This window comes from Bufo bufo, chromosome 1 (assembly GCF_905171765.1).
Source record: "Bufo bufo chromosome 1, aBufBuf1.1, whole genome shotgun sequence".
Lineage (NCBI taxonomy): Eukaryota > Metazoa > Chordata > Amphibia > Anura > Bufonidae > Bufo > Bufo bufo.
This window is the reverse complement of record NC_053389.1, coordinates 240,302,445-240,374,533: the sequence shown is the minus strand read 5'-3', so window position 1 is coordinate 240,374,533 and position 72,089 is coordinate 240,302,445. Positions and strand designations below refer to the sequence as shown.

General features: G+C 44.6%; 1 long non-coding RNA gene across 1 annotated transcript; it reads left to right on the top strand.

Moving 5' to 3' along the window:
* Positions 1 to 39,470: 39,470 nt before the first annotated feature.
* Positions 39,471 to 47,466, top strand: LOC120986940. The gene is made up of 3 exons (XR_005775850.1): positions 39,471 to 39,581; positions 41,235 to 41,239; positions 47,455 to 47,466. It is a non-coding gene; the product is annotated as an uncharacterized LOC120986940 (long non-coding RNA).
* The last annotated feature ends 24,623 nt before the right edge of the window (positions 47,467 to 72,089 follow it).

The following is a 72,089-nucleotide window of genomic DNA, read 5'->3' as shown; positions in this document are numbered from 1 at the left end:
CAAAATATGTCCCTCTTATAGAGCAACTAAACGTGATGTCAGTTGCAGTTAAGCAACGAGGACATGGAGTCCCCTTTGTAGATGGTAATGTTGGTACCCAGGGTAGGATTGCCAGAGTGGTGTAGATTGGCCTACAATCTCTGTAGATGTTGTATACACGTGTGACTGTGTTCCTACCTGGATATCCTTGAATCCCAGACGTGATGTGGTCCGAAGCAGTGCAAAGGGGGTAGTTAACTTGGATGGGGTAGAACAAAGTTGAGTCCAGACTTGGTAAACGGTTGAACAGTTGCTTTACTTGTAATAAACGGTATTCCATACAGTTTCCGGACTTTATCTTGGTCTCCAATAGGTTTCAGCAGGCAAATGGCAGGCAAATACTCTCTCTGTACAGACAAACTTCTCAAGCTCTAGCTTGGAATTAGGCAATGCAAACCCAGGTGAAGACATGCAACCTCAATGCACAACCTCAAGTGATAAGGTTGGCTTAGACCGGCAGAACGTGTCCAGACAGGACAAGGCCTGTTCCTTGCCTAGCAGGGAGAATTTCTCCACACAACCTTTCCCCAGGAGGGATAGACTGGTACTCCCTCACTTCTAACTAAACCCTCCTCTCCTTCTCCCTCTAGAGGGAGAGAGAAAATGGACAATCCAGTCCGTTCTCTGCAACTGCACTGCCAAGTGTTGCTGCCACCTTGTGATAGACCAGGCAATTACATGAACATAACAGTTACAATGGAATGAATATGCACATTATTAGGAGACGACATAAATTACATCAGAAGACATGTATTAGCACATAGGAGACAGTAGTGTAACATCCTGGAGTATGTCACTAAACTCTTTCTCCCCGCTACATACAACATGTCAGGTGCATATGTATTGCCATCTTTGGCAATTTCCATTATGTGTATTTTCCAAGCCTGTTATATACATATTTGCTGTAATTCCAAATGTACACCAGCAGGTGGCAGCAATGTGTTTAGTTCAGTTTAGCATAGCTAGACTGGAATAGTTCATTCCAGTGTTTAGCTCCCCCTCTTCTAGGAGCAGAAGTGGGCTGGTCCCATGCCCTGCAGCAAGGGAGGGAAGAAACCAGTTAGATCCAGTGTGTACCAGCCCCCCTCTTGGGGAAGGCTGTGTTGGTAGGAGCTCCCAGTTACAGGGATCCCAACCAAGGATCCAGCCTCGGTTGAGGCCCAAAGATCCTCTTCCCAGCCTGAGTCATCTACCTCAGTGCTGGTTGACAAGCAAGCAGCCACCTCCAGATCTACAGATCTCCAGGAAGCCATTCCCTGCGAGCAGAACTGTGAGTGTTTAATCCAAAGTCCAGGAGAAGCCAAATTCCTCCTCAGCTAGTCAGGCCCATATCAAGCAGATGACAGACAGAGCAGAAGATAAATACCTGCCAGATTCTCCAGGCATATAGTATAGGAGCAGAAGAGGCATTAACCCCTGCCATACATTGCCAATACCTGCTGGGACCCCAGACTATTGCTGTATCTTGTTTGGATTAAAAGCTGCATTAAGTAAAGACGAGTTGGATTATATTTCCTGTCTGGATTGCATTCATTCCTCAATTACTCCTACTGACCACACTCATTTTATTGCAAGTGAGCCAGGATCCAGGAGCCCAGCCGTACCAAGGTATGAGACACCGTTGACACAATACCTACTATACAGAGACATTATTCCCCTCTGGCATTCCTCACTTGGTACGTGAGCTATTACATCTTAAAGGGCCCTGTTACAGTACCTGCGCAAGCTGCAATTGGCGTCACGAACTAAAAACTATTAATATTGCGCCAGTGTGCATCTGTCCCAAAACCCGGCTTACTGCAGTAGCAAGGTGCCAAAAGCAGTGGTAATGGCACTCTGGGTCATTATATTCCCCCTTACTTAAAGGCAAGTCGTACTCAGGGTAGATGTAGACGTATATATATACATACATATGCTCTAAGGGTACCAAAAATAGATAAAGTGCTGCATAAACAAAGCAATGGCTAGCACAGGGTCTCTGCCCATATGAGTAGGGTGTCCGAGAACAGTTTCCCTCTCAGGTATAACCAGAGAGCCAAAATAGTGTGCACAAAGCGCCCATTACTGACTAACTTTGGATATGTTAGCCGTGAATACCAAAGAAAGCACGGGGATGTCTTTACTCGTTTATCCCACCACTATGCAATGAAACGCCCGCAGATGGAATGGTGGCATTATCCGGTGTCCCTTCCGGCAACAAGTTCTAATTATGCTTTACGCTTCGTCACCTTGATGATTAGAACAGGTAGCTAAATATTGTTCCATAAGACGAGGCCTAAAGCCTTAGGACTAGGTGGATTAGTCATACTTAAAACACTTCCATGATTCAGAAGGAGAAACATTTTCTCCTACAACTCCAGACAAACATAATAGCAGCTGGTCACCCTTAACGGTGTTAGATTTGATTGGAACATAACCACTTGGTCTAGAACCATTAGTTTTACATGTACTCAGCTTAAGCACATAACCACTTGGTTTAGAACCATTAGTTCACATTGTACTCAGAGGCAATCGATATTGAGCAATAGAACTTAGGATGTGCTTGGAACGTACCCGCCGCACTCAGAGGCAGTCCATTGTGAGCAATAAAGTAAGGTGCTAACCATATGGCTAATATGGTAAGATGCATAAGTTGTACAATAAGTGCATAATAAAACATATTGCAGCACCTGTTAACCCCTTCCCGACTGCAATCCGTCTATATACGTGATATTTGCACATGCCCCGTGCAGCTACCATGTGTATAGACGTCATGGCAGTTCTTTAATCCAAGCGCTGCAAACTGCTTGGATTAAAGCTTCTTCCCCTGCCCTGCTGCTGTCACGGACAGCACACAGTTCAGTAATGCCGGCAAGGGACCAATCAGAGTGGTCCCTTGCCGGCAATCGATCCGACTGATGGTTGCCATGGCACCCGGGCGCTTTGCTAAAAAGCCCGGTGTTGCCATCTACAGGACATTTGATAGTATTGTACTTTGCAATGCAAAAGCATAGCAAAGTATAGTACAGCTATCAGCCCCACTGGATCTTCAAGATCCAAGTGGGACTTGATAAAAAAAAAAATTGAAAATAATAAAAGTAAAAATAAATAAATAAATGAAAATGTAATTTAAAAAAATAAATTGCCTTTTCCTATAAAAAATGAAAAAGAAAAAAGAAACTACACATATTAGGTATCACCGCGTCCGTAACGACAGTCTTTATAAATATATCACATGATCGACCCCGTCCGATAAACACCATAAAAAATAAAAAATAAAAACTCTGTCAAAAAAAGCCATTTTTGTCACCTTACACCACAAAAAGTGCAACACCGAGCGATCAAAAAGGCGTATGTCCCACAAAATGGTACCAATAAAATGTCACCTCATCCCGCAAAAAATTAGACCCTACATAAGAAAATCGCTAAAAAAATAAAAAAAACTATAGCTCTCAGAACATGGAGACACTAAAACATAATTTTTTTATTTCAAATATGCCATTATTGTGTTAAAGTGAAAAAAAAAATAAAAAGTGTACATATTAGGTATAAGCGTCTCCGTAACAACATGCTCAATAAAAATATCACATGACCTAACCCCTCAAATGAACACCGTAAAAAATAAAAAATAAAAACAGTGCCAAAAAGCAATTCTTTTCACCCTACATCATAAAAAGTGCAGCACCAAGCGATCAAAAAGGCATATGCCCCCAAAAATAGTACCAATCAAACCATCACCTCATCCCGCTAAAAATGATACCCTATTTAAGACAATCGCCCAAAAAATAAAAAAGCTTTGGCTCTCAGACTATGGAGACACTAAAACATCATTTTTTTTGTTTCAAAAATGCTATTATTGTGTAAAACTTAAATAAATAAGAAAAAGTAGACATATTAGGTATCGCCTCGTCCGTAACGATCTGCTCTATAAAACTGTCACATGACCTAACCCTTTAGATGAACGCTGTAAAAATAAATAAATAAAAACTGTTCCAAAACAAACCATTTTTTGGTCATAAAGTGTAATAATGAATGATCAAAAAATCCTATGTACCCAAAAATGGTACCAATAAAAACCTCAATTCTTTCTGCAAAAAACGAGCCTCTGCACAAGACAATCGGCAAAAATATAAAAAAAATATGGCGTTCAGAAAATGGACACACAAAAACATAATTTATTTTTCAAAAATGCTTTATTATTTAAAACTGAAACAAACAAACAAAGAAAGTAAACATATTTGATATCACTGCGTCCGTAACAACCTGCTCTATAAAAATTGCACATGATCTACCCTAACAGATGAATCTTGTAAAATGTTAAAAATAACAAAACGGTGCTAAAACAGCCATTTTTTGGTTACCTTGCCTCACAAAAAACTTAATATATAGCAATTAACCCCTTAGGGACACATGACGTACCGGTACGGCATGTTTCCCGAGTCCTTAAGGACACATGACGTACCGGTACGTCATGGGTTTAAAACGCGATTGTGGCGCGGCGAGGGTTAATCGGAACAGGATGCCCGCTAAAATCATTCAGCGGGCATCCTGTCACAACGCCGAGGCGATCACAACAAACCGCAGGTCAATTCAGATCTGCGGTTTGCAGCGCTTTCTGCCCTTTCTGATCCCTGCGGTCCCTGACCGCGGGGATCAGAAACTTTAAAATGCCCAAAATTAAGATTTTTCTCCCCCCTGCACCCCTGAATGATTTTATGCCAGCGGGTGGTGCAGGGGGAGGGGGTTGGGGGGGGTTTGCAGGCGGTGCGGGCGGTGAGGGAGGCGGGCTGTGCGGCAGGCGGGATCCTGAATATTCATTGGTATTCAGTGGGTATACCAGAGTGTCAGCACATTGTTGACACTCTGGTATAAACGGCTGACATCTGTGCTGTGATGTCAGCCGTTTAACCCTTTCCATACCGTGGTCTGTACGAACCGCTGTATGGAAAAGGTTAACAGTCAGGGAGCTCCCATCGGGGGGCTGCTGTGCCTTTGCAGCCCCAGACAGGATGGGGTCACAGAGGGAGGGAGCCCCCCTCTTTCCCCTTCCCCGTCTGCTCAGTTGTGGCACACGGGGAAGGTTCCCATGGCAACAGGATGCCTTCTCAGGCATCCTGCTGTCCATGGTGCTGAACAGATCTGTGCTAAAGGCATAGATCTGTTCAGACAAAGTGTAAGTAAAATACAGTACAATACACTATATAGTGTACTGTACTGTATTATACAGACATCAGACCCACTGGATCTTCAAGAACCAAGTGGGTCTGGGTCAAAAAAAAGTAAAAAAAAGTGAAAAAAGTAAAGATAAAAAAACCCACATTTATCACTGAATAAAAATAAATAATAAAAAATACACTACACATATTAGGTATAGCCGCGTCCGTCATGTTACTTTCCCCGCACGGAGAACGCCATAAAAAAATGGCCCAAAAAATAAAAAAACTATGGGTCTCAGACTATGGAGACACTATAACATGATTTTTTTTTTGTTTCAAAAAGGATATTATTGTGTAAAACTTACATAAATAAAAAAAAGTATACATATTAGGTATCGCCGCGTCCGTATCGACCAGCTCTATAATAATATCACATGACCTAACCCCTCAGATAAACACCGTAAAAAAATAAAAAATAAAAACTGTGCTAAATAAACAATTTTTCGTCACCTTACATCACAAAAAGTGTAATAGCAAGCGATCAAAAAGTCATATGCACCCTAAAATAGTGCCAATCAAATCTCATCCCACAAAAAATGAGACCCTACCTAAGATAATCCCCCAAAAACAGAAAAAAACTATGGCTCTCAGACTATAGAGACACTAAAACAAGTTTTTTTTTGTTTCAAAAATGAAATCATTGTGTAAAACTTACATAAATAAAAACATTGTATACATATTAGGTATCGCTGCGTCCGTGACAACCTGCTCTATAAAAATACCACCTGATCTAACCTGTCAGATGAATGTTGTAAATAACAAAAAAAAAAACGGTGCCAAGAAAAGCTATTTCTTGTTACCTTGCCTCACAAAAAGTGTAATATAGAGCAACCAAAAATCATATGTACCCTAAACTAGTACCAACAAAACTTCCACCCTATCCCGTAGTTTCTAAAATGGGGTCACTTTTTTGGAGTTTCTACTCTAGTGGTGCATCAGGGGGGCTTCAAATGGGACATGGTGTAAGAAAAAACAGTCTAGCAAAATCTGCCTTCCAAAAACCGTATGGCATTCCTTTCCTTCAGCGCCCTGCCGTGTGCCCGTACAGCAGTTTACAACCACATATGGGATGTTTCTGCAAACTACATGGCTGTTAACCCTTGCTTTGTAACTGGAAAAAAATATTAAAATGGAAAATCTGCCAAAAAAGTGAGATTTTTAAATTGTATCTCTATTTTCCATTAATTCTTGTGGAACACCTAAAGGGTTAACAACATTTGTAAAATCAGTTTTAAATACCTTGAGGGGTGTCGTTTCTAGAATGGGGTCATTTTTGGGTGGTTTCTATCATATAAGCTTCACAAAGTGACTTCAGACCTGAACTGGTCCTTAAAAAGTTGGTTTTTGAATATTTCTGAGAAATTTCAAGATTTACTCCTAAACTTCTAAGCCTTGTAACGTCCCCCAAAAATAAAATGTCATTCCCAAAATAATCCTAACATGAAGAAGACATATGGGAAATGTAAAGTAATAGCTATTTTTGTAGGTATTAATATGTATTATAGAAGTAGAGAAATTGAAACTTGGAAATTTGCTAATTTTTCCAAATATTTGGCAAATTTGGTATTTTTTTATAAATAAAAATGAATTTTTTTAACTCCATTTTACCAGTGTCATGAAGTACAATATGTGACGAAAAAACAATGTCAGAATGGCCTAGATAAGTCAAAGCGTTTTAAAGTTATCACCACATAAAGTGACACTGGTCAGATTTGCAAAAAATGGCCTGGTCCTGAAGGTGAAAATGAGCCCGGTCCTTAAGGGGTTAAAAATCATATGTACCTTAAAATAGTACCAATAAATCTGGCACCTTATCCCCCAGTTTCCAAAATAGGGTCACTTTTTGGGAGTTTCTACTGTAGGGGTGCATCAGGGGGGCTTTAACTGGGACATGGCATCTAAAAACCAGTCCAGCAAAATCTGCCTTCCAAAAACCATGCGGCACTCCTTTTCTTCTGCGCCCTGCCGTGCGCCCTTACATTAGTTTACGACCACATGTGGGGTGTTTCTGTAAACCGCAGAATCAGGGTAATAAATATTGAGTTTTGTTCAAAAATTTATAAAATGGAAAATCTGCCAAAAAAGTGAAATTTAGAAATGTAATCTCCATTTTCCTTTAATTCTTGTGGAACACCTAAAGGGTTAACAAAGTTTGTAAAATTAGTTTTGAGTAACTTGAGGGGTGTAGTTTCTACAATGGGGTCATTTATGGGGGTATCCACTATGTAAGCCCCACAAAGTGACTTCAGATCTGAACTGGTCCTTAAAAAGTGGGTTTTAGAAATATTCTTTAAAATTTTAGGAATTGCTTCTAAACTTCTAAGCCTTCTAATGTCCTAAAAAAATAAAATGACATTTCCAAAATGATGCCAACATAAAGTAGACATATGGGGAATGTTAAGTAATAAATGTTTTATGAGGAATCACTTTCTGTTTTAAAAGCAGAGAAATTGAAATTTTGAAAATTGTGAATTTTTCTAACTTTTTGGTCAATTTGGGATTTTTCCATAAATAAAGGTGAAATATATTGACTCAAATTTATGACTGTCATGAAGTAGAATGTGTCACGAGAAAACAATCTCAGAATGGCTTGGATAAATAAAAGTGTTCCAAAGCTATTACCACATAAAGTGACGCATGTCAGATTTGTAAAATTTGACCTGGACACTGGGGCATCTATGACCCTTGGTCATAAAAGGGTTAAAGAATGCATACAATAGGAAAATTTCTTGAACGTTGCTGAAAATGTAAACGTTAGTGAAAATATATGAATCTCATTTTAAATAATGCAAATAGATGAATGGGTAGTGCAAACAATCATATTAGAGTATCTTTCTTCTGCTCTTCAGTGCTTTGAGTACGAAGTGCACCACACTAGAACTTTAAGTGCAATGGTGTCCTTTTGTAATCCAAGGGAAGTAGTAATTGTGATCCAAATGAGGTAATAAAGTTATTTGTAATCCACAAGGCACATAGTCATTTGTAATCCACATGGGTAGTAGAGTCATTTGCAATCCACATGGGTAAAACAGTAGCAGCACAGGTCATGAGAACCATTTAGCCTTGAGGCTCCCAAATAACCTGAAAAGGGGGAAAAAGGAAAATGGGTGTCATTGGGCACAACTTGGAATATATTTGAAGTTGGGGGGAGTCCTTACTAGGTGCGACTATCCAGGTGAGAACAAAAACGGCAACCTGAAATATAAAACACATAAAACATACCAACAGGCCCTCACCCTTCAAGCGCAATCCACATCAGGGCTTCTAGGATTAGTCTTTTCCTTGGTAGAGGTTGAGATATATAAGCTCCCACGGACAGTTAGGGGCTTCATTGGGACCATGACCGGGTTCCTGCAGATGTGGGTCCTGGTCCATTGGGAGGTCTTCAAATATTCCCGCTGGGTTAGGCACCACTTTTTCTTCAGTGATGCGGTTCCGTTCGGCAAGAATCTCCTCCGGGATCGAGGTTGAAGTCTGGGACCAATAAGAATAATGGCGCAAAACTTTGTCCCAGTTAGTTACGCCTATGGCCCCTCTTAGTTGGCTAAATTTTGCTTTTTTGAAGTTTGGTATTTTTGTTCCTCCCTGTAGAAACGCTTGTTTGAAGGAAAATTGGAAGGTTATTACTTTATGGTCACTATTTCCCAGGTGTCCTCCAACCTGCATATCTGTTATTCTGTCAGGTCTATTGGTTAATACTAAGTCCAGTATGGCCGTCCCTCTAGTCGGGTCCTGAACCAGTTGGGAAAGGTAGTTGTCTTTGGTTATTGCCAAGAACCTGTTTCCTTTATGAGATGTACAGCTTTCAGTTTCCCAGTCTATATCTGGGTAGTTGAAGTCCCCCATAATAACCACCTCATTATGATTTGCCGCCTCGTCAATCTCGTTTAGTAGTAGATTTTCTGTGGACTCTGGTATATTAGGTGGTTTATAATAAACTCCTATTAGTAATTTATTATTATTTTTGCCTCCATGTATTTCTACCCACAGTGACTCCACGTGTTCATGTCCCTCACTTATATCTTCTCGGACTGTGGGCTTTGGACAGGACTTTACATAAAGTAAGACCCCTCCCCCTCTCCGGTTTTGACGATCCTTTCTAAACAGACTGTTACCTTGTACATTAACTGTCCAGTCATAGCTATCATCCAGCCATGTCTCAGTTATTCCCACTATGTCATAGTCCTCCAGTTTTATTAGTCAGGCTTCTGGCATTAGTATACATACAATTAAGAGGTTTATGTATATTATTTACACTACACCTTTCCTTCTGAACTGTTCTAGTCCCTCCTTCCATTCCTCCCCCAGTCCCACTACCTTGCCCCCGGTCTCTATCTTCCCATCCTATAACGTAATTACCCTCCCCCCCAGTCCCTAGTTTAAACACTCCTCCAACCTTCTTTCCATCTTTTCCCCCAACACAGCTGCCTTTCCCCATTTGGGCACCGATGCGCAGCATTTTCCGTCGGTCACACCGCAATAAAGTAATTAAAGTCATTCAAGCCAATCTCAAGCAGCTGTGGGTAAATCCTGAGTGATATAGCACACAGTTGAATACAGTTCTGTAGTATAATGGTTTGCGGCACACAGTATGGTTTTGTCAGAATCCTGTTCTTAATTTCACACAGTTTTAACGTTGTACGGATCCTGTTCGTGACGCCACTTGATGCAACATCCACCACCGATTCGAAATGTAAGACAGCTCCCTAGCTGTCTTACATTGATGAAGGGAATTTTGCTTATCAGAAATTAGAGATTTATATCTATCTCCGTATTCCGTCCCTTCTATTCTATTCCTAGACTGTTGCCCTTGTTTCCTATATAACCAGCTTACTTTGTGTATTATTACACCTCTTCCAGTCCTTCATACACCCCAAGAGTAACATGCAACCCACGCAGATACTTATATATAAAAATAGTTTACTGATAACATAGAGATGACAAAGCAATGGACAATATACATAAAGATACAGACACTACAAATAACATAATACATAGAGGACACCACCACATACAGCTGCCTCCGTTTCTGCCCTCCCTGGATGTTCAGCAATGTGGCTAATAATGTGTATGTATATACAGTATATCCAGAGTCCTCCAATATACAGTCTACTGGATCTACTCTTCTACCCAACTCACATCCAGTACTTGACCATTAGTACATGTACATATAGTGACTCATGCATAAATAGGATATATATAATCTACACATCTATAATACAATCTAAGACTACAAATATCTATATGTACAAATATAAAGTCTACTGGGATATTCTACTTATATACATACACATAAGCTTACATATAACTTAGCTTGCTCCTGAAATAATGTTGGTCCAGGGGGGTCTAGGAAGAGAGAGCGACTCCCAAGTTTCATGTCACCTATATGTTCCTGTGTCCCAGCCCCCACCATGGACTCCACCCTGTGACCACCCAAATATCTTCCCAATCTGTTGGCCAAGAGAATGTTGTCCAACTGCTTTTACAATGTGCCCTTCCTACCTTTGATTTGCTAACAAGGGACACAATGAGAAAATGTCTACTGCCATACTGATATCACTGAATGGGTGAATACCACTGCATATCAATATACACTATATCCAATTATTAGGCATATTTGTGTGGTCATCAGGCTGATGTTCTGGCTGAGAACCATATTTTCCTGTAACATACATTTAGACCAGAAACTGATCAATGAGACGGACCTGCCTGCCTGTTCCTTGCACCTGTGTTTGGCCTGGCATTAGCGGGGAAGTAGTCACAGATTTTGCCACAATCTACGCCAGATACACGCCAGAAAAGTGGCGTATATCTGTTCGTAAATGACTCCCAAAGTGTGTAACGCCTCAGAGGTGCATTACCACTTCTGCACCCTGCTACTATCTATAATGGGCTAGTGTCATGTCATTTATGTATTTATTTCCAGGTCCTGTACAATGTGCATTCATAATCTTGTTATGTAACTGTTCAATTGTAATATGCCTGGTTCACCAGCAGGAGGCAGCAAACACAGCAGAGCTATCTTACAGAGAATGGAGCTTTTCCTTCCATTCTAACACCCCCCTCTGTTGTGTGGTGGGCATGTCCCACTTGCTGCAGGGAGGATGGAGTTCTAGTTAGAGTCAGTTCAGCTTACCATCTTCTAGGGGAAGGTTCAGCTTACCCCCTTCTAGGGGAAGGTTCAGCTTACCCCCTTCTAGAGGAAGGTTCAGCTTACCCCCTTCTAGGGGAAGGTTCAGCTTACCCCCTTCTAGGGGAAGGTTAAGCTTACCCCCTTCTAGGGGAAGGTCTAGTTTACCCCCTGCTTTGGGAAAGCAGCAGGTGCATGTCCCTGCTGGACGTGCCTTGTTTAGGCCAGGTAGAGCACCTTCAGCTCTGCTGGATGTGAAAGCCACAGCTTGGAGCCTCTGAAGCCAGGAGGAGTTTTCCCTGGACAAATCTAGAGTCAGACTACAGACAGAAGTTGCAGCACACAGCTAAAGTTAAATCATACAGCTATCCTGTCAGCACAGCAGAGCGAGAGAGCAAAAGATGTAGCAGAGAGGAGTTTGCCTGCCACAGTTCATGCTAACACCTGCTGGAACCAAGACAAAGTTTGAAGACTGTTTCTGATGAATGTTTATTCAAGTAAAGCTGCTGTTCAACTATGAATACAAGGTCTGGACTCAAATTTATTTTTCATCCCTTAATTCAACTACCCTTTTTTCAGCTTTCAGAAGGCAACGCCTGGGGTCCAGGGTATCAGGTAGGGGCACCGTGACACGTACAGGTTTTGTTTATAACAGAATATAACTGAATAACCATAACCATGTTATAACGGAAAACAAAAATGGAATCCATAACGCTGGGTTCACACCTGAGCTTACGCTGTTGCGCTCTGTATGCGCGATTTCATTGGGCGTTTCCATACGCGGCTCCGGCAACAAGCAAACGCCCATTGTCGCGCGTTCCCGGAAGTCTATGTACGGGAACGCGTGACCATACGCCCCAAAGAAGCTCCTGTACTTCTTGGGGCGTAGGGCGTTTTACAGCGCGTCCGTACGCGCTGTAAAACGCTCAGGTGAGAACCATGCCCATAGGGGATCATTGGTTCTTGTCTGTTGAGCGTTTTACGTAGGAACGTGCTGTAAAACGCTCAGGTGTGAACCCAGCGTAACGGTGATGTGAACCCGCCCTAAGACTGGCTTTTTACAACGGTCTTAGTTTCCACTTCTGCACCGCCATAAGATCTCTCTAATTTATGACGAGGCACCAGCCTCGTCATAAATTAGGCTCATCTTAGCCAGTCCCTGCACCTGGAGTAAAAACTAGTCTTTAGCTAATATCCTCTTTCCAGGAGCAAATGTAAGCAAATTTGCCAGGGCTGAAGTCCCAGACCCAACGGCCCTATCATGGCAAACTGGTGTACACGGCACAAAGCCGGCCGTGCGACAAAATATTGTTGCACAGCCGGACAGAAAAGGGTTCTTGCGACACTTTTTGAAAGTGTTGCAAGTCCCTTGGTAAATGTGACACAATGAGTGGGGGTCTAAATGGGATTACTAATTATTGTGTTTTGTTATGTGCTTGATTAACCCACAGCAGCCCCTCCCCGCCCCAAACCCCATACCAAAAACCCCCTGCCAGTCCACAGGAAAATTGTCCTGCATGAAACCAGTCCCTGGTGCAAAAAAAGTTGGGGACTGCTGCTCTAAAGTCTAGGTGCATTCGCATTAGTAAATATGGGCCAATGTGAATCATTCACATCTGCTATATTGATATACAGTATTTCTGGCTCAGAACTAGATTTGTAGGGGAGGGGGAGCGTTCAAGGTTTAGCCTGGGTTCACACGTGGCTGAAGAGCTGTAGTTTTGCCGCCATGGATATTTGTACAGCAAATGTACAGTGTTGTACAGTACATTTAAAAAAATCTTATCCACACAGTGCGTACAGAAGCTGCAGCGTAAATTGAACTGTCGTGCGGATTTGAAACCTACAGTCTTTTGCAGTGGGAGAGAGTGAAGTCCGCTGGCTTTTCCAGCGCAAAACCGCATACAGTACATGTGGTTTGCGTTGCAGTTTTTGTTGTGATTTTTGCAGCGAAACTGCTGCGGACATTTCCACTATAATTTACGGGAAGTGTGGACGGACCCTTATTCTACCTGCACACGGTGCGGAGCATGTGCGGTTTTTCGTCCTGCAGCGTAATACGTATGAGAGTAGACAAATCTTATGTAAATCTGCTGTATGAAAAATCAGCAATTTCGACCTTTTCAATGCAAGGGTAAGATCTGCATCAAAATCGCATAAAATCCCCACTAATAACTGCAAGTAACACATGCCGTTTCTAGTATGGATTTGGTGCAAAAACACATGCAATGTGCAGGTATCCTAAGGGCCAGTTCACACAGAGTTTTTTGGCGCTGATTTTGGAGCGTTTCCTCCTAAAAACCAGTGCCAAAAACGGATCAAAACAGCTTCCCATTCACTCATTTCAACTTCGACGGGGAAAAAAGAAGCATGAAAAAAAAGAAGCAGCATGTCCTATCTCGGGGAAGAATCCGTGCTGAATCTGCCATTTAAATGAATGGGAAGCATAAAAAACAGCTCCATGTAAGGGCTCGTTCACACGCCCGTTGCCGTATTGCGCACAGCATTTGCAAATCCGCAATACACGGGCACCGTTCCGTGGCCATTCCGCATCACGGATGCGGACCCATTCATTTCAATGGGTCCGCAAATCCCAAGATGCGGAACGTAAGAACGGAACGGAACACTATGGAAGCACTACAGAGTGCTTTCTGGCGTTCCGTGCTTCCGCACTGCAAAAAGATAGAGCATGTTCTATCTTTTTGCGGAACGGAAGGATCGCGGACCCATTCAAGTGAATGGGCCTTCAATCCCCATGCGCCTTCCCCACGGATGGTGCCCATGCATTGCGGACCACAATTTGCAGTCCACAGCACGGGCACGGGCTTCACACGAGCCCTAAGTCTGAGTTTTTTTGTGCATTTTGCATCCGTTTTTTGGGGCGCCAAAAACCTTTAGCTAAAATGCAGCTTTGTATTGAAGTGAACACTCATTGGTTAAAAAAAGACACGTAAAAAAAAATGCATCAAAAAACGCATGAAAAAAATTCTGCACTTTTTTCAGCGCATTTTCAAAATCCGTAATGTGAACATCCCCTTAAAGTTCTTCAGAGAAGCAGACCCACTTAGGGACCCTTCAGGAACTCAAAGGTGCTAATACTGCTGCTACACCTAAATTCATCCTTCTTGGTTCATGAATAGAATTCTAGAACTACAGTGAAGACTGACACATGCAATTTTGAAAGTTTTGCATTGGTTCAGCTTGGATGATCTGTTCTCAGGCTCACTGACCAATAGCGAACGACCTTTGGTGAAATTGAACCAGCTCCATGGGAAGATGGCTGACATAGGGTGATGCCATGTTAGTGCCTGTACTGAACAACTGGTGATTGAAAAAGCTGGTTGCCCATGATGCAGTGACAGAATTAGATTGTCATCTCTTATGGCAGGGGCGTTGCTAGGTTAATGTTTTGTCCCAGGCGTCAAATGTCCTGCCTGCCTGCTAGATACAACTGCATTGCCCTCCTCAGGACGGCAAAACAATTGAATCTAATGCAGTGGAAGAGCTGAAGGACCATCAGAGGTCATGTGACCAGTAAAACAGGCGGTGGTTGTAAAGGACCTGCGGTGATGTCACCATCATGTGACCAGTGCAGGAGAGGACGGTAGTGAAGAGGAGAAGTCCTAGGTGATCTCTGCTACATAAGGAGAGGTAAATGAAGAGAAAGGCAGAGCAATGCTGGGAGTTGTGGTTATTTAACTGGGATTGTATGTTAGGGCTGAAGGGAGTGATGTTATTTACATGGGACTGTATGTTGATGGTGGCTGTAGGAGGGAGTGATGTTATTTACATGGGACTGTATGTTGGAGGGGGCTGGGGGACGGAGTGATGTTTTACATGGGACTGTATGTTGATGGTGGCTGTGGGAGGGAGTGATGTTACTTACATGGGACTGAATGTTGGAGGGGCTGGGGCAGGATGATGTTATTTACATAGGACTGTATGTTGAAGGCAGCTGTGGGAGGGGATTATGTTATTTACATGGGACTGTATGTCGGAGGGGGCTGTGGGAGGGAGTGATGTTATTTACATGGGACTGAATGTTGAGGGGGTGATGTTTACGACTTAGAGAACTGGGCCATATTCATTGGGGCTTGGGCCCCAGATCTTTTGAGACCCTAGCAATGCCACTGCTGAACGGACCAAAGTGAATGAACTGAACACTACATTTGTCAGAACCAGCACCACAAAAAACAGTCATTACAATGTAGCCCATTTCTTACCACTAGATGGCGGTCACATCCTGTAAGACATAACCTATAAACATAGGCCTTTATTATTTCTTACCACCAGATGGCGCTCACATCCTGTAATATATAACCTATAAACATTGGCCCTGATTTATCAAATGGCTTCTCTTTATTTTGGAGTAAATTGTGATTTTCCTGTCGTTTGTAAGACACATTTATCAATAGTCTGCGACAGGCCAATGTTGTTTTTTGTGCCTGCTAAGTCAGATTCAGAAATCCAGCTTGCACACAGATCATTATGTTAACACAAATAGATAACTGTGAAGGCAAACTTCAAATTGTCCTCTCTTTATTAGACCCTATTCACACAACTGTGAGACTGCCGTGCCTGTGCAGCAGACCGCAAAGTGCGGGTCTGCAAAACAGAGGTGTGGTGTGGACTCATTGACTTGAATGGGTCTGCGATCCGCAAGATGCATCGAAAGATAGGACATCTATTTTTTGAGTCATGAAGGCATGGACCCAGAAGTACATGGAAGGGCGGTCCACAACACGTGAGCGACGGTCCCGCTGTCGTGTGAATCAAGGCCTAAGTCCTGAGATGGAAGTGTGAATATGTAATAATGTTTATTGTGACTGATAGCGTGACACTATTCATTTTTATAATTACTGCTGACAACCAGCCTCTATACCATGTCTGAGAGGTTGTCACGCCCACTGTTACTGACATCACTGAGTATAATAGTAATATAATTACACTGTGATCAGACATGAGATCCACACACCTTATACTACAGTAACAGTTATTCCATCTATTACTGCTGACAACCAGCCTCTATATCATGTCTGAGAGGTTGTCACAGCCCCGCCCCCTGTTACTGACATCACTGAGTATAATAGTAATATAATTACATTGTGATCAGACATGAGATCCACACACCTTATACTACAGTAACAGCTATTCCATCTATTACTGCAGACAACCAGCCTCTATGTCATGTCTGAGAGGTTGTCACAGCCCCGCCCCCTGTTACTGACATCACTGAGTATAATAGTAATATAATTACATTGTGATCAGACATGAGATCCACACACCTTATACTACAGTAACAGCTATTCCATCTATTACTGCTGACAACCAGCCTCTATATCATGTCTGAGAGGTTGTCACAGCCCCGCCCCCTGTTTCTGACATCACTGAATATAATAGTAATATAATTACATTGTGATCAGACATGAGATCCACACACCTTATACTACAGTAACATCTATTCCATCTATTACTGCTGACAACCAGCCTCTATATCATGTCTGAGAGGTTGTCACAGCCCCGCCCCCTGTTACTGACATCACTCAATATAATAGTAATATAATTACACTGTGATCAGACATGAGATCCACACACCTTATATTACAGTAAAAGCTATTCCATCTATTACTGCTGACAACCAGCCTCTATATCATGTCTGAGAGGTTGTCACAGCCCCGCCCCCTGTTACTGACATCACTGAATATAATAGTAATATAATTACATTGTGATCAGACATGAGATCCACACACCTTATACTACAGTAACAGCTATTCCATCTATTACTGCTGACAACCAGCCTCTATATCATGTCTGAGAGGTAGTCACAGCCCCGCCTCCTGTTACTGACATCACTGAATATAATAGTAATATAATTACATTGTGATCAGACATGAGATCACACATCTTATACTACAGTAACAGCTATTCCATCTATTACTGCTGACAACCAGCCTCTATATCATGTCTGAGAGGTTGTCACAGCCCTGCCCCGGTTACTGACATCACTGTATATAATAGTAATATAATTACATTGTGATCAGACATGAGATCCACACACCTTATACTACAGTAACAGCTATTCCATCTATTACTGCTGACAACCAGCCTCTATATCATGTCTGAGAGGTTGTCACAGCCCCGCCCCCTGTTACTGACATCACTGAGTATAATAGTAATATAATTACATTGTGATCAGACATGAGATCCACACACCTTATACTACAGTAACATCTATTCCATCTATTACTGCTGACAACCAGCCTCTATATCATGTCTGAGAGGTTGTCACAGCCCCGCCCCCTGTTACTGACATCACTGAATATAATAGTAATATAATTACACTATGATCAGACATGAGATCACACACCTTATACTACAGTAACAGCTATTCCATCTATTACTGCTGACAACCAGCCTCTATATCATGTCTGAGAGGTTGTCACAGCCCCGCCCCCTGTTACTGACATCACTGAGTATAATAGTAATATAATTACACTGTGATCAGACATGAGATCCACACACCTTATACTACAGTAACATCTATTCCATCTATTACTGCTGACAACCAGCCTCTATATCATGTCTGAGATGTTGTCACAGCCCCGCCCCCTGTTACTGACATCACTGAATATAATAGTAATATAATTACACTATGATCAGACATGAGATCACACACCTTATACTACAGTAACAGCTATTCCATCTATTACTGCTGACAACCAGCTTCTATATCATGTCTGAGAGGTTGTCACAGCCCCGCCCCCTGTTACTGACATCACTGAATATAATAGTAATATAATTACATTGTGATCAGACATGAGATCACACACCTTATACTACAGTAACAGCTATTCCATCTATTACTGCTGACAACCAGCCTCTATATCATGTCTGAGAGGTTGTCACAGCCCCGCCCCCTGTTACTGACATCACTGAATATAATAGTAATATAATTACACTGTGATCAGACATGAGATCCACACAACTTATACTACAGTAACAGCTATTCCATCTATTACTGCTGACAACCAGCCTCTATATCATGTCTGAGAGGTTGTCACAGCCCCGCCCCCTGTTACTGACATCACTGAGTATAATAGTAATATAATTACACTGTGATCAGACATGAGATCCACACACCTTATACTACAGTAACATCTATTCCATCTATTACTGCTGACAACCAGCCTCTATATCATGTCTGAGATGTTGTCACAGCCCCGCCCCCTGTTACTGACATCACTGAATATAATAGTAATATAATTACACTATGATCAGACATGAGATCACACACCTTATACTACAGTAACAGCTATTCCATCTATTACTGCTGACAACCAGCCTCTATATCATGTCTGAGAGGTTGTCACAGCCCCGCCCCCTGTTACTGACATCACTGAGTATAATAGTAATATAATTACATTGTGATCAGACATGAGATCGACACACCTTATACTACAGTAACAGCTATTCCTTATATTACTGCTGACAACCAGCCTCTATATCATGTCTGAGAGGTTGTCACAGCCCTGCCCCCTGTTACTGACATCACTGAATATAATAGTAATATAATTACATTGTGATCAGATATGAGATCCACACACCTTATACTACAGTAACAGCTATTCCATCTATCACTGCTGACAACCAGCCTCTATATTATGTCTGAGAGGTTGTCACAGCCCCGCCCCCTGTTACTGACATCACTGAATATAATAGTAATATAATTACACTGTGATCAGACATGAGATCCACACAACTTATACTACAGTAACAGCTATTCCATCTATTACTGCTGACAACCAGCCTCTATATCATGTCTGAGATGTTGTCACAGCCCCGCCCCCTGTTACTGACATCACTGAATATAATAGTAATATAATTACACTATGATCAGACATGAGATCACACACCTTATACTACAGTAACAGCTATTCCATCTATTACTGCTGACAACCAGCCTCTATATTATGTCTGAGAGGTTGTCACAGCCCCGCCCCCTGTTACTGACATCACTGAATATAATAGTAATATAATTACACTGTGATCAGACATGAGATCCACACAACTTATACTACAGTAACAGCTATTCCATCTATTACTGCTGACAACCAGCCTCTATATCATGTCTGAGATGTTGTCACAGCCCCGCCCCCTGTTACTGACATCACTGAATATAATAGTAATATAATTACACTGTGATCAGACATGAGATCCACACAACTTATACTACAGTAACAGCTATTCCATCTATTACTGCTGACAACCAGCCTCTATATTATGTCTGAGAGGTTGTCACAGCCCCGCCCCCTGTTACTGACATCACTGAATATAATAGTAATATAATTACATTGTGATCAGACATGAGATCCACACACCTTATACTACAGTAACAGCTATTCCATCTATTACTGCTGACAACCAGCTTCTATACCATGTCTGAGAGGTTGTCACAGCCGCGCCCCCTGTTACTGACATCACTGAGTATAATAGTAATATAATTACACTGTGATCAGACATGAGATCCACACCTTATACTACAGTAACATCTATTCCATCTATTACTGCTGACAACCAGCTTCTATATCATGTCTGAAAGGTTGTCACAGCCCCGCCCCCTGTTACTGACATCACTAAATATAATAGTAATATAATTACATTGTGATCAGACATGAGATCCACACACCTTATACTACAGTAACATCTATTCCATCTATTACTGCTGACAACCAGCCTCTATATCATGTCTGAGAGGTTGTCACAGCCCCGCCCCCTGTTACTGACATCACTGAATATAATAGTAATATAATTACATTGTGATCAGACATGAGATCGACACACCAATTCCATTGTTATTGCAAAAGGGTCAGACTAAGTACTTTAGCAATGGCTGGGTTCTCAATAGTTGAGGGGCCAGTCCTTCCTGATTCTCAGCCTCAATTGGCCTATTGTCTTAGGCTGGATGTATGATACGACCAAAGATTGCTATGTAGCAGGGTAGCCATTGAACTGAATGGGGTTGCAGAGCAACTTGCAGGTTGCTATGACCATGACCCCAGAAAATCCTTTAGATATTTTATGATTCTGGGGATGTGGTTGCAGAAACTTGTAAGTCACACTGCAAATCCATTCAGTTCATTGCAATGCTACCCAGCGATCCTTTGTTGTGTGACAAGTGTGACCACAATCAGCATGTAGTAAGTGATGTCACTGTCACTCTGTATGTGAAGGATTTGGAAGAGAGTTCCTGGAGATTTACTGCTGTATACCGTATTTTTGGACTATAAGACGCACTTTGTAGCAAGAAAAAAATCTTACTAAAAAGTGTGCTCCTGCAGTGCCAGACCTCCCTGACTGCTTCCTTAATAAACTAGCAGAGGGGGAAGTGGAGAGATTGTTTACTGGATGTATTTTTAAGGAACACGAATAAAGACCAAAGCGACTTGAAAGAATTAGTTTGTGCTGGACGTCTTTTACTTGCCATTTGAAATCCAAGGTGAACCTGCACCTGTCCGTGCACCAAGGGTAGAAGAAAGGTGAGCTGGATTTACGTTTTTTCAGTATTATCACTCATACAGCGCTTTGCTGGCCTGACACAGATTTGGTAATGAGTGCAGGCAGGAGGCGAGGCTGAGCAATCATTGAGAGGACTGTCACAAACACCGCACTCCCTGCCCTGAAAGTCTCCCCGCTGCATCGAAAAGAGATGAATGATCAGAGTAACTGCAGTTTAAAGACATTTGATGATGTCACCAGTGGGAGGAGCCAGACTAGGAAGAGGCGAAATGTGAGTTTTTATTATAGATGTATGTGTGTGTATGTGTGTATATATATTTATGCATATGCAGCAAAGCTGGGTGTGTATGTAGCAGAGCTGGGTGTGTATGTACTGAGCTGTGTGTGTAGGTAGCAGAGCTGTGTATGTATGCAGCAAAGCTGTGTGTTTGTGTGGATCTGCATGTGGCTTGTCTGCTCCTGTGCTGGTCCTTTTCGTCGGTTGGATCCAGCACAGGAGCAGACTGAACTGTGAGTACACCAAACACTACACCTTAGCCCCAGATCACCCACCTGCACCCCAATTAACCCTTTGATCACCCCTTTGATCGCCCCTGTCAATCACTAGTGAAAGGAAAAAAAGTGATCAGTGTAAACTGTCACTTTTTTTTTTTCACTGGTATTGGCTGTTAGGTTTTAGGGATAGTTTAGGCCCCTTGGTTAGGTAGTTAGCGTCAGTTAGCGCCCACCCCACCGCACCGCAGTCACTTTTATTCGCTGTTTAGCGTATCGCTAATCAGCATTTGTACTTTTATAGTATCTGTAAGTGATCAAAACTGATCACGGTCAGATCTATAATTGTATTAGTGTCACCTTAGCTCGCCCTCCACCCAAAACGCAGTGTTTGCCCGATCAGGCCTGATCGGTCGCCCACACGTGCGTTCACCCACGCCCGCCCCACCGCAGTGACAAAAAATTATTATTTTTTGATCACTGCACATTCATTTTACACGCACTGCGGCGATAAAAAAATCAGTTTTGATATTTTTTATCAACCGCAGCAGCCTCCGGTACTTCGCTAGCCTCCCCTTTGTAAGACAGGTTTGCTTTTTTTCTTGGGTAGTCTCAGGGAATACCCCTAAATTTAGTAGTCCAAAATGTCAAACAGGGGGTATTCTTCTGAAGAGGCCTACAGGATTCTGACCCAGTCGGATGAGGAGTGGGAACCCTCATCTGACGAATCTAGCGGGTCAGAATATGAACCTGTGGAAAGCAGTGGCTCTCTGACCCAAAGTTCGGACGAGGAGGTGGAGGTCCCTGGCAGCACCAGGCGTACCCGGCCCCATGTCGCTAGACCACAGGTTACGCAGGATCCGCTTCAAGAGCAGCAGAGTGGGGCTGTCGCTGCCGGATCACGTGGTGAGGCATACACCAGCAGCGCAGCCCTTCCTGGACCTAGTACCAGCACTGCCGTACAACCTGGTGAAGTAGCGAGCACCAGAAGGGCAGTTGAAGCTGGTACGGTGGCACGTGCAATAGTTACCCCGTCGCAGCCACCGCAAAGACGGGCCCGTAGAGCCCCTAGAGTCCCTGAGGTGCTGGCAAATCCTGATTGGCAGTCACCAACTTCAGCCGCACCAGTAGTTCCCCCTTTCACCGCCCAGTCTGGAGTTCGGGTTGAGACGGCTCAAATCGGTTCGGCCCTGGGATTTTTTGAGCTGTTCTTGACTGCGGAGCTCTTGGACTTAGTCGTGGCAGAGACCAACCAGTATGCCACACAATTTATAACCGCTAACCCGGGAAGCTATTATGCCCAGCCTTTCCGGTGGAAACCAGTCCAAGTTTCCGAGCTTAAAATTTTTTTGGGCCTTCTCCTCAACATGGGCCTGACAAAAAAGCATGAATTGCGGTCATATTGGTCAACGCACCCAATTCATCACATGCCCATGTTCTCTGCTGCTATGTCCAGGACACGATTTGAGACCATCCTACGTTTTCTGCATTTTAGCGACAATACCACCTCCCGTCCCAGAGGCCACCCTGCTTTTGACCGGCTCCACAAAATTCGGCCCCTCATAGACCATTTCAACCTGAAATTTGCAGATTTGTATACCCCTGAGCAAAACATCTGCGTAGACGAGTCCCTAATACATTTTACCGGGCGCCTTGGCTTCAAACAATACATCCCAAGCAAGCGTGCCCGGTATGGGGTCAAATTGTATAAGCTCTGTGAAAGGGCCACAGGCTATACCCACAAATTTCGGATCTATGAGGGAAAAGATCAGACCCTGGAGCCGGTCGGTTGCCCTGACTACCTGGGGAGCAGTGGGAAGACAGTCTGGGACTTGGTGTCACCCTTATTCGGCAAGGGGTACCATCTTTATGTGGACAATTTCTACACAAGTGTGGCCCTCTTTAGGCATTTGTTTCTAGAACGGATTTGCGCCTGTGGCACCATGCGAACTAGTCGCGTGGGCTTCCCCCAACGGCTTGTAACCACCCGTCTTGCAAGGGGGCAGAGGGCTGCCTTGTGTAACGAAGAACTGCTCGCGGTGAAATGGAGAGACAAGCGTGACGTTTACATGCTCTCCTCCATTCACGCAGACACGACAATCCAAATTGAGCGAGCAACCCGTGTCATTGAAAAGCCCCTCTGTGTCCACGACTATAATGCGCTCATGGGAGGGGTGGACTTCAATGACCAGATGTTGTCTCCGTATTTAGTTTCCCGCAGAACCAGACGCTGGTATAAGAAGGTGTCTGTATATTTAATTCAATTGGCGCTCTACAATAGTTTTGTTCTCTACAGTAAGGCTGGGAGAACAGGATCCTTCCTCAAATTCCAGGAAGAGATCATCGAGAACCTCCTTTACCCAGGAGGTTCCGTGGCCCCATCCACCAGTGTAGTTAGCCGTCTACACGAGCGACATTTCCCCAGTGTCGTTCCTGGTACCTCAACCCAACCGTCACCCCGAAAAAGATGTCGTGTCTGTAGCAGGAGTGGAATAAGGCGTGACACCCGCTATTTCTGTCCTGACTGTGCTGACCACCCTGCCCTATGCTATGGAGAGTGTTTCCGGAAGTACCACACACAGGTACACTTAGCATAGGGATCACATCTCACCAGGACAGGCACACAGGGCTATTAGGGCCCATTCACTCACAGCTGCTGCAAACCTCTCCTTTCACCTGGGATAAAGTGCATAATGTACTTCGCCACATCTTTGGGCGATTTGCGCTTTGCACATTGTCCCATGGGGAAGGAGAGGTTTGTTCTATAAAAGGTAAAAAAAACTAAACAAAAAAAAAAATACCGGTAAGTAAAAAAGTTAAATGTTCAGTTAAAAAAGTTTAAAAAAAGTTTCTATGTTCTGTTCAACAGTTAATAAAGTTATTGCTTTGCGGCCTGGTTTTTTCTTTTTTGTTTTGTTTTTTTTACCTTTCAGGTGGACCAACCGATCGACTAGCTGCAGCACTGATGTGCATTCGGACAGAAGCATTGCGCTGCTGTCAGATTACACGCAAGTCGGTGTATGCGGCGCTGCAAGACGAGATTTCTCCTCTGCAGTAAAAGATACGTTTGCCGAGGCATATGAGCTGAGGAGGTGGCAGTGTTCATATACTTTGGCAAACACTTTGTATATATAAAAAAAAAAATCCCGGCAATGATTTATTCATCCACATCGATTGATGTGAATGGAGAAATCTGGTTTGCCAGGGCATACGAGCTGAAGTGGGTATGGATGTTGGGCGGAGCTCCTATGTCCTGGCAGACGCCTTTCCCCTCCTTTTTCTTTTTTTGGCAGAGATTTTTTCATCCACATTGATCGATGCGAATGAAGAAATCTGTGCCGTTCATTTTTTTCTTTCAGCCCAGAGGCTGAACGGAAAAAAAAAATCTCATTACCCGTATGCTCAATATAAGGAGAATAGCAGAAACTCCTAATGCTGGGCATACATGTAATGATTGCGGAGACCCTCAAATGCCAGGGCAGTACAAACACCCCACAAATAACACCATTTTGGAAAGAAGACACCCCAAGGTATTCGCTGAGGGGCATATTGAGTCCATGAAAGATTGAAATTTTTGTCCCAAGTTAGCGGAAAGGGAGACTTTGTGAGAACAAAATCAAAAAAATCAATTTCCGCTAACTTGTGCCAAATTTTTTTTTTTTCAATGAACTCGCCATGCCCCTCATTGAATACCTTGGGGTGTCTTCTTTCCAAAATGGGGTCACATGTGGGGTATTTATACTGCCCTGGCATTTTAGGGGCCCCAAAGCGTGAGAAGAAGTCTGGTATCCAAATGTCTAAAAATGCCCTCCTAAAAGGAATTTGGGCACCTTTGCCCACCTAGGCTGCAAAAAAGTGTCACACATGTGGTATCTCCGTATTCAGCAGAAGTTGGGGAATATGTTTTGGGGTGTCATTTTACATATACCCATGCTGGGTGAGATAAATATCTTGGTCAAATGCCAACTTTGTATAAAAAAAATGGGAAAAGTTGTCTTTTGCCAAGATATTTCTCTCACCCAGCATGGGTATATGTAAAAAGACACCCCAAAACACATTCCCCACCTTCTCCTGAGTACGGAGATACCAGATGTGTGACACTTTTTTGCAGCCTAGGTGGGCAAAGGGGCCCACATTCCAAAGAGCACCTTTCGGATTTCACAGGTCATTTACCTACTTACCAGACATTAGGGCCCCTGGAAAATGCCAGGGCAGTATAACTACCCCACAAGTGACCCCATTTTGGAAAGAAGACACCCCAAGGTATTCCGTGAGGGGCATGGCAAGTTCCTAGAATTTTTTATTTTTTGTCACAAGTTAGTGGAAAATGATGATTTTTTTTTTTTTTTTTTTTTTTCATACAAAGTCTCATATTCCACTAACTTGTGACAAAAAATAAAAATTTCCATGAACTCACTATGCCTATCAGCGAATACCTTGGGGTCTCTTCTTTCCAAAATGGGGTCACTTGTGGGGTAGTTATACTGCCCTGGCATTCTAGGGGCCCAAATGTGTGGTAAGGAGTTTGAAATCAAATTCAGTAAAAAATGACCTATGAAATCCAAAAGGTGCTCTTTGGAATGTGGGCCCCTTTGCCCACCTAGGCTGCAAAAAAGTGTCACACATCTGGTATCCCCGTACTCAGGAGAAGTTGAGGAATGTGTTTTGGGGTGTCTTTTTACATATACCCATGCTGGGTGAGATAAATATCTTGGTCAAATGCCAACTTTGTATAAAAAAATGGGAAAAGTTGTCTTTTGCCAAGATATTTCTCTCACCCAGCATGGGTATATGTAAAATGACACCCCAAAACACATTCCCCACCTTCTCCTGAGTACGGAGATACCAGATGTGTGACACTTTTTTGCAGCCTAGGTGGGCAAAGGGGCCCATATTCCAAAGAGCACCTTTCGGATTTGACAGGTCATTTTTTTCAGAATTTGATTTCAAACTCCTTACCACACATTTGGGCCCCTAGAATGCCAGGGCAGTATAACTACCCCACAAGTGACCCCATTTTGGAAAGAAGACACCCCAAGGTATTCCGTGAGGGGCATGGCAAGTTCCTAGAATTTTTTATTTTTTGTCACAAGTTAGTGGAAAATGATGATTTTTTTTTTTTTTTTTTTTTTCATACAAAGTCTCATATTCCACTAACTTGTGACAAAAAATAAAAATTTCCATGAACTCACTATGCCCATCAGCGAATACCTTGGGGTGTCTTCTTTCCAAAATGGGGTCACTTGTGGGGTAGTTATACTGCCCTGGCATTCTAGGGGCCCAAATGTGTGGTAAGGAGTTTGAAATCAAATTCTGAAAAAAATGACCTGTCAAATCCGAAAGGTGCTCTTTGGAATATGGGCCCCTTTGCCCACCTAGGCTGCAAAAAAGTGTCACACATCTGGTATCTCCGTACTCAGGAGAAGGTGGGGAATGTGTTTTGGGGTGTCATTTTACATATACCCATGCTGGGTGAGAGAAATATCTTGGCAAAAGACAACTTTTCCCATTTTTTTATACAAAGTTGGCATTTGACCAAGATATTTATCTCACCCAGCATGGGTATATGTAAAAAGACACCCCAAAACACATTCCTCAACTTCTCCTGAGTACGGGGATACCAGATGTGTGACACTTTTTTGCAGCCTAGGTGGGCAAAGGGGCCCACATTCCAAAGAGCACCTTTTGGATTTCATAGGTCATTTTTTACTGAATTTGATTTCAAACTCCTTACCACACATTTGGGCCCCTAGAATGCCAGGGCAGTATAACTACCCCACAAGTGACCCCATTTTGGAAAGAAGAGACCCCAAGGTATTCGCTGATGGGCATAGTGAGTTCATGGAAGTTTTTATTTTTTGTCACAAGTTAGTGGAATATGAGACTTTGTATGAAAAAAAAAAAAAAAAAAAAAATCATAATTTTTCACTAACTTGTGACAAAAAATAAAAAATTCTAGGAACTCGCCATGCCCCTCACGGAATACCTTGGGGTGTCTTCTTTCCAAAATGGGGTCACTTGTGGGGTAGTTATACTGCCCTGTCATTCTAGGGGCCCAAATGTGTGGTAAGGAGTTTGAAATCAAATTCTGAAAAAAATGACCTGTCAAATCCGAAAGGTGCTCTTTGGAATATGGGCCCCTTTGCCCACCTAGGCTGCAAAAAAGTGTCACACATCTGGTATCTCCGTACTCAGGAGAAGGTGGGGAATGTGTTTTGGGGTGTCATTTTATATATACCCATGCTGGGTGAGATAAATATCTTGGTGAAATGCCAACTTTGTATAAAAAAATGGGAAAAGTTGTCTTTTGCCAAGATATTTCTCTCACCCAGCATGGGTATATATAAAATGACACCCCAAAACACATTCCCCACCTTCTCCTGAGTACGGAGATACCAGATGTGTGACACTTTTTTGCAGCCTAGGTGGGCAAAGGGGCCCATATTCCAAAGAGCACCTTTCGGATTTGACAGGTCATTTTTTTCAGAATTTGATTTCAAACTCCTTACCACACATTTGGGCCCCTAGAATGCCAGGGCAGTATAACTACCCCACAAGTGACCCCATTTTGGAAAGAAGAGACCCCAAGGTATTTCGTTATGGGCATAGTGAGTTCATAGAAGTTTTTATTTTTTGTCACAAGTTAGTGGAATATGAGACTTTGTAAGAAAAAAAAAAAAAAAAAAAAAAATCATCATTTTCCGCTAACTTGTGACAAAAAATAAAAAGTTCTATGAACTCACTATGCCCATCAGCGAATACCTTAGGGTGTGTACTTTCCGAAATGGGGTCATTTGTGGGGTGTTTGTACTGTCTGGGCATTGCAGAACCTCAGGAAACATGACAGGTGCTCAGAAAGTCAGAGCTGCTTCAAAAAGCGGAAATTCACATTTTTGTACCATAGTTTGTAAACGCTATAACTTTTACCCAAACCATTTTTTTTTTACCCAAACATTTTTTTTTTATCAAAGACATGTAGAACTATAAATTTAGAGCAAAATTTCTATATGGATCTCGTTTTTTTTGCAAAATTTTACAACTGAAAGTGAAAAATGTCATTTTTTTGCAAAAAAATCGTTAAATTTCGATTAATAACAAAAAAAGTAAAAATGTCAGCAGCAATGAAATACCACCAAATGAAAGCTCTATTAGTGAGAAGAAAAGGAGGTAAAATTCATTTGGGTGGTAAGTTGCATGACCGAGCAATAAACGGTGAAAGTAGTGTAGGTCAGAAGTGTAAAAAGTGGCCTGGTCTTTCAGGGTGTTTAAGCACTGGGGGCTGAGGTGGTTAAAGAATCTAGCTGTACATGGAGATCTACGGTGGTAAGTGCTAGGCATCAGTTGATTCAAGTTAAGTGGCTTCATAGGATTTATTATACTCCTGTGAGGTTATTTAAAATGGGTAAATTGCCGAACCCTCATTGTACAAGATGTGGACATGAAAACGGCTGCCTTATACACATGGTTTGGCAGTGGCCGATCATTCATGGCTTCTGGGAGGAGATTCATACGTATATTAATGATAAACTAGGCTTTCCTAATGTCTGTACTGAGCTCACTAGTTTGTTGGGGGTAGCTAACGAGGTTGTTCCCACCAAATTTGGCAGGAAGCTTTATAGAATACTCTTATACTATGCTAGGAAAACTATCCTTCTCAATTGGAAACCTCCTAAGAATCCTACTGTGCAACAATGGGTACATCTAGTAAACTATGTATACTGAAAAAGGAGGTCAAACCAATATGAGATAGGCGCTCCAGATTACCAAAAGTAAAGGCATTATTGAGAAAGTGGGTAATCTAAAATATAACATTTATTAATAATGCGGATAAAAATATTTCCCAAATAAAGTGTGCATAAGACAGACCTTGGGATAGAAAATAGATATAAACCCTAGAAATCACCTAGGTGTCTATCCCAAATGAAAATTACAAAAATACAAAAATACACTAAAATAGTGCACGGCGGCACCAGTAACCGTTTGTCCTACCAGTACCGCGGAACAGGATACGGATCGTTCACCACCGACAAGCCTCCGATTGAGGTTTCTCCAAATAAGATAGAAGATGAAAAAATAATGTCAGGCAGTGATGCACATGTGTGCAGGGTCCCTGTAAAGGCCCTATGGCTGACTGATGTAAGTATCCCTATTACTAGAAATAGGTAGCAGCCTCACCACAGGGCACTCGTCCTTACAAGGACAACCCCGTCCGGAACCTGTCCCTTACAAAGATTAAACTATATGTCCCTAAAGGATCTAGAAAGAACTCCCTACACGCATGTTTCACTGCCTAAAAACCGAAATTAAAGGCAATTCATCAGGGGAGATGAGGGAAAATATACTAGTGATAAGTATAAGATAGGCCCTTCATCCCTAGAGACCGGCCTGACAAGATACGTCAGCCAGTAATGGGGGTATAACCAGATAATGGATACCTCCTAGGGCTGTCTCTATAGATAAAGAGACTATGTAACATGCAGTAGTATGATACAGAAAGAACTGCACATGGGACGCCAACCTGTATGGCATTCCCACCATATTTAAATAGGTACCTGGCTGCCGCCTCCGCCGCCCACAATGTAACAAGGCCAATGGGCGCATTCGTGCGCTCGCACGTCAGCGCCGCGCATGCGCCCATTGCAGAGACAGAAGCGAGGTCTGGAGCGCACGAAAGTGCCCTGGATGCCGGCTCTTTCCTGCGCATGCGCGGCATCGCTTGTTCTCGTGACGCCGCGGCTGCCAGCTGTGTTGACAGCGGCACTGTAGACAAGGATCAATAACAACCGTCCACTGATGCTGCAAGGTGGCAGGGCGATCGGAACTCACCCTGCCATCACAGCACATTAGCCCAGAATCGGACCGTCAGCAAAGTTCAGTATTTGGGCTACTAGTCAGATAAAGACTGAGATAAAATCTCTGGAATTTGACAAAAACAGATACAATGATGTTATGACTAATGGATATATTATTGACACAATAAAATAGAAAAAGTCATATTCCCAATAATGAAAGAAAAGTCAAAGTATAATGGAAGAACCATAGACAGGGTCTATACCTATACGTAGGTAGGGGCATAGCTGAATCCATCACAGAAAGCAGCTGTAATTCAACTGTTCATTTAAGCCCGTTGGTGTGACTGTTCGCAAAAGAAAGATCCAACGGGCTTCACGCTGTAAAAGGATCTTATCCCAATCACCTCCACGTTTAGGGGGGGCAACTGCTTCAATACCATTGACTTTAATGGCACGCGGGTCGCCTTGGTGGAAATCACACACGTGACGGGCCACAGCCGTATCTCGTCGTTTGTCTATGTCGAGGAGATGTTCTCCTATCCGCCTACGTAACTCACGTTTGGTTTTGCCAATATACTCTTTATCACAAATGCACGTGATTTTGTATATAACGCCTACCGTTCTGCAAGAAATGAAATCCCTAATGTCGAATGTACGCCTGAGGTTGTTACTGAAAAAGGTCTTTCCTGTAGCAATGCTGTTACAGGCCACACAACCGCTGCACCTGAAACTGCCCACAGGCCAACGGCTAAGCCAGGTATCAGGGGCAGCGGGTGGTAAAAGGTGACTATGTACCAGCAAATCCTTGAGGCTCTTGCCTCGCCTATATGTCACCTGTGGGTAATCATATAGGACATCACTCACGTCAGGGTCCATCAGGAGAATGGGCCAATGGCGGTCAAGGATCTCTCTTGACTTGTTGGCTGAGCCATCAAATGTGGTTATAAACCCTACCCTTCCTAGATGTATGCATTTCCAAAAAATGTGGGGGGGAGCTGTCAACAAGCATCTATCGCAAAACTACAGCGACCAACTTAGTCCTCCATTGGCAGAGCAGCCATCCGATGCCTCTGAAGCGAGGTATCCCCTACGGGCAATACCTGCGCCTGCGGAGGAACTGCTCAGAAGAACAGGAATTCAAAATACAGGCGGCTGATCTCAGACAGAGATTTCTGGCTAGGGGCTATCCCGACTGTGTTTTGAAAAAGGCTTTTCAGAGAGCAGCCCACATCCACAGAGACACACTTCTAGTCCCCAAAAAGAAGCAGGAGATGGACAAAAAGATAAGGTTTATAACCACATTTGATGGCTCAGCCAACAAGTCAAGAGAGATCCTTGACCGCCATTGGCCCATTCTCCTGATGGACCCTGACGTGAGTGATGTCCTATATGATTACCCACAGGTGACATATAGGCGAGGCAAGAGCCTCAAGGATTTGCTGGTACATAGTCACCTTTTACCACCCGCTGCCCCTGATACCTGGCTTAGCCGTTGGCCTGTGGGCAGTTTCAGGTGCAGCGGTTGTGTGGCCTGTAACAGCAGCTGGCAGCCGCGGCGTCGCGAGAACAAGCGATGCCGCGCATGCGCAGGAAAGAGCCGGCATCCAGGGCACTTCCGTGCGCTCCAGACCTCGCTCCTGTCTCTGCAATGGGCGCATGCGCGGCGCTGACGTGCGAGGGCACGAATGCGCCCATTGGCCTTGTTACATTGTGGGCGGCGGAGGCGGCAGCCAGGTACCTATTTAAATATGGTGGGAATGCCATACAGGTTGGCGTCCCATGTGCAGTTCTTTCTGTATAATACTACTGCATGTTACATAGTCTCTTTATCTATAGAGACCGCCCTAGGAGGTATCCATTATCTGGTTATACCCCCATTACTGGCTGACGTATCTTGTCAGGCCGGTCTCTAGGGATGAAGGGCCTATCTTATACTTATCCCTAGTATATTTTCCCTCATCTCCCCTGATGAATTGCCTTTAATTTCGGTTTTTAGGCAGTGAAACATGCGTGTAGGGAGTTCTTTCTAGATCCTTTAGGGACATATAGTTTAATCCTTGTAAGGGACAGGTTCCGGACGGGGTCGTCCTTGTAAGGACGAGTGCCCTGTGGTGAGGCTGCTACCTATTTCTAGTAATAGGGATACTTACATCGGTCAGCCATAGGTCCTTTACAGGGACCCTGCACACATGTGCATCACTGCCTGACATTATTTTTTCATCTTCTATCTTATTTGGAGAAACCTCAATCGGAGGCTTGTCGGTGGTGAACGATCCGTATCCTGTTCCGCGGTACTGGTAGGACAAACGGTTACTGGTGCCGCCGTGCACTATTTTAGTGTATTTTTGTAATTTTCATTTGGGATAGACACCTAGGTGATTTCTAGGGTTTATATCTATTTTCTATCCCAAGGTCTGTCTTATGCACACTTTATTTGGGAAATGGGTACATCTAGTTAATGCCGACCTTGAAATGTATAAGTTTGTATATGAGAGAAGAGGGACCCCTGATCGTTTCATGAAGATATGGGACCCTTGGATTGGAGCCCAGACTCTGGTACCATAGATGACAGTGAGGCTGTTTCCGGCCGATGAAGGTGTGTATGAATGTGTGTGTGTATGCGCAGTACTTTTAACCATCCTCGGACATAATATATTGGGTATTATTCATACTGAACTTGATATTCTCTTCTGGCCTGAACATGGGTCATGAGGAGCGGCTATAACTGTTCCCATGTATTTGATTTGTACTGGACTCAATTGCTGATTGTATGTATTTGAAGTGTTTGTTATGCTTTTTGCTAAAATCAATAAAATAAAAAGATACTAGTAAAAAATAACCGGGGTACCCAGGTAGGACAAGTGGTAAGTCCCAGGCAGGTCCAGCAACTACAAGGGTAACCTCGCTGCTTCGGTAATGGCTAGGGGAATAATATACCCCTCCTTCCTGTTTGTTATATGTGCCAGGATTGGTAATGGAATTACTAAACCCCCCATCCTGTCCTGTATTCCAGGAATTCCATTGATTATTATACCCTCATCCTGTGATATTGCCAGAAGCGTTTGGAGAAGCAGATACCTCGACCTTCTGTGCCTTTGCCTAAGGTATGGTGCCTCCACCTTAGAGCCATTTAGCTACCCATAGTCACCATAGTGATCACGCTATAAGCCTTAATTTCCAACTTTGGTGCAGGGAAGTGAATACAGGATAAAGCCACCCTTCCATTTGCGGGCATTTCATTACACAATGGTGGGATTACAGAGTAAAGACACCACCATGCTTTCCTTGGTATTAGGATTTAATATACTTCAAAGTTGGTCAGTAATGATTGCTTAGTGCAGACCTTTGGTTCACTGGTTATACTGAGAGGGCAACCGTTAATAAGACACCCTACTCCTGCGGGCAGGCACCTTAGGGTAGCCGTTTTATGTTGTCTTTGTATGTATTTAATACTCTCATCCGAGGATGGCTTGACTCAAAGTAAGGGGGAATGTAACACCCCAGAGTTGTGTTACTACACTCCTCTACCCCGCTACTATCTCCTATGAGCCTTTATACTGTCATCAGATATAATTTACATTATGTCTTGCACAAATGTGCATATAAATCTATGTTAAATGCAATTGTTCATGTAATTTACCTGGTTACCAGTAGGTGGCAGCAACCCATTGGCAAGTACAGCTTAGTGTTTAGTGCATCTAAGCTGGAATGGATTATTCCAGCTTAGCTCCCCCTCTATGGAGAGGTGGGCTTGTCCCACATCTTGCAGCATGGGTGGAGAAGGAAGTTAGTCAGAGTGTAGCCCACCCCCTGCTAGCGGTAGGGTGTATGTGTGTGTGTGGAGTTCCCCTGCATAGGGAAGACAGCAAGGACCTAGTCTCGGCTGAGACTTGGCCATATACCCAGTCTGAGCACCTTCAGCTCTGCTGGATGAGGAAAGCAGAAACTACAGGCAAACTCCAGAGTACCAGGAAGAAAGCATTCCCTGAGAATCCATCTGTGAGATAAGTCCAGTGGCTAGAAGTAGCCAATTCTTCCTCAGCTAGTCTGTCCCCACACAGCCAAAAGTTACATTTAAAGCAGAAGTGCTCATTCCTCCCAATCCTTGCCAAAACCTGCTGGTACCAAGAGACCAAAGCTGTATACTGCTTAGATGCAAGTTATTTTAAGTAAAGCAACATTTGAACTTCATCTAAAGGTCTGGACATCATTTATTCTGCAAAGTTCATCTATTACTCCTAATATCACTACACTCAAATGTATTGCAAGTGAGCCAGGAGCCAGGAGTCCGGCTGTACCCAGGTAGGAGACAGCATGACACAATTATCACTACCACAACACTACAGAGACATTATAGACCATAACCCCACTCTGGCATTCCTAACCTGGGACGTGCGTTATAACACCTTGGAAAGGGCCCTGGGATAGTACCCTGCGCATGCTGTAATTGGCGTCACGAACAAATACAGAATATTATCCATCCATACCTGGCCACTGCACATACTGTAAACATATTGACCCATATTAACAAGATGTTTTTTATTTGCACATATATGTTCCTATTTGTATGTGTGGTTTGAGGGGGGGTTGAGGGGGGAGCAGGTATGTTTCTTAACCAAATTTATTTTTATTCAAAGTAAGTAAGGCATATCAATCGATCACAAACCATCGTAGCATCACTGGTAAGGCAAAGTCACAAATCAGTCATGGAAGTGACCACAAATGCATGTCAATGCAACACATGTTGTACAAAATGATACATCAAATGTGACAGACAATAAAAATCAAATATAACACAAATAAGAGGAAAAGAGAGGGAAAGGAAGGGAAAGGAAAGGGGGGGGGGGGGGGGAGGGGAGTTTTCCCCAACTCCGTCAGGGGAACTTCCTATATGTCTTCCAGGGCGACCAGATTTTCAGAAAGCGGGAACGCGTGCAAGATTCCCAGTGGGCCAGCTCTTCAAACCTGTAGATCTGATCCACCTTATCCCTCCACATCGAAACAGTGGGAGGTTCAGTATCCTTCCAAAGCAGCGGGATGAGCAGTCTCGCCGCCGTGATGAGCATAGTAGGAAGATCAGATCTACAGGGGGAAAGCGAGTCATTAGGGCACCAAAGCAGAATCAGTTTAGGATCCAGCTTAACCTGCTTAGCACACACCTCATTTATCAGAGCTTCTATACTGGTCCAGAACGCTTTAATCTTTTCACAGTGCCACCAAATGTGTGACAGAGAGCCTACGTCTTTTCTACACCTCCAGCACTCACTTGGGAAATCTGCATTAAGCCTATGCAAGAACTCCGGGGACTTGTACCATCTCGTGAGCAGCTTATACGAGTTTTCTTGTACCTTAATACAGCGGCTAAAGCCGTGAGAGTGTGTAAGGACAAAAGCCCTTTCCGGGTCTGTAAGGTGGATGGACAATTCCCTTTCCCATGAAGAAAGGAAATGTAGCTCAGGAGGTGAGGCTGAGAGTAACTCCTTATATATGGTAGACAGCGGTTTAGGGATCCTACGGGCATCTGATAGTCTCTTAGACAGCCAAGAGGGGGTTCCAGAGGTGGTGGGGGGTGGTAGCTTAATCATCTTAATCTCCTTCTGCAGGGCAAAACTCTGTAGGAAGGAAGCTTTTTTGACTTTAGGGTCATTCAAGACCGTGGACCAATCCAGGGACCCATCCGGGGACCTAATCTCACTTAAAGGGATCTCGGCCAAAAGAGGCCAGATACCTGAGGGCTTCTCGGCTTCCGGATGGACATAAAACTGTAAAGAGGAAAGCGGAGTACCCGGTATGGGAAACTCAAGTGTTCTATCCTTAAACTGCTTGGCCCACTCAACAAACATACCCTTCCATAGGAGTGGCAAAGAGGAACCACCCGGAGAACAAGGGGACAGCCCCCAGAGAATCCGCTTCATTCTAGTGGAGAGCAGAGAGCGCTCAAGACACACATATGGAGCACTATAAGTGCTATTGAGGAGGGATAGACCTCTAAATAGTTGAAAGGCCACATAGTAGGAACGTATGTCGGGCAGACCAAAGCCGCCAAACCTCCTCTCTCTGGTCAGCACCGAATAAGCAATTCTGGAGGGTTTACTTCCCCACAAAAAGAGGGAGAAAACTCTGCGGATGTCTACAAAAAATGAGTGCGGCAGCCAGATAGGCAACACCTGCAGAAGGTACAAAAATTTAGGAGCTATAAAGGTCTTGAGGTAGTTCCTCTTGCCACACCAGGAAATAAACGGCAGTCTAATAGAGTGCAGCTGCTTCCTAACTGAGGACAATAATGGGGCATAATTCAGAGCAAATAAGTCCTTCGCCTGAGCCGGGACGTGCACTCCCAAAAATACTATGTCTTTTGTAGCCCAGTGAAAGGGGGTAGTAATCTGAAGGGCCTCTTTAACCGATTCTGGACAAGTAACGTTTAGGGCCATTGACTTGCTATAGTTGATTTTAAAGTTTGACACATAGCCAAACTCCTCAAAAAGAGACAAAAGCCTAGGGAAGGATGTTTCGGGGTTGGAGGTCATGATAAGTAGGTCATCTGCAAATGCGGCTGTCAAGTGGGTCCGAGACTCAATGGTCAAGCCCCTAACCGCAGGATCCTGCCGGATCTTACACAGCAAAGTCTCCATCACTATGACAAACAGAGATGGGGAGAGAGGACATCCCTGCCTCGTCCCATTGGATATGGAAAAGGAGGGAGAAAGCGTACCATTTATTTTGAGTTTGGCAGACGGGGCTGAGTACAGAGTAAGGATCGCAGATATAAACGAATCTGGGAAACCAAACCTCGACAGGGCCCGCGACATATAATGCCAACCGACCCTGTCGAAGGCCTTCTCCGCGTCCGTGCTCAGCAAAGCCAGAGGCGTAGAGGAGCTTCTAGCCCAATCCATAAGATGGAGCAAACGTATCGTGTTTTCACAGCCCTGTCTGCCACGCACAAACCCCACTTGCTCGCTATCAATAAGACCCGGCAGGATCAGCTGTATTCGCTGCGCCAGAATCTTGGCCCACCACTTGACATCCGCATTTAGCAGTGAAATCGGGCGATAACTGCCACAGTGGAGGGGGTCTTTGTTTTCTTTATGGATTATAGTTATGTGGGCCTCTAACGTTTGGGGGGGTAGAGAGCCTCCAGACAGGAGGAAATTACAGAGTGCCTGAAAATGAGGAGTCAAAACGTCTTTGAAGGTCTTGTAATACGATATAGGGAGTCCATCCGGGCCTGGACTTTTACCTGAAGGAATGGAGGAAAGGACCTTGCCAATTTCCTCTCTTGACACAGGGGCGACTAGTTGGGAAGCTTGTAGGGGACTAACAGAGGGCAGCTTCAGAGTGGACAGGAACTCATCTGTGGCTTGCTCAATAGAGGCTGAACCAGGACGGTCCGGAGTGGGGAGGTTATATAGATCCGCATAAAAAGCACTAAACGCTTTCGCTATATCGTGAGTCGACTTGTGCTTATTGCCTTTCACATCTAGAATAGCAGGGATAAATGAATCCGCGTGGCGTTGCTTAGCCATGGCAGACATCAGTTTATTCCCTTTGTTCCCATGAGCATAAGCTTTAAACCTGGAGCGGAATATAAGTTTCGCTGATTTGGCGTTGAGCAAGTTTTTCAGTCCCGTCCTGGCCTCCGCTAATTCAGCAGCCACAGCCTGAGCCTGGGTTTGCTTATGGGTCAGTTCAAGACTCGCTATGCGGGACAACAGGTCGTCTACAGCCTTGGAGCGCAACTTTTTAACATGCGAGCCCAGGGAAATTAATTCTCCTCTAACCACTGCCTTATGAGTCTCCCACAAGATGGAGGGGGAGGGAGGAGGGTCGCCCACTGCATTAAGAGACAAGAATTCAGACATAATCCGGGAGATTCTAGCTGCATTGGTAGGGTCGGAGATCAATGTGTCATTAATACGCCATATTCTCTTTCGTTTAGGAAGAGCTGTCATAGACACTCAGAGAAATACTGGGGCGTGATCAGAAAGCGTAATGTTCCCAATCCTCGTGTCTACCACCTGAGAAATATGGGGGGAGTATAAAAACAAGTAATCCAACCTATGGAAGGATTTTTTAGCGTTTGAATAAAACGTATAATCCCTACCAGAGGGATGCATAGTGCGCCACACATCAATAACCCGCAACTTCTTCAGCGCAGTCTTCAGACGGCGTAGAAGTTTGTGGGACAACTCAGACCTCTGAGAGGACGAGTCAAGGTCAGGCTCCATAGTCACATTAAAGTCACCTCCTAATATAAGCATGCCCTCACTAAAAGCCTGTAATTGCTCAAGAGTTCGAACGAGCCAGGGGATCTGACCCCTATTGGGGGCATATAAATTAGCCAGGGTAACAGGCGAGCCAGCGATGTGCCCCTTAACGAATAAGAAGCGACCATCAGTGTCCGCAAGGACAGCGGAGTGTTTGAAGGGTAGGCGCTGTGGACGGCCACGCTGACACCCCTGCTAGCCGAGGCAAAAGAGCTATGGAACCATTGTGGGAATGCGTTTTGGGACAACTTCGGGATCTTCCCTGATTTAAAATGAGTTTCTTGGAGGAATACAACGGAGGCTTCATCTTTCAGTAACAAGGAGAGCACCTGAGACCGCTTACATGGCTCGTTCAGACCCTTGGCATTCAGTGAGGCAACTACAACAGAGGCCATAGTGAAGACAGAGGAGGCCTGTCGGCCCAGAGCAAGAGGACATCCAGTCTGGAAAGCCACGGACGGAGTAAGGAGAAGAAAGGGAGGAATGAGGAGGACAAAGGGAAAGTCAAAATAAAAATAAAAGACATAACAAATGAGACAGTAACACAACCCAAATAACAAAGAATGTCTCCCCATGGACAGGGAGCACGTGACCCCACCCAGCATCTGATATGATGGAGATCCTTTTTCATAGCGGCGGACAGCCGGGATCTATCAGAGGGGGGCTCCTGTGGGGCCACCGGGGGTGAGGGAGAGGACATAATCAGTAACATAACTGACAACAGTGCAGACATATAACCCCCGCATAACTAACAGTGCATTCAGTGCTCTAATGCACAGCTCGTAACCTGCATCTCATGCAGGCAAGGTAGTAAAGCATAGGGTCAGGCCCAAAACCCATGAGAACGGGGCAGTGGGCCAAGACCTAAAATAAGTCCAAAACCTATGGACAAACGATGAAAATTCAGCTCAGACAGAGCCAGACAGAGTTCCTACGTCCTGGGACCCAGCAAAGTCACAGAACATTGAACTCAGTGAAGAGTGAACAAAAGCGCCTTCAGCGCCTCCCAGAACAGAGTCAGGTAACAGGTGCTTGCGACCGGCCTTTTCCTTGTTTCCCAGCTCTGGAAGGTGAAACTTGCTGCCACGAATCTATACCCGGAGGGGTAGGCAGGGGATCCCCTTGATCAGCCGGCATCCACGAGGGAACTGTGATGGGTTCAATCCCAAGAGTTCCCCAAATAGCTTTCAGGTCACCCGGGGTCCGCACCGTATACTGCCTCCCGTTTTTCAAGATGGCCAGACCGAAGGGATAGAGCCATCGGAATGGCGTAGCTGTGGCTTTAAGGGCCTCTAGGAGCGGCTTCACGATGCGCCTCTTGGCTAAGGTGGAGGGGGCCAGATCCTGAAAGAATAGGACTGGGGTCTCACCGTACATGATGCGGTCGGCCTCCCTTCCCGCCTTGAGCAGTGCAGCAGTGTCCACATAGCTTAGGATGCCGCAAACAACATCCCGCGGCGGCTCACCAGGTTTTGGCTTGGGCCTTAAGGCCCTGTGGATGCGCTCGATCACAATCGGAGCTGCTCTCTCAGCTCCCAGCAGGGAGGAGAAAATTTTGCATGCAACTGAATGAAGCGCGTCAATCGCAATATTTTCGGGTAGGCCGCGGATGCGAATATTTCGCCGCCGGCTCCGGTTCTCCTGATCCTCTATGCGCATCAGCGCGTCGTTTAGCAAGTCTCTGTGGGTTTGCAGGGCTTCACGGGTCTTACCCTCATGCACCAGGATGGCTTCCTGTGCTAGCTCCAGGGACTCCACACGATTCCCAATCTGCCGCAGGTCTCCTTTTATCTCCTCCAAGTCCTTTTTAAGAGGTGCAAGAGCAGATTCCAGGATGTCCCCGAGATCTGCTTTGGAGAGTGAGGAGTTTTTTCGCAGTGGTCTGCAATCTGATACATCAGAAGTGCTTCCTGCCTCAGAGCCTTCCTCTGCTTCTGAGAGCTGCCGCGCCCTCCTGGTTGTTTCAACAGCAGCAGGAGTCCTGGACTGTTTCTTGAGGTATTTATCCATCTCCGGTTGCCTGGAACGGGCCCCTGTCGGCTCTGGTGTCTCAGGGTGTCGATCCTTGCCTGGTTTCCCCATTGGCACTGAGTAAATAGCTAATAAAAGGGGCTATAATAGCTGCCAGGGAGAGGAGCTCAGGAACAAGCAGCCATTCAGCTCCAAGGTCAGGCTCCGCCCCCCCGCAGGTACGTTTCTTGCACGGGGGCCTTCTGCTGTCTGTTTCTGCCCCTGGAGGCGGGTAAGTATAAACTACAGGAAGGGCCTGGGCATTTGGGGACATGTTTTAGACATTGGATAACCCCTTTAAAGTTACACAGTGGATTTTTGATATTTTATAGTTTTATTTTATCTAATACTGATGTTTTATGGTTTATAGTCCTGGAGGCTGGATATATGGTGTTAATTCACCCTTTCTATAAACATTTGCCAGGGAAGGTGTAGGACCAACCCATTGGGCTTGGTCCTTTCCTGTTTTTGAAAATAAGTGGGGGAGATCTAACAAAAATAGTGTAAAGGAAAACTGGCTTTGTTGCCCCCAAAAACCAGATTCCACCTTTCATCTTCCAAAGGAGCTCTAAAAAATAAAAGGTGGAATCTGATTAGTTGCTATGGACAACCAAGACAGTTTTCTTTCCACCAGTTTTGATAAATCTCCCCCAGTGTGTGTAGTGAGGTCAGCTAAGCTGAAGCAGCTCTGGTAATGGCAGGGAGTAGACCGCCAAGGGTTTCAAGCAGAGCATTCCTTCTGAGGGAAAGAATATATATATATTTTTTTTTAAGTTAGAGCAGCCATAAAGAGGGATTGTGCATGATACAAGTCTGTGGAGGTAATGCTCCACTAAGGCTTCTGGACTCCGAAGTGCTGGTTCAGTTTAAAAGTCTCAGTTCCCAGTCAAATTTCAGGGACAGATATAGTTCTGGGCACTTATCCACTTGGGACCACCTGGAGATATTATTTATAAACAATTTATTAAGCACTAAATACAATAACCAATAAAGTGCAATAAATGAAAACAATATAATACACAATTAAATAAAAACAATATAAAAAAAAGAGGATAGTCTACAGGGATGGTAATCCCAATATATTACCATGTGTATGGCTACAATAGCATCCAATCTGTAGTGCACTGTGCAGTAAATCGTCAATATAAACACAGAATGTAGATAAAACAAAAATAGAAGAAATAATAAAATGTCGCTTAAATGTCCTGCATGATGTAATAAATGAATGAGCGGATGTGCATGGCTACATTTATAAAAGGAAAATCATGGAAAATAATGCTCTAACAAAATAGGTGCAAACATTATATATGGACTAAGACCTCATTCTGACATGAAAAAATCTGAGACTCTCAGCCAATATATTTTGATCAAAACACATCTGTGCCCGCCTACCTGCGCCAAGGTGGTCTCAGTCAGCCAGGTCCTACTCTAAACCTATCTATGCCATTGGGCATCTACATTCAGGAGAGCAGACCCTGCACATATAGTGTGCTGCTCATAGTTACCTCTGTGTGCACCAAGCAACCAATGAGAGGAAGAGCACACACTGCTATATGTACCACCTAATCAAGACCTCCTGTGGGATAGGTGGGGCAAAAGTGCACAAGAATGCTACTCTCAGGATAAAATTGGAGCGCATTCATGGAATCATGGAAAAAGATACAAAACATCCTGCATGCTATGATAACTGAATATGCGGATGTGCATGGCTACATTTATATATGCACAGATAACCATAGGCCAAACCAGTGTCTCTTTAGGTGTTTTAGGCCAGGCATGCTCAACCTGCGGCCCTCCAGCTGTTGCAAAACTACAACTCCCATCATTCCCGTACAGCCTAGAGCAGGACATGGTGGGAGTTGTAGTTTTACAACAGCTGGAGGGTCGCAGATTGAGCATCCCTATTTTAGGCAATCTCCCTTATCCTGCACTTCTCTAGCTGACAGTACACACAAGCATCCAGGAACACGGTGAAGACTTTACTTCTGGTAACCAACAGGGCGGTTCTCCCTAACGGCAGGGAAACTCCTCTGCTTACTTACCGCACACTTCCACAGGATCCACCTTTAGGATGTGGAGATTCCCACAGTGGGCAAAACTGTAATTTGGTATGCTCAGCCCCCGGGGACCTGGGTTGCCAACCATCCAGAAATTTCTGGACAGTCCGTAAAAATAGGGGACTTTTTCCCTGTGTCTGTAAATAAAAATAGATGAGGCTGGTAGTACCTGACTAGCTGATTTTGGTGGAAATTATCATCATTTTACAGCTCACGGTAAATGCTGGTAATGTGTTTGTATCAGTAAGTTGAGCCATAGACATGGATTACTTATAATCTTTATCATTCATTATGGTTTTTCAATTTGTCTGTAAAAAAATGTTGGCTGTTCATGATTTTGGCATAAGTCATCCAGAAAAAAGAAGAATTCAGGTTGGTAAGGCTACTTTCCCACTCGCGTTTTATGTGGATTCGTCTTGTATCTGCACAGACGGATCCGCACGATAATGCAAACGCTTGTATCAGTTAATAATTATTCATTAAAAAAAAGTCTAAGTCAAAACGGATCCGTATAGACTTACAATGTAAGTCAATGGGGGACGGATCCGTTTTCAATTGCACCATATTATGTCAGTGAAAAACAGATCCGTCCCCATTGACTTACATTGTAAGTCTAGACGGATACGTTAGGCTCTGCATAGTCAGACTGTCACCAAAACACGTGACCATCTAAAAAACGCAATGGAGACCAAACGCAGCCAAACTGATGCATTCTGAACGGATCCTTATCCAGTCAGAATGCATTGGGGCTTAACTGATCCATTTTGGGCCGCTTGTGAGAGCCCTGAAACGGATCTCACAAGCGGACCCAGAAACGCCAGTGTGAAAGTAGCCTAACCCTGCCGGGGACAACTACTGAACATGGGCGCTGTAGAGTCCATAAGTCCCTTCAGACACATTACCGCTACTGGACTTTCACTACCTGGTTATATAGAGGGTGATACCAGCTCCATCTAGTGGTGGTGTGAGATATGGCCTATAATTATCATGTGCTTACAGAAATACACAGTGAATACATACATAACATGATGACAATATATACTTTGCAGTATACACAACTTTTAGGAGCAGGATGCTGCACATGTACCTCTTCCCCCATGCTTTTTATTTTTCAATTTGGACTCTCCTGATCCATTTTTATCAGCAAATCTCTCTGGTTTGTTTCCATCCTTTATGTAGCACTTTCTGTTGCTGTATCCAACCAAACCCATGATGCATTTCTCTCTCCGCCACACCCAGCTAGTTTATAGCTCCACCCACCCAGCTAGTTACATAGACACTCCCCTATCACTGCCCCTAATACCCAGCTAGTATATAGCTCCTCCCACCCAGCTAGTTATATAGACACTCCCCTATCACTGCTCCTAACACCCAGCTAGTCTATAGCTCCTCCCACCCAGCTAGTTACATAGACACTCCTCTATCACTGCCCCTAACACCCAGCTAGTTTATAGCTCCTCCCACCCAGCTAGTTATATAGACACTCCCCTATCACTGCCCCTAACACCCAGCAAGTTTATAGCTCCTCCCACCCAGCTAGTTACATAGACACTCCTCTATCACTGCCCCTAACACCCAGCTAGTTTATAGCTCCTCCCACCCAGCTAGTTACATAGACACTCCCCTATCACTGCCCCTAACACCCAGCTAGTTTATAGCTCCTCCCACCCAGCTAGTTACATAGACACTCCCCTATCACTGCCCCTAACACCCAGCTAGTCTATAGCTCCTCCCACCCAGCTAGTTACATAGACACTCCCCTATCACTGCCCCTAACACCCAGCTAGTTTATAGCTTCTCCCACCCAGCTAGTTATATAGACACTCCCCTATCACTGCCCCTAACACCCAGCTAGTTTATAGCTCCTCCCACCCAGCTAGTTATATAGACACTCCCCTATCACTGCCCCTAACACCCAGCTAGTTTATAGCTCCTCCCACCCAGCTAGTTACATAGACACTCCTCTATCACTGCCCCTAACACCCAGCTAGTTTATAGCTCCTCCCACCCAGCTAGTTACATAGACACTGCCCTATCACTGCCCCTAACACCCAGCTAGTTTATAGCTCCTCCCACCCAGCTAGTTACATAGACACTCCCCTATCACTGCCCCTAACACCCAGCTAGTCTATAGCTCCTCCCACCCAGCTAGTTACATAGACACTCCCCTATCACTGCCCCTAACACCCAGCTAGTTTATAGCTCCTCCCACCCAGCTAGTTATATAGACACTCCCCTATCACTGCCCCTAACACCCAGCTAGTTTATAGCTCCTCCCACCCAGCTAGTTACATAGACACTCCCCTATCACTGCCCCTAACACCCAGCTAGTTTATAGCTCCTCCCACCCATCTAGTTACATAGACACTCCCCTATCACTGCCTCTAACCACACCCAGCTAGTTTATAGATCCTCCCACCCAGCTAGTTACATAGACACTCCTCTATCACTGCCCCTAACAATATCCAGCTAGTTACATAGACACACCTCTATCACTGCACCTAACGATATCCAGCTAGTTTATAGCGCCTCCCACCAGATAGTTACATAGACACTCCTCTATCACTGCCCCTAACACCCTGGTAGTTTATAGCTCCTCCCACCCAGCTAGTTATATAGACACTCCTTTATCACCGCCTCTAACAATATCTAGCTAGTTTATAGCTCCTCCCACCCAGCTAGTTACATAGACACTCCCCTATCACTCTTTGGCATGCCCTAGCATCACTGGAAATAAGGGTGGGTTCACATAAGCTTTAGAAATTCTGTTATACTGTTCCGTTATAACAGAGTTATAATGGAATATAATGGAATTTTAGGACGGAATGCAAAACGGAACCCTTTAAGAGGAATTTTGCTCCATCCTAATACATTTCTATGGGTGCAAATAACGGTTCCATTTTGTTCCGTTATGTATGATGGAAAAAAAGTCCTGTTGACATAACAGAACAAAACAGAACTGTTATTTGTGCCCATAGAAATGTATTAGTCTGTCCTTAGGTAGGCCTGTTCTCAGGGCCGGATTAACGTAGGGGCGGATGGAGCTAACATATGATTGGATGTAAAGGAAGCTCAACCCCCTCTATTAAAACTGTTTGCCAGCTGTGAATAAACCAGAATGGATTGGAAATAGACATGTGTTCATGTGGTCTATCTTCTTCATTCTCCCGGTACCGGTAAGACTTAATTCAAGCTGGCCACTGAAATCATGTGTCAGGGACACACCGTTAGGGAAGAGAGTAAATTTTCCTTACAGATTTGGGGGCTCAGTTTCCGGGATTGGGAGGGTCAACTCTTCAGGTCTACCGTGAAAGACATCAATTTTTGTCCGACTTGGACCTGGGAGCAATGACCAAAAATCCCATTCAAGTAAGTCGAACCATCTATTTATGATTTCAGTGGATTGCGATGTCTGGTTAAAATGTTGATTGTAAGCGGCTCATATCATTGAGTCCATATCGTTATAAAATGTTGATTGTAAGCGGCTCATATCATTGAGTCCATATCGTTATAAAATGTTGATTGTAAGAGGCTCATTTGAGTCCGTATCGTTAAGAGATAGTGCACTATATAAGGATATCTGTTCCGGGAACAGAAGGATACAAGCTTGAATTAACTCTTATGTATATATAGTATAAGTATTTTAGAAGTATTAAGATTATCTGTCTGTGTGAGATGTTGGCCGGGTGGTAAGTTTACGGTCGCATCCCGCTTTGAAATCATTCTGTTTCCATCACTGCCAACATGTAAACTTTGTTGCACGGTCTAGTCCCACAAATTATTTCCTAGTTAACACATGAGTAGACAATTGGGCAAGATTTGAGAATTGACAGTTAAAATGTGAAACAGAATGTTATGCCAGGCTGGCAGGGATGAAAATCAGTTACATCAGAACTCCCGTGATTGTGAAGGGGGGCTATTGTGAGTGAGAAGACACAGCAGAGTCAGGAAGTTAATTCATGGCAAGGGAAAAAGTGTCTCAGTGTTTGCAATTAGAAAGGGCTTGTGTTAAACGTTCAGAAATGAACTGGTTAAGTTTTGTTGCCCTAATGATCTGTGTGTGTTTAAATAGTGACGATTTATAGTTCCTGGAATTAGAGATTACAGCACTAAAAGATGGACAGTTAATGCATAAGTGTATTGATAGTTGAAGAGAGAAGTTGTTAAAGGATAATAATAGCCTGGTGCAAGCTGAGTAATGGTGAAAAAGTGTATAGGGAAGTGACTGAGAGAACTTGAAGTTAGAGAAATGAAATGAGCAGCATTTCTTATTTCAAGATGGAGGATTTTGAATCCTATAGAGAACAAAGGTTGCCATGAGGCATCCCTCCCCCCCACCACATTCCAAAATGTCACTTGTAGTACTACAAAAAAACTTCTTCCTGTCCTGTTTGAGATGTGTTTTCAGAGAGAGCCCCCTCCCATCTCACCCCCCTCCTCTGCTCAGGAATTTCATATGGGGGTTGAGGGGGGAGGGGGGCTGCTAATTGGTAATGCATAAGCAGCAATGTGAAGATACTAACCTGTGTTATCTATAAGATATTCCAGACAGGGCTCCAGTATTAATTGTATCTTTCCAAATTGTATGTTCCGATGGTTTAAAATGTGCCTGCAGTGATGATGCTAATTAGAAGTGTCCACTCGTATCAATCTAAGGTTGCACCCAATAAGTTCTTATTCAGATGTGAGTAAAAGTTTGAGGAACATGTGGTACAGCTGAACGTCTTGATGTATTGCTTTACTTCCCCTGTTTCAACACTCCTGAAATAGGAGACGCAAGGCAGAGGAAATGGGGGAAGTACTAGTTATATACAATAAGTGGCGATGTGTGTAACACTAAAAAAAATAAAAAATAAAAATAAAAAAAAACGACATGGCATATAAGATGATTTGTTAATTTTAACAAAATGACTGTATGATTAACATGTATATTGTTTTACAGCGACAGACCATCAGCAATTGCTGTGTTTGTCTGTGCTGCAAGTTTTGGGATGTAACAAAGAGATTGTGTGATTGGGTGAAAGATACATGATTCAGTGGAATGTGAATGGGTGTGGCTCTGAGTTATATGTACGTAGCAGAGCTGTGTGTGTAATTCATATTTTATGTATAAGGGCGTGGTTATGAGCTGGTTTGTGAAGATGAGTACATGAAAATGTATATGAATGCGTATGGAATACGGTATTTGTTTTTAAATATGCGCATTAAGAATTTTATTTTATTTTATTGGAAGTTTTTGGGTTTTTTATTGGTACCAACAGCATTGATCAAGCTGTACATTTTTATTTCAATGAAAAGTTTTTATGGGCCCTTTGTGTGTTCATGTCTGTATTGTCAGATCTGTTTGTTTCAATGTTTGCAGTTACATGTTACATGTTCAGTGTTGTGCTTAACATCAGAGCTCTGCTCGTATGGACAGCTAAGATACTAATGGCAGAACAGAAGACAGACCAAAGCGTCCACCAAAAGGGGCGGACTTAGGTGACTCAGAGTGTCAGGAAGGAAATGTGAGCCCTCTATGGGAATAAATGGGGTACTGACAAGGACATACAGAACAGATTCCTTACCAGTAGAAACCATGGACAGGGAATACATCATGTCATGTATTTAGCATTATACTAGATTGCCCAGTCAGCCTATTAGGGAGAGATTTGTTCATTAGGCTTAACTTGCAGGTATCAGCAAAGAATCAGGACATAAGAGTACACTCAGGTCTCATTCCAGTCTCTACACCAGTGCCACTGATTCTTGCAAACATACAGGACCACCCAGAATAACATTAACCCTGCATTATGGTCCTCAAATGAATATGACACAGGATTCATAGATTGCACACATTACACAGCTACTGTGAAACCAGGTGTCATCTCAGTGTTCCAGAAACAATACCTGCTGTTAAAAGAGAAACTTGATGGGCTTAGGCCAAAGAATTCCTACAAAAGGGAATCCTGGAAGAGGTGATTTCACCCTACAGCACGCCCGTGAATCCAGTGACAAAGGCAGATGGTGCTGCCCGCTTTGTACAGGATTTAAGGGCCATCAACAACATCATTGTGCCTATAGCCCCTGTTGTACCTGATGTCACTTAATTATTATCTGCCATTCCAGCAGACGCTGTTTGGTTCAGTGTGATAGATCTGAAAAATGCTTTCTTTTCTATCCCAGTTGATAAGATAACCAGACTACTTTTTGCTTTTTCCTTTGACAGACGCCAACTGACCTGGTGCAGAGATGCCCCAGGGATATGCTGATTCACCTGTAGTGTACAGCATAGTCCTCCGAGCGATGTTAGAGTCATGGTACATCCCCCCAAGGTTCTGTGCTGCTGCAATATGTCGATGATTTATTACTGTGTAGCATGTCAGCGGAGGCCAGCATTCAGGATGGTTTATCACTGTTATAATGGTTGTCAGGATGTGGTCACAAAGTGACACTTAAGCAAATGCAATGGTGTAAAATGCAGGTTGAATACTTGGGCTTTGTCCTCACAAAAGGTGAACGGAGAATCAGCGCAGAAAGAGTCCAGTCTATTGCGGGTTTGGTCGCCCCGCACACCAAGAAAGAAATGTTATCTTTCCTTGGTATGATAAACGGTAGACAATGGATTACTGGTTGCTCCCACTATTGACAATGTTTTGAGGCAAGCCACTCTGGATGGAAATCCAGATTTGATTAGATGGTCTTCTGAAATGTACAATGCATTTTATTATCTGAAATGTTCGCTCATGTCGAGTCCAGGGCTGGGCCTCCCTGACTATAATATGCCCTTCCACATGTTTGCACGCCAAAATTGTAAAACCATGGCGGGTGTACTGACACAAGAAAACGGAGGCAAGTTGCGTCCTTGTGTGTTTTTCTCAAAGGTAATGCCCACCTCTGTCCAGGGGATGCCGGCATGTCTGCGTTCTCTTGCAGCCTGTGCTATGATGGTAGAGTCGGCAAATTCTTTCACAATGTGACATTACACCATTTTGCACACCACTCATGATGTTGTAGGCCTACTCAAGGACATCCGCACTCAACACAGCAGGCAGCTGAGCTTATTGCACTCACTAGGACATGTATTCTACATGCTGATAGACCTGTCACCATTCATACTGAGAGTAGGTACACACATGGGGTAGTGTGGGACCATGGTATGATCTGGCAGAGGAGAGGATTTACGGCAGCAGATGGTAAGGAACATGTCTCACAGGGCAATGCGCTGGCAGTTAAGATGGCGAAATGAGTTGCCAAAAGCAACCTCACAGGTTTGTATAACCATTGGGAGATGCCATGTTTGGCATCTCCAACCCCTGAGATGCTGCAAATACTTACTGATCTTCAGTGGTATGTCACTGAACAGGAACAGCAGGACTGGTGTTATCCAGTATTGCAGAAAAATCCTGAGATAGGATTAGTCTGCGAAGAGGGGAAGTTATGCATTCCCCAACACAGTGCTTCCATCTTAAGTAGCACATTTCCACAGAGTAGGACATTCCACAGAGTAGGACATAAACAGCATTGAGATACTCATGGGTAGGCCTTTCCCCACACCATGGGCAAGACGCCCCCTGGTGGTGCAGGAAGGGGACTTGGACCTGATCAGAGAGAAGTACTAATCTGATCAAAGTCCTCAGTAAAACTGAAGAAAAAGTTGCTTGTAAGTCTCCTTCTCTTTCACAGGAATCAACCCGTCCATTCCGGATAGGCAACCAGGTGATGATCAAGATCTTAAAGAAGGGAAAGGAACCAGGAAGTTTCACCTACGGACCACCCACCGAGGTAGTCGCGATCACCAGAACAGCGGTCCTCACTGAACAATCGCCCACGCCACAAGGATTAAGTTGGTGAAGAAAAGAGAGGTACTAACGGGGGCAGACAGCCCTGACCTCCAACGAGGCCCAGAGGTACTAACGGAGGCAGACAGCCTTGACCTCGAAGAAGATACAGAAGGGGTACTAACGGAGGCAGACAGCCTTGACCCCCAACGAGATGACGCAGTCGGGAAATTCCTTGAGATGGCTGAGATGTAGTGCCTTAATAATTGTAATTTTGTGTCTCCTACTTACTGTCCCATGGCTGTGGAACAGACAGATATACCTGGAAACAGAATGCAGAGGGGAAGACAGTCTATGCAAGACAAAGGAGAACTTATGGCTGTACCTGGCCAAAACTCTGAACTTAACTGACTTTTGTCTCCAAACCACTTTATCGGCATCTAACATTTTGGAGACATGTCTGGTAGCAGTCCCCACCCCACTAGACGTATGGACGGAGCTCCTACGTTCCCAATGGAATGACGCAGATATGGAGGATCATGATGTTAAATATGGATATGTAAATCCTTATCATGCTTGTTATGACTGTCCTACATATGAGAATCTGCAGAGTAATATGATAGAAGTAATTACAGGTCTTGTCACAGCAGCAGAAATATGTTATAACTTCACCTGTGATGAGACACTATTGCCTCCCTGCATACAAGCAAAAATGCAGAATAAGATTAAGCCAAATATTTGTGATAGAGATTTAGGTAGTTGTAAAAAGATAATATCAGGAAAGAATATGCAATGTAATATTACAAAAACAGTACCATCCCTAGACAAACATGTACCTCTACCAGCAGGATGGGTATTGGCCTGTGGGAATACTAGTCACACATATATACCAGCCAATATTACAGAGGGACCCTGTACAATAGCCAGGCTGACATTAGCAATGATACCACTATTCCCAGCAATGCAGACACGACACACGAGAGACACTTCCCTACAGTTACCGGAGAATTGTGATTATAATGTGAATCTCCTCTCTAGATCAGAATATATGAGTTTAGGGGTATCTTTGATAGGAGTACCAGGGTTGGCCATATATAACCACAGGACAATATCAAAACTTGCCTGTTTTATGGTAAAACAGATAAATGTCACTAGTGCAGTTCTGCAAGATATGCTGCTGGATATACAATCGTATGAAAAGGCTATCTTGCAGAATAGGGCAACTATTGACTATTTATTGTTCCAACATGGTGTAGGATGCTCAGCGTTCGCAGGGATGTGTTGTTTCAATTTATTAGATCACTCCCGTGGAATAAAAGATAAAATAGGCCAATTAGAGGAGATGAGAAAACATATAAAACAGGATGTTGACCAAGGTTGGTGGGACTGGCTTTTTGGCTGAATACCTGACTTTGGTCAAATAAGATATGTTTTAGGAGTGGCACTCGCCGTGGTCGCTGCAATAGTGGGTCTCTGCTGTTGTCTGTAGTGTGTGCCCTCCCTTCTTACCATATGTCAAAAAGGTGGCCGAAAGAGGGGTACACTCAACATTCCTCTATACTCCGGTAGAGGTAGAAGAGGTAAACCCAACCTCAACAAAACCTGAGGATTATACTGCTGAAGGGTATATGGAATACCTAAAGGCTTATAAGCAAACCAAGGAAGAGCAGAGAAAGAACCATATAGTATAAGGTGTATATATATAAGGTTCTAAGAGGGGATTTGATGGGATATATGTGACTCCATTTTGTCTCATTTAGCCACGTGTATTACATTTGGTTAGTGCACTACAAAACCTCCCTCCCCCTATGGAATGTGAGACACTTCCTTAAACTGTTTCATGAAATCCATACATGTTGAAAGTATGAACAGCCTTCTAGCCATAAAAGGACATCTGGCTCAACTGTATGCTAGTCTATGTGTATATACCTGATTGGTCAAATGCTGTTACTATGAGTCAGCTATGATGTTAATGCAGAGCTTATGTGTGACCATACTATTGGTCAAATACTAATGCTAACATATGATTGGATGTAAAGGAAGCTCAACCCCCTCTATTAAAACTGTTTGCCAGCTGTGAATAAACCAGAATGGATTGGAAATAGACATGTGTTCATGTGGTCTATCTTCTTCATTCTCCCGGTACCGGTAAGACTTAATTCAAGCTGGCCACTGAAATCATGTGTCAGGGACACACCGTTAGGGAAGAGAGTAAATTTTCCTTACATCCAGTCTCTGTCCACCTCCTCTCATGTTGTCTAGACAGTAGTCTTGTGTTGAGCCGCCTGCCGCCCGGAGGTGAATTTTATTATAGTCCTGTGAGTAACTCCTTCCTGTCCTTCTCCTGCAGTCAAACAGCTCCTCAGGTTGGAGCTTCTTCACTTGTGTACTGCGGTTGTGTCATTCATATAAATGCAGGAGGAGCTGCTGGTGGTGACTCTCAAATTCTCAATCAGCACCTGGTTGGTTGCTCACCTGGTTGCTATGCAATAATGCATCGTTTGATTCGTTTAGACCCTCAGCATCTTCCTCAGACAAGTAGCTGTGTTTAACACAGGTAATTGTCTCAGGAAGATGCTGAGGGTCTAAACGATGCATTATTGCATAGCAACCAGGTGTTAACGCAGCAGCTACTTGTCTGAGGAAGATGCTGAGGGTCTAAACGAATCAAATGATGCATTATTGCATAGCAACCAGGTGCTGATTGAGAGTCTATCTAAGGCTGCATGCACGTGACAGTGACTAATGGCCGTGTGTAACGCCCGTCACACGGCCATTTTTAGCACCAATGAAAGTGTATGGGGCTATTCACATGGCCACTCTTTTTAACGGCCAGTGAATAGCGTCCGTCCAAAAATAGGACATGTCCTATTTTTGTCTGTTTCCATGGCCATGCGGACCCTATTGAAATCAATGGGACCGTTTTTTTACGATAGACAGGAGTGCACCCGTCTAACAGCCGTTAAAAACGGGTACACTTTAATTAGGAGTTAAAAAAATTGTCCCCCATTGTTTAAATAATGCCCCCACAGTGTCCCGCAGCAAAAAAATATATAAAACTCACCTCATCCACTTGCTTGCGGTGCAGCAGTCTTTCTTCATTGAGCAGGACCTGCGATGTGCATGGTGACGTAACCACATGGGAGCGCGCAGTGACATCATTGCGCACATTTGCAGATCCTGTTCAGTGAAGATAGAAGAGACTGCTGCAGCGCGAGCAAGTGGATGATGTGATATTTTTTTTTTGTAAAATCAACAAAACAGAAACAGCGGTGGGCCATTATGGGGGCATTATTTAAGATGGGGCATTAAAAAATAATTACTACACTATGAGGGACATAATTTAAGATGGGGACCTACATTGGGGGCATTATTAAAGAAGATGTATAGCTTATACCAGCTGTACATATATAATTATATACAGAAGATACCCAGGTTATACCAGCATGGTCCATATCACTATATACAAGAAGATGTATAACTTATACCAGCTGTACATATATAATTATATACAGAAGATACCCAGGTTATACCGGCATGGTCCATATCACTATATACAAGAAGATGTATAACTTATACCAGCTGTATAATGTAGTATCTTGCATGGTGTAATATTGAACTATTGTGTGCCACTGTCCCCGATACGATGTCCTCCTTTTCAGGGTTTGATGTCCTCCTTTTTGGGGTTCTGCAAGTGGCCACCCTCGCCCGCATAGGCCGCCTCGCTGAGGTTGCCTGGCGGCCGCCCCGCAACCCTTTAGTAGGACCGAACCGAGCCGACTGTCAGATGATGACAGGGCCGGCGCGCAAGGAGAAATCTCCCAGACCGGCCCTTTACAGAACTCACCAGGACAGTGACAGCTGACAGATCAGGTCAGGTGACAGGTCAGCTGTGCACGCCGCGTCGTCACGTCAGACTGCTCCCCTGGGGCCTAGGCCATGCCGTAAAGTGAAAGACCGTGACGGCTGCTGCGCGCTGGAAGTTCAAAATTCATCCTGCGTGGAGTCAGGGGTGCTGCCAGCGGTGAGTCGCGTTCAGCAGCCTTCAGTGTACTGCCCAGAAAACAACTCATAGGCGGTAAGTAAATCAGCATTGGCTCACCTCACCTATTATACTGTATACTGTATAATTTATACATGTCATTCAGGAGCATGGAAAAGCTGGGTGATGATTTTTTTCACCTAGCTTTTCCATGCTCCTGAATTGCATATCTGCTTATAGGCATATATATCTTTATAATAGCTGCGCCTGATCTATTATAAACAGATATGCCATTCAGGAGCATGGAAAAGCTAAGTGAGAAATAGTCACCTAGCTCTTCAATGCTCCTGAGTGGTATATCTGCTTATAATAGATCAGCTATTACAGACAGATATGCCTAAAGGCAGATCTGGCATTCAGGAGCATGGAAAAGCTAGGTGACTATTTCTTGCCTACCTATCTTTTCCAAGCTCCTCAATGGCATATCTGCTTATATGCATACATGTTTATAATAGCCAAGCTATTATATGCAGATCTGCCATTCAGGAGCATGGAAAAGCTAGACGTGAATAGCTTTTTCATGCTCCTGAATGACATATCCAGCAGCACTAGTTAACTCCTTGGGGGGTGGCTATACATAATACAGCCATCTATATAGATGGCTGTATATTTAAACTGTGGCCAGAGATGTACACTTAGGCTAAGTTCACACAGCAGATTTTTCACACGCAAACCCGTGCGTAAATCTGCTTCAAAATTACGCATGAACTTTAGTCCAATAGACTTGAATGGGATTACGCAGACCCGTTCACACTTCAAACTTTATGCATGCGTATTTTAACATGTGTAATTTTGCGTAAATTCACACTTTATTTGTGCTATAAAAAGTTGCTCTGCGTTGCGTTTTCATTTTCTATAAAAAGGCCCATTAAAATCTTCTGCACCAGGCCCATGATGCTCTTAATCCGGCCCTGCCTGTTCTGATGACAGGTTCCCTTTGAAGAATGTGGGTGCCTGGAGCATTGTACTTGGATATGTTCTGCAGTCCCATAGAGTTGAATAGAACGCCATTCAAATGGAGAACATGGAAACCTCAATCTGGTTATTGGTGTGGGTCTGACCCTTTTAAGGCCGTGATAGAAGACAACGGACCAGCACTGACGTTTACCGGTAAGGCTTTTTATTTTGGGGGAAAATGCCCTGTAATGAATAACTAATGAGAACACTGCGGAGAGATGATGGGAGCTGTAATCTGACCATTTTCCTTAGATTTTTTTAAGACCGTGGAGCGGTCACATGACTCCTGCACAATTTATCCATGATGAGCTGCACGACCCGCATCCGCCGATCTGACCTCTTCCTCTTCCCGCAGCTGCCTCCACCTTGTGTTACTGTGTACTTAGCAGAAATGTTCCCACACAGCTCCATCCGAGAATGACTTCCTCCAGAGGAGCGACACATCTTCCCCACGTCTCAGCCTAAAGAGGGGAAGGCACATCATCTCACAGGCACGGGACACTCTGAGCAGCAGCTGCTCCCTGACATCTCTGAAGATTCTCAGAAGAATGGATAAGATTCTGTGGGAAAAACAATAAAAAAGAGACCATTTCCCATAATCATCTGCACCTTTAAGTGTCCCCTGATCACAGGTTTAATATGAACCACATGAAATCTTCTCACATCCCCAGCAGCAAAGAAAACAGAATGCATTATGGGAAATGCCACAGATGGACCCCAATTTACTTATACAGGTTACATCCTGTATTATACTCCAGAGCTGCACTCACTATTCTGCTGGTGGAGTCACAATATACCGTACATATATTACAATACTCATCCTGTACTGATCCTGAGTTATATCCTGCATTATTCTCCAGAGATGCACTCACTATTCTGTTGGTGGAGTCACCATGCACTCCTGTACTTATTCTGAGTTACATCCTGTATTATACTTCAGAGCTGCACTCATTATTCTGCCGGTGGAGTCAGTGTCTACATGCAGAGTTCTGCACAGGTGTTCTTGAGAGCAGATGTGGCGTTTTTGGGTGTAAGTAGTTGTACTCACGGTCCTGAACCTCCTTGGGCAGTGGCGGAAAGGGCACAGTGGTTCTTCCCTTTGGGGTACACTCCAGTTCTTGGGATCCTCCTACTTAATGGTGGTCAAGGCGTGCTTGGTGTTGGTGGTTTTATGGTGCAAAGCACCATGTGTGTAGTGTGCTCAGGCACCTAAGGATCCTCCTGAACATGGTTGCCTTAGACTCTATTAGTTCTTTGGAGACTGGTTACTTCTGGAGATCTTTTTCTACACCTCTCTGATATCTGGTCCACCTTATGTAGGTATTCTGGCTCTATCCTGAGTGGATCCAGATCCAGGATGAGCTGATCATCCATCCAGGTCTGCTTCACATTTTCTCATGTGCCTTCCCTCTCTAGCCATAGCTAGGCTACACACTCTCTTAGATTGGGATCAACTATCTCTTCTAAAATGTTCTGCCTTCCTTTATATAGAAGGTAATACCAGTCCCATCTAGTGGTGGCTAAAATATAGCCGGTTACTACCATGTGTTCATACAATATAAGTTTACAGTAAATGCATTTTTGAGCTTTACAGTATACTGCAACCTGGGATCTCACTATTCTGCTGGTGGAGTCACTGTGTACATACATTACAGTAATTATCCTGTACTGGTCCTAAGTTACATTCTGTATTACACTACAGAGCTGTACATAAGGAATGAAGTAGGACAGCACCACTTACTGGAACAACTAGTCCGTGTTATGGCGGCGGTGCTCGTGACGTTAGGTCCCGGCCTCAGAGACCCCTCAAATGTAAAGAAACATACAAGGAAGTCGCAGCTCTGGAGAATGTAACTCAGGATCAGTACAGGATAAGTAATGTATGTGCACAGTGACTCCACCAGCAGAATAGTGAGTGCAGCTCTGGAGTATAATACAGGATGTAACTCAGGATCAGTACAGGATAAGTAATGTATGTACACAGTGACTCCACCAGCAGAATAGTGAGTGCAGCTCTGGAGTATAATACAGGATGTAACTCAGGATCAGTACAGGATAAGTAATGTATGTACACAGTGACTCCACCAGCAGAATAGTGAGTACAGCTCTGTAGTGAAACCTACAGGGAAGTCGCAGCACTCTCAATCTTGAATCAAATCCTTGTGTTTATTCACACCGAAAAAAAACAGCAACGTTTTGACACACAGGTCTTTCTCAAGCTACATATGGTTTACAAGTGAACTTCAATACATATATATGTGCATCATTTAATCCGGATTGGTTGTCCCTCTGAAAGGTCAATCCCTCCCCCTACATATTCATCCAATCGCGTTAAAAAGTGACATAATTAAACAATATATCAACATAACAACCCCAGCTGTGTATTTCAATTAAAACTTACACTACAGCTGAGCAGAGAGTCCATCTGGTAGTGAGAGCGCGATGAGCGGCGTCTCCCGCATGTCATTACACATGCGCAAGTTGTGGAGAGAGATTCCCAGTGGTCACGTGATCGGCATAGCGGTCACATAATCGGGAGTCCAGGAAACGCGCAAACGCCCTCCTAAGAACATGCTGGCTTCCCTCCCGTATAGTCAACTACTCAGGGCGAGACGTATCATCTCGGACGAGGAGATTGTGGATGACAGGTTACAGGTGATGGGTTCCAAATTTGTAGATAGGAAATACCCAAGGAACTCGGTCAAGAGACATCTGGATAATGTCAGACAACAGATACGACCACAGTTGTTGACTACAGCAAGAAAAAAATCTGACAACAAGAGGCTACCATTTGTATCCACCTACTCAGCAGGCACACGTAAACGTAACTGGCAGATTTTAGCACAGTCTTTTCCAGATATTGTGGAATTTCAGTCACCCCCCCCTTATGTCTTACAGGAGGTCTAAAAATTTAGGGGACAAACTCGTACATTCTGTCTTACGGAAGCCTGAGAAACAATGTATCTCTAAGAAGGGTTGTTATCCCTGCCTCAATTGTTGTAATTGCAATAGTCTGCTGAAGGGGGACACCTTTTTCCATTCCCACACCGGGAAAAAGTATGGTATCAGGGGTTTCTACACTTGCTCCTCTGACTTCATAATCTACACATTGCAGTGTCCGTGTGGCCTCATCTATGTGGGTGAGACCACACAGGCCTGCAAATTGAGGATTAACCAACACAGATAGTCAATTCGGAAGTTGTACACAAAGATGCAGAGTCAATCAGGGGACTTGGAGGGTGAACTCCCTGTCCCAGAGCACTTCTACAGGTGCAGACATAATGTTGCGCAGTTGAGGTTCAGAATCATTGACGGCATTCCCCCACTACAAAGAGGGGGTGACCGGGAACGATTACTGAAACGTTTAGAACTCAGATGGATTTTTGAACTTGACACCATTGAACCTAAGGGTCTCAACCGGGAGTTGAAGGTGGGCTCTCTTTTCTAGTTGCCACTCGGGATGTGGGATATCTTTATTGTAACCAAAGTATTAATACCCAATGTACCATCGTGACAATGAATTCATTGACTTTTGTTCTGTTTTTTTTTACTTTTAGATTGGGTAATCACATGTAACCTGAGCAGAGAACTACATGCAGCCCCGAATATGAGCGACCAGGGAGCCGGCCATTTGGATAACTTCGTCATACCAGTTTTGATTGTACTTTTGTTTGCCCGTGCAGGATGCGTGCACTGGTGGGTTGCGTTATGGTGACATTAGGCATTTGTTGCCAATTCAATGATCCCCTCTTCCCCGGGGATCTGGGACTGTTTTTCAGTCAAATTCACACTTCGCCCAGGGCACAGTCCAGCTGGGTTATAATTATTGCTGTAGTAGCGCCACACTGTTTATAGGGCATCCATTGTTGGCTGGTTCCTGGGTTGCTGATACGTGGGGCAATGTCTGTATTATGTGTAATTGATGCTAAGGTTCTGGGTATTGTCTATGAGCGGGGTGAGCGGCACAGCAAGCATTCACTTTATTCTTCTCCCATTGTGGAATTTATCTCTTGTTCTACAGGGTCCTTGATAACATGATTTGTTTTATTCAGGACCTGGGGTTGCCAGGATACGGGCTGGGCGCTCTATCACATGATTAGTCATGTGGTGGAGGGCGTTTGCGCGTTTCCTGGACTCCCGATCATGTGACCACTGGGAATCTCGCTCCACAACTTGCGCATGTGTAATGACATGCGGGAGACGCCGCTCATCGCGCTCACACTACCGGATGGACTCTCTGCTCAGCTGTAGTGTAAGTTTTTATTGAAATACACAGCTGGGGTTGTTATGTTGATATATTGTTTAATTATGTCACTTTTTAACACGATTGGGTGAATATGTAGGGGGAAGGATTGACCTTTCAGAGGGACAACCAATCCGGATTAAATGATGCACATATATATGTATTGAAGTTCACTTGTAAACCATATGTAGCTTGAGAAAGACCTGTGTGTCGAAACGTTGCTGTTTTTTTTCCGGTGTGAATAAACACAAGGATTTGATTCAAGATTGAGAGTGCTGCGACTTCCCTGTAGGTTTCACTACAGAGCTGTACTCACTATTCTGCTGGTGGAGTCACTGTGTACATGCATTACTTATCCTGTACTGATCCTAAGTTACATTCTCCAGAGCTGCACTCATTATTCTGCTGGTGGAGTTACTGTATACATAAATTACTGACTGACATCCTGTACTATATCCCAGAGCTGCACTCACAATTCTACTGGTGGATTCTTATCTTCTACTGATCTTAAGTTACATCCTACATTATACTCCAGAGCTGCTTTCACTATTCTGCTGGTGGGGTCACTGTGTCTGTGTAGATACATTAGTAATCCGGAGTTACATCCTGTATTATATTCCAGAGCTGTACTTGCTATTATCCAGCTTCAGAGCTGAAATTTCCCAGAATTCCTTGCTTATTCACTGTCTGCACAGAGCTTATTCTAGCGATTTGCATTCTGGGAAGAGTTCTTTTTACATCAGCTGATTCAGAAAACTCTGTCCAATAACAACCTACTGCTAAAAACACAAAGCTCTATCTCCTGTCCTGATAGTTTTTTTTATAATGGATCATTGCAGGGGAAATGTGTCAGGCTGTAGAGCTCACAAAGGAGCACTTATCTGGACACAGGAGTACTCAAATGGTGGAACCCGGATGCCAGCTGTCCGGGACCCTGCATGACCCACTTTCAACTGTGTCTGCAAACTAAAAACGCAGATACAGTTGAATGCAATGGAGAAGCATTAAGGATCAGTCCTGGAAGATGTGCAGCGAGGGGTTAAGCCTCTGCACAGTGAGTAATATTATAAATAGACGTTTTGTTCTTGGCGTCTTATTTACTTCATTGATAATGTGCGGCGTCCTTCACATATAATGTTAATGCAAAACATCTGTCACCAGATCCCTTCAAACCCGCGAGGTCATGGGAAACTTTATCAACTGGACAAGAACATCCTCTCCCGGCACAGCCATCTAATGCCGGCCCGTCCGCCCTCCAAACTATTAACCGCAGCCGCTTGGCCGGGGACTGCCGTTCTGATTTATCTGACACAAACCGCTCAGAAATTAGAGAAAAAACATGGCCAAGTGTGATAGTGTGGAAGTCGTTGTTCACCCTGAACCTGGGCTGAGATGAGAAAAACGTCACAAAACGCTACGTGTGTAACAGTCACTTCGTACCCACACATGGTATACTACACCTGACACCGCAGCGTAATAATCACCAATGTTCACTAGAAAACAACAGTATCAACTATCTTTCTATATACAGCTTCTCCCTATAGGCATACGGAGCATGCTGATATAACTTGGATGTTCTCTGCATGTAATTATTTATGTGCAGCTGGTATAAATTGTACATCTTATATATAGATATATAGAGCATGGTATAACCTGGGTATCTCCTGTATATAATTATATATGTGCAGCTGGTATAAGTTATACATCTTATTGTACATAGTGATATGGTGCATGCTGGTATAACCTGGGCATCTTCTGTATATAATTCTATATGTACAGCTGGTAGAAGTTATACATCTTCTTGTATATAGTGATATGGTGCATGCTGGTATAACCTGGGCATCTTCTGTATATAATTCTATAGGTACAGCTGGTATAAGTTATACATCTTCTTGTATACAGTGATATGGAGCATGCTGGTATAACCTGGGCATCTTCTGTATATAATTATATATGTACAGCTGGTATAAGTTATACATCTTCTTGTATACAGTGATATGGAGCATGCTGGTATAACCTGGGCATCTTCTGTATATAATAATATATGTGCAGCTGGTATAAGTTATACATCTTATTGTACATAGTGATATGGTGCATGCTGGTATAACCTGGGCATCTTCTGTATATAATAATATATGTACAGCTGGTATAAGTTATACATCTTCTTGTATATAGTGATATGGTGCATGCTGGTATAACCTGGGCATCTTCTGTATATAATTATATATGTGCAGCTGGTATAAGTCATACATCTGCTTGTATATGGTGATATGGAGCATACTGGTATAACCTGGGCATCTTCTGTATATAATTATATATGTACAGCTGGTATAAGTTATACATCTTCTTGTATACAGTGATATGGAGCATGCTGGTATAACCTGGGCATCTTCTGTATATAATAATATATGTACAGCTGGTATAAGTCATACATCTTCTTGTATATAGTGATATGGACCATGCTGGTATAACCTAGGCATCTTCTGTATATAATTATATGTGTACAGCTGGTATAAGTTATACATCTTCTTGTATATAGTGATATGGAGCATGCTGGTATAACCTGGGTATATTCTGTATATAATTATATATGTGCAGCTGGTATAAGTCATACATCTGCTTGTATATAGTGATATGGAGCATGCTGGTATAACCTGGGCATCTTCTGTATATACAGTTGCAAGAAAAAGTATGTTAACCCTTTGGAATGATATGGATTTCTGCACAAATTGCTCATAAAATGTGACCTGATCTTTATCTAAGTCACAACAATAGACAATCACAGTCTGCTTAAACTAATAACACACAAATAATTAAATGTTACCATGTTTTTATTGAACACACCATGTAAACATTCACAGTGCAGGTGGAAAAAGTATGTTAACCCTTGGATTTAATAACTGGTTGAATCTCCTTTGGCAGCAATAACTTCAACCAAACGTTTCCTGTAGTTGCAGATCAGACGTGCACAACGGTCAGGAGTAATTCTTGACCATTCCTCTTTACAGAAGTGTTTCAGTTCAGCAATATTCTTGGGATGTCTGGTGTGAATCGCTTTCTTGAGGTCATGCCACAGCATCTCAAATCGGGTTGAGGTCAGGACTCTGACTGGGCCACTTCAGAAGGCATATTTTCTTCTGTTTAAGCCATTCTGTTGTTGATTTACTTCTATGCTTTGCGTCGTTGTCCTGTTGCAACACCCATCTTCTGTTGAGCTTCAGCTGGTGGACAGATAGCCTTAAGTTCTCCTGCAAAATGTCTTGATAAACTTGGGAATTCATTTTTCCTTCGATAACAGCAATCCATCTAGGCCCTGACGCAGCAAAGCTGCCCCAAACCATGATGCCCCCACCACCATACTTCACAGTTGGGATGAGGTTTTGATGTTGGTGTGCTGTAGCTCTTTTCTTCACACATAGTGTTGTGTGTTTCTTCCAAACAACTCAACTTTGGTTTCATCTGTCCACAGAATATTTTGCCAGTACTGCTGTGGAACATCCAGGTGCTCTTGTGCAAACTGTAAACGTGCAGCAATGTTTTTTTTGGACAGCAGTGGCTTCCTCTGTTTTATTCTCCCATGAAATCCATTCTTGTTTAGTGTTTTACGTATCGTAGATTCGCTAGCAGGGATGTTAGCATATGCCAGAGACTTTTGCAAGTCTTTAGCTGACACTCTAGGATTCTTCTTCACCTCATTGAGCAGTCTGCACTGTTCTCTTGCTGCCATCTTTACAGGACGGCCTCTCCTAGGGAGAGTAGCAGCAGTGCTGAACTTTCTCCATTTATAGACAATTTGTGGACTAATGAACAGCAAGGCTTTTGCAGATACTTTTATAACCCTTTCCAGCTTTATGCAAGTCAACAATTCTTAATCGTAGGTCTTCTGAGAGCTCTTTTGTGCGAGGCATCATTCAAATCAAGCAATGCTTCTTGTGAAAAGCAAACCCAGAACTGGTGTGTGTTTTTTATAGGGCAGGGCAGCTGTAACCAACACCTCCAATCTCATCTCATTGATTGGACTCCACTTGGCTGACACCTCACTCCAATTAGCTCTTGGAGATGTCATTAGTCTAGGGGTTCACATACCTTTTCCACCTGCACTGTGAATGTTTACATGGTGTGTTCAATAAAAATATGGTAACATTTAATTCTTTGTGTGTTATTAGTTTAAGCAGACTCTGATTGTCTATTGTTGTGACTTAGATGAAGATCAGATCACATTTTATGACCAATTTGTGCAGAAATCCATATCATTCCAAAGGGTTCACATACTTTTTCTTGCAACTGTAATTATATATGTACAGCTGGTATAAGTTATACATCTTCTTGTATATAGTGATATGGTGCATGCTGGTATAACCTGGGCATCTTCTGTATATAATTATATATATGTACAGCTGGTATAAGTTATACATCTTCTTGTATACAGTGATATGGAGCATGCTGGTATAACCTGGGTATCTTCTGTATATAATTGTATATTTACAGCTGGTATAAGTTATACATCTTATTGTACATAGTGATACAGACCATGCTGGTATAACCTGGGCATCTTCTCTATATAAATATATATGTACAGCTGGTATAAGTCATACATCTGCTTGTATATAGTGATATGAAGCATGCTGGTATAACCTGGGCATCTTCTGTATATATAATTGTATATGTACAGCTGGTATAAGTTATACATCTTCCTGTATACAGTCATATGGAGCATGCTGGTATAACCTGGGCATCTTCTGTATATAGTTATATATCCAGCTGGCATAAGTTCTACATATTTTTCTATATAGTGATACAGACTATGATGGATCCATATAAGCTTGGCAATGCATTTCTAATAATTGATATTACAAGCATTGTTTTAAATGTAGTGATATGGATCGTGGTGTATTAACCTCTTCTTAGCATGTCGGGTTATTAACAGTTCACACATGATTATACTGTATGCGTCATATTTTAGTTATGCTCCATGATCTGTCAGTGATGTATTCAGTTATCATCCTTGAAGTTAGAAACACTCCAGCATCTGCAGTTCTTCATAAGGAAAGTAGCCCTGCTGCCTGAATAAAACTGGCAAAGACGGTGGCGGTGTCACCGCACAGAGCTCCACACGATGGGCCATTGTCCTAAGTGGAGGGAAGCTACGTGAATATACGTGACATATGACATGACCCTATGAATGTCCTAATAATGAACCTCTGACTGCACGGAGGATGGAAATATTGTGTGGATGTGACTATATAGAAAGGAAATGTAAAACAGATCACCATGTGACAGCACTGGCATTTGGCCAGGCCAATAACCTTAATAGAGAAAGTTTGCAGTAAATTGCATCTCATGTCATTACTAGGGGGAGCCTATTATGTGTGTGTGTGTAGGGGGGGAGCATAGGGTCCGTCTGCTTTTGCTGCATGTACAGTCGTGGCCAAAAGTTTTGAGAATGACACAAATATTAGTTTTCACAAAGTTTGCTGCTAAACTGCTTTTAGATCTTTGTTTCAGTTGTTTCTGTGATGTAGTGAACAGGGGCGTAGCTAGAAATGCATGGGCCCCATAGCAAAAAAAAATTATGGGCCCCCCCCCACATATCTATCGGGCCTCCCACCACCCCTTCCAGAGCTCCCACGCAAACACCCATCCTAGATCTCCCACCGCCATGAGCATAGAAAAGTCAGAGGAAAAACAAGTGGAAGGCTGAAAAGTCAGCCTGAATTTGTGGGAGGGGCATCTTACCTTTTTAAGCTCCAGCCCCCAGCTCCTCAGGGCGCTTCTGTTCACAGGTGCGCAGCTGCTGCTGGGTGTCATTAGCAAACTAGCTTCTCTGGTGGTAGGATTCTTTCTTTGCAGCATGGAGCCAGAATAGAGCTTGTTGTTTTGCTCTCTGCTACCGTAGCATGCACGCGCCATACTACGTAAGTAGGTTGGGCCGGGGCCGTCTCTCCTGGCCGGTCGGAACCGACTTTGCTAGCAAACGGGAGGCTTTGCCTCAGAATCTGCTACCTCAGGTTTGCTCGTTGGGGCTAAATACTTCTATTTCTTTTCAACTTGGTTTCGTGTCTCCCCCTCCCCCCGCTACCACCATCCTTAGACTTCATGTATTTCACTGCTCCATGTACTTAAAAACCCTGCCGCACTTTCATGCTCTGCTGTTCTCCTGAGCGGCATTTACACTTTCGGCTTTTATTTCATGTCTTATGCTGCATCCGCACGTCCTTACTGTCCAGTACTTTCCTACTCTTGGTTTGTATTCACTCAGATTGGTCTCACATTCAAGCTGCGGTCACCTGTTGGCTGTTACATCTCATTCCGTACCCAGCCGACAGCCGGATCCGTATTACACGCCTGTTATTACATGTTTTATACTCGGCTTACAGCTGCTACTGTTACTCCATTTTTATTCTCTGGACGCACCACCCTGGTGTTCACACCTTGCTCCACTCACAACCAGAGCTGCGTTCATGAGTCGACTGATATACCATGTTTTCTCTGCTCACTGTGAGAGCTGTGTTTACACGTCCGCTGTCACAACATGTTCATACTAGGCTTGTTTCAGAGCTGCATTCACTTTCACTGTTACATCATGTTTATGCTCCACTCACATTTAGAGCTTCTGTTCTACCAATTTCATTCTTGGCCACACCCAGAGGTGCATTCACACTACGCTGTCAAATCATTTTTTCACTCCACCCTCGACCAGAGTTGCATTCATCCGTCTATCGATATATCAGGTTTACTCTACTCACACCCAGAGCTGCGTTCACACATCCTATGCTACTACAGGTTCTTTCCATGTCTGCTGTCACATCAAGTTAATATTCCGTTCACATCCAAAGCGGCATCTGCATGTCTGCTTTTACATCTTGTCCTATACTCTATTCCCATACTCAGAGCTGCGCCCATACCATTTTTTTTTTTTTTTTTTTTTTTTAGGTACCACTCACATCCAAAGCCCCATTTGTTGTTACATCATGTGCTGTACTCCTTCTTCTTCTTTAATCCTGGTTCATATTCACTCAGACTGGTCTCCTTTTAAAAGAAAAAAAAAAAAAAAAACTCGCTTTCACTACTGCAGTCCGAGTCGTCCGCCGCCTGTACGCGTCTCCAGGGGCTCCTCCGATCAGCGCATGTTGAGAACCACTGCTGCGTTCCAGCGTGGAGCGCACGTCGAGACGCGTTCCCGGATCCGGCTATCCCACCACTCTCAGGCGGCTTCAGGACCGGTAAGCTCTGTCCAGCAGGTCATCCCCTACACAAGGGTCCCACCGATCCATTCCCTGATGTCTCCGGGCTTCCGGCCGCGGAGTCGGCGTGCGTTCCAGCGTGGAACGCACGTGGATATCCTCTCCCGGTTTCGTATCTTCCACCGCTCACATGCGGCTCAGGACGGGTAAGCTCCGTCCCTCAGTTCACCCCCTCCACAAGGGCCCCACCGATCCATCATCTGATGTTTCTCTGCTAAAAGGAAACATGAGCTCTGCTACATCTGTAATACAGTTATCTCCTCCTGGGGCATCTTGATCTGGTTGCCCTGTAGATTCAGCATTATTTGGGGCGTCAGGAACCCTGATGCCTGAAAGGATAATGGATCATGCTGTGCTCCTGCCACTCACTCTCCTGGTTGTGGGGGCGGCGTGCGTTCCAGCATGAAACGCATGTCGATAACACGCTGCTATGGATAGCATAGGTTGGGGAGTCCAAGCAATCCTGTTCATGCGCTCGGTGGGACGCATGCCTGGTTCATAGGACAATGGGTAGATCTAGTCCGGGCGGCACACGCAATACCACATTTTAGGTCTGGGGGTCACATGCAGATGCATTTATAACAGGGAGTCTTCGTAATGCAACAAGGGGAGATCTGGGGGTCTCACCAGATGTAGATTAGGGCTTAACCTTATTAACGTTATATGGTTAGTCACACTGCTCAGGGAAATTGTCTCACATGGTAGGTTAGATACTACAGATTAGCCGATGGTACCAAACTCGTTAGGTTTGGTTGACGCAGACAATACCACTCAGGGCTTAGATATAGCTTCTCAGCACAGGTTTACTCTGTTTAGCTTGAATACACGGACGCAGCAGATTGTTAGAAAGTCCAATTGCCATGAGCTCGACCCACCGGGTTGGAAACTCGCAGCTTTGGACCAAACTCCATACGCGGTCACTGCTCACTGATCATTTGCCTGCCGTTACCTGTACCGATTTGTAGGGGCGGCAGGATCGTGCGGTATGTGTATGTGCTTTTATTCATGTGCCGCTGTCTTCCGCTGGATCGCCCAGGCTCATGCCTGGCCCTGTCTCCTGGATCGCCCAGACTCATACCTGCCCCTGTATCCTGGTTCGCCCAGGCTCATACCTGCCCCTGTATCCTGGTTCGCCCAGGCTCATACCTGCCTCTGTCTCCTGGTTCGCCCAGGCTCATACCTGCCTCTGTCTCCTGGTTCGCCCAGGCTCATACCTGCCTCTGTCTCCTGGTTCGCCCAGGCTCATACCTGCCTCTGTCTCCTGGTTCGCCCAGGCTCATACCTGCCTCTGTCTCCTGGTTCGCCCAGGCTCATACCTGCCTCTGTCTCCTGGTTCGCCCAGGCTCATACCTGCCTCTGTCTCCTGGTTCGCCCAGGCTCATACCTGCCTCTGTCTCCTGGTTCGCCCAGGCTCATACCTGCCTCTGTCTCCTGGTTCGCCCAGGCTCATACCTGCCTCTGTCTCCTGGTTCGCCCAGGCTCATACCTGCCTCTGTCTCCTGGTTCGCCCAGGCTCATACCTGCCTCTGTCTCCTGGTTCGCCCAGGCTCATACCTGCCTCTGTCTCCTGGTTCGCCCAGGCTCATACCTGCCTCTGTCTCCTGGTTCGCCCAGGCTCATACCTGCCTCTGTCTCCTGGTTCGCGCAGGCTCATACCTGCCTCTGTCTCCTGGTTCGCCCAGGCTCATACCTGCCTCTGTCTCCTGGTTCGCCCAGGCTCATACCTGCCTCTGTCTCCTGGTTCGCCCAGGCTCATACCTGCCTCTGTCTCCTGGTTCGCCCAGGCTCATACCTGCCTCTGTCTCCTGGTTCGCCCAGGCTCATACCTGCCTCTGTCTCCTGGTTCGCCCAGGCTCATACCTGCCTCTGTCTCCTGGTTCGCCCAGGCTCATACCTGCCTCTGTCTCCTGGTTCGCCCAGGTTAATACCTACCTCTGCCTCCTGGATCGCCCAGGCACGCACCTACCTCTGCCTCCTGGATCGCCCAGGCACGCACCTACCTCTGCCTCCTGGATCGCCCAGGCTCACACCTACTTCTGTCTCCTGGATCGCCCAGGCTCACACCTACTTCTGCCTCCTGGATCACCCAGGCTCACACCTACTTCTGTCTCCTGGATCACCCAGGCTCACACCTACTTCTGTCTCCTGGTTCACCCAGTCCCGTCACCCTCCTCAGTTATGTTCTCTTTTTCCTTCCGAACCTTATGATTTGCCCTCTCAGGAACGTGTCCTGATCGTTCACTTATGCAACATTTGGATCAAGGTCAGGTGACCCAACACATCGATACAGGTAGTAACACCTAAGCCAGGTACATTGCCCAGACCGACTCAAGCCTTCTCGTAGGCACCGGTCGTACTACGTTCCGATCTCATATCCCTCCTTGCTCACGCCAGGAACCTGGTTCAGCACTCCCTCTCCCCCAATACCATCAGGAACTACCAAGCCGGTGTCAGGGTTTACGAAGGTTTCGCCAGGTCCCACCCGCAGGTGGCTTGGACGATGTCTCCTACACCCTGGCGGTTATAGCCCACTGTGACCGCAATCTCAGGCTGTCATTCAACACCATCAAGCTGTACCTAGCGGGGAGACAGCACTGCGCAATGCTTCATAACCCGAATGGAGGTTCCATTTTTTCAGTGCAGGCGGTAAAAGCTGCCCTTAGGGATCCAGAAGTGCGGGGACGTCCCTCCCGCCCGTAGGCAGCCTGTCTCCGGCGAGATGTTTAGGCGACTCTCGTCCGCGCTGGATGGATTTCCTTTTTGGCCACTCTCCTAGTTTGATTATTAAGGCAGCCATGTATCTCGGGTTTTACGGGTTCCTCAGGCCAGGTGAGTTCACCAGCACCTCCCCTAAACGTCAGGGGTCGCAGGTGCGACAGTTGTCCTGGGCCCATGTCCATTTCGTCCTCTGGCTCCCTTCCACGAAGGCCAATCAGCATGGACCACCCTCGGAGGCCAGGTTTTAAAACATCCAACAATTGGTGGCCAGTCATGGTCCCCCGTCAATTGCTGGCCCTGTTGCAAGATGCCTCCACAGAGGCCCCGCGGCTTCCTTGGCGTGGGGGGGCCCCTGTCGTCAATCCAGTTTGTGTCCCACATCAGAACGCTGGCCTCAGGTCTCGGTTATAACCCGCTAGCCATCACAGGACACTCGCTCCGAACCGGAGCCGCGTCCTCAGCATCAAAAATGGGGTCCCGGCGCACGTGATTAAATGCATGAGTAGGTGGCGCTCTTCTTGCTTCACGAGATACATCGCGAACCCGCATGTTGAGATTTCCCAGGCATTTTGTAATCTTGCTCTCTGGGTGGTATTAAAGGCTTTTGGTCACTACTCTGCTCTCCTCGTTTATTTTTGCCCACTACTAGGCTTACCCTCGCTCCTGGCTTCCGGCACAACACAGCCAGCTAGGTTAGGGGAAGCGCTTCACCCTCTCATCACAGTTAAGCCTCTCCCATAAGTGGAAGGCTGAAAAGTCAGCCTGAATTTGTGGGAGGGGCATCTTACCTTTTTAAGCTCCAGCCCCCAGCTCCTCAGGGCGCTTCTGTTCACACCCACCCACCCCCCCTGTTCTCAAACACTCCCCTCAGGGTACGCCCACTACTAGGCTTACCCTCGCTCCTGGCTTCCGGCACAACACAGCCAGCTAGGTTAGGGGAAGCGCTTCACCCTCTCATCACAGTTAAGCCTCTCCCATAAATAAGTATATGAACCTTTTAATTCATCCGTCCTGCCGCAAGTGTAAAAGTACATTTATGTCTGTGTCTGTCATATAAGAGTGTGCCCCCCAAAAGAAGGAAGGGGCGCCCTCCTTATCACTGCTGGCATCTCTTTTTAACTTCAGATGATCAGACTCTCACTAATTACAGCACACGCCCTGGCCTGTAGTGTCCACCATCAGACAGGGGAGGGAAGAAAAGAAACCCCAGAACTAGAGTGTCAGTGTGCCCCCCAATGTGTTGGGGGCCACAGGGTTTCTTCCCTCCCCTGTCTGATGGTGGACACTACAGGCCAGGGCGCAGGGCGTGTGCTGTAATTAGTGAGAGTCTGATGATCTGAATTCTGCCTGCAGACCTGCAATGGCTTCTCTTGGGCCCCACTCTGAGTCTGCAGGCAGCTCTTTTTAACTTAAGAATTTAGATTATCTCAGAAATCATAAATTCTCAATAATCTCACTTCCTTAAAGGGAACCTGTCACCATGATTTTGTGCATATAGCTGGGGACATGGGCTGCTAGATGGCCGCTAGCACATCTGCAATACCCAGTCCCCACAGCTCTCTGTGCTTTTAATGTGTTAAAAAACAGTTTTGACCCATATGCAAATGAACCTGATATGAGTCCTGTGTCCGGAGATGAGTCCAGCGGAAAGGAGCCCAGCACCGCCCCGCGTCCTCCGAATCTCCTCCTTGCTGGCTGACGTCACAGAGCGATGCGCGAGCTAGCGCATGTGCAGTGTTGGCATCATGTTCATTCCCTGTGCTCGCATCGCGAGATTTCGGCGCTCCAGCTCTGTGACGTCAGCCAGCAAGGAGGACGCGGGGCGGTGCTGGACTCCTTTCCGCTGGACTCATCTCCGGACACAGGACTCATATCAGGTTCATTTGCATATTGATCAAAACTGTTTTTTAACACATTAAAAGCACAGAGAGCTGTGGGGACTGGGTATTGCAGATGTGCTAGTGGCCATCTAGCAGCCCATGTCCCCAGCTCTATGCACAAAATCATGGTGACAGGTTCCCTTTATATTCAAATGAATCACATATTCACATGCATGATGCATCACTTACTTTTAGAGTCACTGACTGTAGTCGCACAGACTGGAGTGGCACGACCAACGGCACACACACGGCAGGACTGTCACTGGACTGGAGAGACCAGGCACTGACTCCACTGAGGACTGGAATGGAGGAGTGACTGACTGTGAGCCGGTTCCTCTCTGGCCCTCAGACTGGTTTTGGGCAGTCACTCAGTCAGCAGTATATCAGATTTAGATAGCGCCTCTGACTGGCGCCAGTGCGGCCGGCGGGACCACTCACTCCATAGTCCTAGTCCCACTCCCTCCACAGCAGGTACCCCCCCCCCCCACACCGGGCCCCCCTCCCCCCCGGGCTCGCCCCGCCCCCTCCACCGCCTGAGTCCGCCTCCTGAGTCCTCCCACCAGTCCCTCTAGTTAGTAGGAGGCGGAGCCGGAGGAAATTCATTCCTTTCCTGCACTGCAGTCTGCGCCGCTGGTGCCAGCCTGGCTCGTGGCTCCGCCTCTGCTACGCCCCCATTCCGGCCCCCTCCACCGCGTCCGCCTACCTTCTCCAGGACTCCAGACACTCCTTAAGTTGTGCGGCAGCCGG